Raw genomic sequence first — 61,953 nt, forward strand, 5'->3', positions numbered from 1 at the left:
TAAATCCTCTGCCAAAGGAGCCGCTTCATGAAGAGAGGCTTAAATATGATTATAATGTTATTAATGTGAAGTCGACTAAGTGTTTCTTTAATGTCTTTAGACTCAAATTAAACATTTACGTCAAAAAACTAAAACTACATTAAAATAAGTGTCAGACGCTCCAGTTTGCTCCAGTTTGGGCCAAACTGATGCTCCTGAGTCTCAGGAACTGAAAGGACGGTTTTAGTCTCGGACAAAAACGACATGAACAAAAGCACTGGTTTTTATGGTGAACTGTTGTCCAGGTGATTCTGATTGGACTTCTGTCAATGTGCCTTTAACTCCTGCCTTTAACTCCTGCCTTTAACTCCTGCCTTTAACTCCTGCCTTTAACTCGTGCCTTTAACTCGTGCCTCTAACTCCTGCCTGTAACTTGTACCTTTAATCTTCCAGGCTCTTGTGATCTTCGTTGTAAATTCTGTATCTTTATCTGAAATAAATGAATAAACGTTTAACTTTGTGCTACTGGTTTATGTTGTTGTTCCACTGATGAGGAAAATCAAACTCTGAAAGGCGATGGTCACGCTGCTGCCCCCTGCTGCCCCCTGCTGCCCCCTGCTGCCCCCTGCTGGCCCCTGCTTCCCCCTGCTGCCCCCTGCTTCCCCCTGCTGCCCCCTGCTTCCCCCTGCTGCCCCCTGCTGGCCCCCGCTGCCCCCTGCTGCCCCCTGCTGCCCCCTGCTGCCCCCTGCTGCCCCCTGCTGCCCCCTGCTGCCCCCTGCTGCCCCCTGCTGCCCTTACTCAAGTCTCAGTCACTTTGAGATCATTTTACGCAACAATAAATAAAAACAACCCCGTGAGCTGCTGCCTTCACGTGGTGGGGTTCCGGATCCCAACTCCTGGAGAGAGGCTGGACTCTCCATGTTTCTGGAGTTGCCCGCGGGGAGAGGCGGCGGGCTGGGGTGGGTTTGCTCATATCCCCCCAGCTCAGCCGTCACGTGTTGGAGTTCACCCCGGTGGACGAGAGGGTCGCGTCCCTACGCCTTCGGGTCGGGGACAGGTCTCTCACCGTTGTCTCGGCCTACGGGCCCAACATCGGTGCAGAGTACCCGGCCTTCTGGGAGTCCCTGGGAGGGGTACTAGATAGGGCTCCGACTGGGGACTCCATTGTTCTGCTGGGGGACTTCAACGCCCACGTGGGTAACGACAGTGAGACCTGGGAGGGAGTGATTGGGAAGAACGGCCTCCCCGATCTGAACCCGAGTGGTGTTATTGGACTTCTGTGCTAGTCACAGTTTGTCCATAACGAACACCATGTTCGAGCACAAGGGTGTCCATAAGTGCACGTGGCACCAGGACACCCTAGGCAGGAGGTCGATGATCGACTTTGTAGTTGTGTCGTCTGACCTCCGGCCGCGTGTCTCGGACACTCGGGTGAAGAGAGGGGCTGAGCTGTCAACCGATCACCACCTGGTGGTGAGCTGGATCCGCTGGCAGGGGAGGAAGCCGGTCAGACCTGGCAGGCCCAAGCGTGTTGTGAGGGTCTGCTGGGAACGTCTGGCGGATCCTTCTGTCAGTGGGGTCTTCAACTCCCACCTCCGGAAGAGCTTCTCCCAGATTCCGGGGGAGGCGGGGGACATGGAGTCCGAGTGGACTCTGTTCTCCTCCTCCATTGTCGATGCGGCTGCTCGTAGTTGTGGCCGTAAGGTCTCTGGTGCCTGTCGCGGCGGCAATCCCCGAACCCGGTGGTGGCGCCCGGAAGTAAGGGATGCCGTCAAGCTGAAGAAGGAGTCCTACCTGGCCTTGTTGGCTTGTGGGACTCCTGAGGCAGCTGAGAGGTACCGGCAGGCCAAGCGTGCTGCGGCTCGTGCGGTCGCAGAGGCAAAAACTCGGGTCTGGGAGGAGTTCGGGGAGGCCATGGAGGAAGACTATCGGTCGGCCTCGAAGAGATTCTGGCAAACCATCCGGCGCCTCAGGAGGGGGAAGCAGTGCTTCACCAACACTGTTTACAGTGCGGGTGGGGGGCTGCTGACCTCGACTGGGGATGTCGTCGGGCGGTGGAAGGAGTACTTCGAGGACCTCCTCAATCCCGTCGTCACGTCTTCCAATGAGGAAGCAGAGGCTGGGGACTCGGAGGTGGGCTCGCCCATCACCGGGGCTGAAGTCACCGAGGTGGTGAGAAAGCTCCTCGGTATCAAGGCTCCGGGGGTGGATGAGATTCGCCCTGAGTACCTTAAGTCTCTGGATGTTGTGGGACTGTCTTGGCTGACACGTCTCTGCAACATCGCGTGGCGGTCGGGGACAGTGCCCCTGGATTGGCAGACCGGGGTGGTGGTCCCTCTCTTTAAGAAGGGGGACCGGAGGGTGTGTTCCAATTACAGAGGGATCACCCTCCTTAGCCTCCCCGGTAAGGTCTACTCCAGGGTGCTGGAGAGGAGGATCCTCTGGGCATCTCTGCTGAGACGCTGCCCCCGCGACCCGGCCCCGGATAAAGCAGAAGGAAATGGATGGAATAAATAAAAATCTGTGAAAATAATGTTTCAATAACAATAAAATAAAATCTGATTTATGATTCATTTTGGCGTAAACGACGAAAAAACATAAAATGACGTCAGTATTTCTCTCTCTCTCTCTCTCTCTCTCTCTCTCTCTCTCTCTCTCTCTCTCTCTCTCTCTCTCTCTCTCTCTCTCTCTCTCTCTCTCTCTCTCTCTCTCTCTCTCTCTCTCTCTCCTCTCTCCCCCCCTCCCCTCGGGTCCTCTGGGAGCTCCAGGGTTCAGTATCTTTGCTGTTCCGAGAACTGCACTTTTCTGGACCGAGATGTCTGATGATATATATATATACAGTATTTATATATATATATATATATATATATATATACATATATATATATTCAACCCCTGACCGCCTGCCTGAAATGACCACATTTTCTCCAGATCGGCTTTACCCAAAGCATCAAAAACAGGAACCAAAAAATTGTGAAAACAATTGTGACTAAATGTGACAAAAAAAAAGTGACACAAAAGCAACAAAACAAGAGTAAAGATCTGTTTAGTTTTCAGATGAGGCTGGAGCTCCGGTCGAGAAGCTTTAGATTTGGGTAAAGCCGATCTGGAGAAAACGTGCTCGGTAAAGGCGGGAGTTAAGATGTTAAGGAAGCTCGGCTTTAAAAAATACATTTCTTACCAAAAAGAATAATTAGATGAAATGATTTCCTCCGTCCCCTCCTGGAGCCGCCACCTTAACGTGGTGGAGGGTTTGAGCCTGAATGATCCTGGAGCTCTGTTGTCGGGGGCTTCGTGCCCCTGTAGGGTCTCCCAGGGCAAACAGGTCCTGGGTGACGGGTCAGACAAAGAGCGGTTCAGAAGCTCCTCATGAGAGACCGACAGGCCTGAGAACCATGAGGCCGTCCTTCTGTGGACCCACCACCTGCAGGGGGAGCCATAAGGGGCTGGTGCAGCTCCAACAGCTGCCCCCACGACCCGGCAATGGAAGAGTGGAGGAAAATGGATGGATGGATTTCCTCCGTCAGGGGCGAACACAAGTCCATTCTGGAAGAGCACAGAAGAGCCTGGTCTGGCCTCTCAGTTTCCCCTTAAGCTTTTACCTCGATTTAACCAAGCTTTATCCAAATCTAAGAGCTTCAAAGAAACGCAACAAATGACAAAAAAGAGATGAAAACCCAACAACAGAGCAATGAAAAATGCAACAAAAACACAACAAAAACAACAAAGCGCGGCCACAATGTGACAAAGCGGTGCAATCACTCTTGAAGGTCTTCGTGTTCAAATGAGGCTCTCCAGTCGAGAAGCTTTAGATTTGGGTACGGCGGTTAAGGCGGGGGGTAAGAGGTTAAAACATATCTTTCTAGAAATGCGTATTTATGCAAATTTGGGCCAGGCTGGTCCGAGTCCAGGGCCGTGTTTCAGTCCCAGTCCGCCCCTGCCTCCGTCCGACGCACCGAGGACTGACGCACGGGCACGTTCATGTGGCGCCCCCACGTGGCCACAGAATCAATGATCAGTAGATTCTGGTTCACTTAACCTCTTAACTCCCGCCTGAACCGAGAGGGTCTTTTTCCTCACGTCATCACATTTTTTTCCATCAGTTTTTTGTTGGGGATTCAACTCATTTTTGTAGTTTTTTTGTCCATTTTTTTATTTATTTTTTGTCTTTTTTTAATCACATTTTTGTCAGTTTTTCATCAATTTTTCTAACCTGGCTAACACCTGGGGACCATGGCCCAAATTTCCGCGTGGATTTGGGAACCAATCACAGAACAAGGAGGGACGGCAAGACGATGACGAGCTATTCGATATATGGAAGGTTGTAGTTTATTTACGGATCCAACATGACAGCAGCAGATGCGATGGTATTTTTCGATCAAGCTTCAGACTTTGTTTTAAATAGTTTATCTCCAAAGTTTACAGCGGGTACGTCATACGTCGTCTCATACGATGATACGATTGGCCATGGCCTCGTGCAGACGCATGATAGACATTCGTATCGCCCAATAAACGGCTATGGACGATCGTAAACCACACCTCTCCTACGAGAAAATGCATTGGTGTCCCCAGACTAAATATCACTTGTGATTTTAGTCTGGCGTTAGCCAGGCTACCATTTTACGTCACTTTTTGTCAATGTTTTCTCAGCTTTTTGTCACATTTTTGTCATTTGTTTTGTCTTTTTTTTTTTTTTTTTGTCAAATTTTTATCAGATTTTTTTCACACTTTTGTCATTTTTTCATCAATGTTTTCTCCACTTTTTTGTCACATTTCCATCATTGTTTTCGTCTCAGTTTTGTCGCTATTTTCAGACCTTTTTTCCAGAAGCTTTTGGATTGGGGTAAAGCCAAACTGGAGAAAATGTGCTCGGTTCAGGCGGGAGTTAAGAGGTTAAACAAAAATGGCCCCAGATTTTAAGCATTTTGTTTGTTGGTAAAAGATCACGTATGATTTTAATTTGCATAAATCTGCCGCGCGCGTGTCCGGCAGCGTCTCCTTAAACATCTGCAGATAAACTGGTCCAACAGATATCGCTCATTTTTGATGGAGATAAAACTTCTTTATACTCATTTCTTCTTATTTCCTTCCAAACACAGGCCGACAGACGAACAGCAGACTAATAACAGACTAATAACAGACTAATAACAGACTAACAACTTCACTCTTCATTTTAATTTTCCATTTTTTCCGAAACGAAACCGAAACTTTCTCCCCTGAAGGAGGAGCTTTTCACGCCGGTATAAAAAGCCTCTTCCTGTTTTCACGTCGGACACGTCAGTCACGTCAGTCACGGAGACACGGTTAAGGCTCGCGCTGCTCAAATCTGTGCTTCCAGAATCCGCAACTTTTTCTCCAAAATGCGCCGCAGCTTCTCGTCCAAACCCGCGCAGGCCCCGCTGGGTGAGTTCAGCTCGTGCGCGTTCAGCTCGTGCTCGTTCAGCTCGTGCTCGTTCAGCCTCAGCCTCTCTCTTTGCTTTGCTTTATTCCTATTTAAAATAAAACTCGTATTTAAACGGTTTATTCTACATCATTATATCGATAATCCGCTCATTTCCAAACGTTCTCTCGCGCGTAAAAGGCTCGCGCGTAAAAGGCTCGCGCGTAAAGGCTCGCGCGTAAAGGCTGTTGCGTAAAGGCTTTGGGTAAAGGCTGTTGCGCACCAGGCCGCGCTGCAGGTGGATTATATTAAAGGCTCGTGTCTGTTTTGTCTGAGTGTGTTGAACATTTCCTCTTCGGCCTCATGTTTAGAAGGTAAAGAGCTGAAAGTCTGTGTCGCAGTTGTTTGAACAGAGGGACTTTCCGGGCGCGCGGGCCGGTTCAGGCCGGTTCAGGCCGGTTCAGGCCCCGGAACAGGAGGCCAGCGCCGGACTCTGGCTCTCAGGAAGTGGAGGCATTAGCGTGAACCTGTCCCCCGTCATACTCACATTTAAATGAAAACATGTCCGTCGTTTGTGCTGTTTTGTGCTGTGAAATCTGCGTTTGTGCTGTCGCGGTTTTGGGGATATTATGATTGTTTTATTGGTCAGATCTGAGGTCTCGTGCTCGATATTAAACTCCAAAATGGCGTCTCCGCCTCCTCTCCGTCTGTGCTGTTTTGTGCTGGTTCTGTTTTTAAACTATCACGAACTGTAGAGCCCAGGGCCGGACTCTGAGCGGCCCGGCCCAAGCACTTCCCCAAGGACATATGTTAACCTCTTACCTCCCGTCTTAACCGAGCGCCTTTTCCCGACGTCAGCTTTACCCAAATCTAAAAGCGTCTCGACTGGAAAGTAACGGTGTAACGCGTAATGTGAAAGCCAAGCCCACAGAAGAGATCGCTGCATTTTTGTCACATGTTATGTGGTTTTATGTGGTTTTTTGTTGCTTTTTTTGGAGTGATTTTGTCACTTTTTTTTTGACACTCTTTATTCCTTTCCCATCGCTTTTTTCATCACTACGTCGTCATGTTTACGTCACGTTTTTGTCACTTTTTTGTTGCTTTTCACCTTCGTTTTCGTCGCTATTTCAATGCTTCTCTTTTAAGCTTTAGATTTGGGTAGAGCTCGGTTAAGGTGGGGGGTAAGAGGTTAAGGAGAAAATGAAGAGGCCAGACCGGGGGCCAGTGGCTCCTCTGTGCTTCTCCGGGACTGCGGGACCGTGTGTGCGCGCGCTTTAAAGGGTTGATGCGCGATGTGTCCGCGCGCACGAGCCTCCGCACACTCACGAGGGACGCACGAGTGTCGTCATCAGGGAAAGGAGTTGCGTCAGGGAGAGTCTGTGATCCGTGCACTCAGAGGCGCGCGCACGCTCGTGCACCTGCCGGGCCGGGACAAAGGCCCTGGACTCGGACCAGCCCAAACAAACACTTCGACAAACACACAGTCACTGAGTGCGTTTTCTCCAGCTCGGCTTTATGCAAATCTAAAAGAGCAACAATGTAATGCCTGATTTGAAAGCTAAGACCTACAACAGTGACATCTTGCTTTTTCATTACTCTTCTGTAGCTTTTTCGTGTTTGTGTGTTTTTTTGTCGCTTTGTTGTCATGTTTTCATCCTCATTTTCGTTGCTGTTTTGATGCTTTTCTTTGAAGCTTTTAGATTTGGGTAAAGCCACACTGGGTCTGTCGGGGGTGAAGAGAGTGTTCCTCCCTCTGGTCCTTTTGGTCCCGGTATAACATGAATATCTGAGCTGACTCAGCGAGGGGGGCGGGGCTTGTTGTCAGGACGATGACGTCATGTTTCTGTGATCTGCCGATGAGGCCTGGACCAATCAGCTCGCAGCAGGAAGTGTCACTGCAAAACAACCGGGACTTTCTCATAAACATGATTCACCCGGCTCAGCTTTACCCAAATCTAAAGCTGTAGCAGGAGTGTTTCTATGAGGAAAACAGAACATCCTCAACAAACAATACACCTTTATTCAAGTGCAATGAAAACATAATAATAAAAAACTTTATTTAAATGTGAGCAGCTTTCAGCCCTTACTTTAATTATATATAAAAAATACTTATGATCACAGAGACACGACTAAACATTAAAGAAACGTAAAGAACTCTGAGCTTTAGGAACATCTGTTTTCTTTAAGTATTGTTATTGTGATAGTGAGAGGTAGTGCACAGGTATACAGGTGTTGTGTTGTGTTGTTTTGTTTTGTTTTGTTTGTGTGGAGAGTGACGGAGTCCGAGTCTCTGAAGCTGATCCTGATGAACGAGCTGATGTTCCTCTGGTTGCAGGGCTGCTGCTCGTCCTGATGGTGGCGCCGTTGGCTGCCCTGGATCTGCGGTGTGAGGTGGTCCCTGTCAGGGGAGGGCTCCGGCTCCAGCTCCGCCCCGGCCCGGACTCGGAGCTGCCCCAGGACTGTTCCGGGAGGAGCTGGGAGGATGGAAATGTGAGTCTGGAGAACATCTCCAACATCAGCACATGTGAAACTGTAAAAACACTGGGGTTTCCCAACCAGGGGCCCGGGGACCCACTTCAGCACTTCAGCTTAGCACGACTTTCTAAGAAACGTCATGTAAAGACTTAAGCTTTGCCTCTGAGACGATGTTTGCTACAAACCACTAAAACATGTACAATAGGAAAGACTTTATCTGTAAAGCGCCTTCACAAACATGGACGATTTCATTCACAGCGACTTTAGCAGCCACAGACATTCTGTCAGTCTGCCCCAGGGCAGCTGTGGCTTCATACGTGGGAGAACAAACCCCTAAAACTGAAGCTCTGGGCGAGTCCTGAAAGAGCTTCTCCAGAGTCCTGAGAGTCTCCAGAGTCCTGAGAGTCTCCAGAGTCCTGAGAGTCTCCAGAGTCCTGAGAGTCTCCAGAGTCCTGAGAGTCTCCAGAGTCCTGAGAGTCTCCAGAGTCCTGAGAGTCTCCAGAGTCCTGAGAGTCCTGACACACACACACATGCACGCACGCGCACGCACACAAACGGAAACTGAAAGTGAATGTGGAGAAAGGAAAGGGAGCGGCTCAGGCTGACGTGGTGTCGTTGAGCAACATGAGAAAGTCCCTCAGAATCAAACACTTTGTCTCTGCAGCAGAAACAGAAATGAAAGGATCAAATCATCCGACTCCAGGTTCCTCCACATTTCTTTACAAATGGTAAATTCAAAGCAGTTTTCTGGCTTCGAGGCAACAACATGTTTTAATAATCCTACTTCCTGTCAGATTTATGGGCCCCTCCCCGGGGGGGACCAGCTGTCTGAACCTCGTCCCGTAGAAGTGGGTTTTGGGGTCCCCGCGGGCACTGACCCGAGGTTTACTCCACTGAAAGACAAGGACAATAAATATTGTCAACAAAACATTCTATAAAGTAGTAAAAGCAGTTTGTGACAAACGTCCCAAGTCCCTAAAGTTAACTGTAGCCTCTAAACCAGCGGCGCCCAAACTTTTTGTCTCCGAGGCCAAAATGAAAACGTGCCTGTGAGTCGCAGCCAAACACGGCCATGTCAAGCACGAAAAACACATATAACTGCAAATAATAATAGTTACTTTATTATTTATTATATTTATTATATATATATATATATTTTTTTTTCCGATAGAATCAAATGCAAATGTAGGCTATCTATATAAATAACATGCTATATTAAAACAAATGGTAACTCTGGCAAAAGCCTAGTTTTAGTAAAACAAAATCAACAATTTTAGCCATTTAGTGCAAAAACAAAAACACCTGTATCTACAGCACCTACAGTAACTTTACCTCATTCATGAACTCAAAGAAAATGCCACATTAGATCATTTTGAAAGTGTCAGCTCAGCATCAATTCATTTATTAGTCAGTTTTTATCATATACTGTTGTTAATGTCAACGACCTTTGCAATAAAAGTTGGAAAACTGTGAAAGTTGATGCTACAACGCTCTGTGATAAATACCAAGACACCACAACAGTGTTTCCAAAAGGAGTGAAACAGCGCCCCCAATTTGACGCTGGTGGTCAAAAAGTGTACTGCATCCATATTTACTATTGAGAATGAATGGAAGAGACTTAGTATTAACCACACGCAGCGCAAAAGGCACCCCTGCTCTAAGCTCTGACCCGAGCTCCTGACCTTTAACCTTTCATGGGGTCACCTGCTAGGTCTCTGTGCAGTTAGTGAACTAGACCTTCAGCAGCATTTTCCCAATTCGACCGTTCTTACCCAGAGGGAGTGACATCACCACCAGCTGCTGTTCTTCTTCTTTAAGGTTATTGGCAGACAGACAAAGTGCATGTCTATCATAGCTAAAGTGGCTATGATAGTTAGCATCAGAGGTCTCTATGCTAAAGTGGCTATGATAGTTAGCATCAGAGGTCCCTATGCTAAAGAGGCTATGATAGTTAGCATCAGAGGTCCCTAGGCTAAAGTGGCTATGATAGTTAGCATCAGAGGTCCCTATGCTAAAGAGGCTATGATAGTTAGCATCAGAGCTCCCTATGCTAAAGTGGCTATGATAGTTAGCATCAGAGGTCCCTATGCTAAAGTGTCTATGATAGTTAGCACCAGAGGTCCCTATGCTAAAGTGGCTATGCTAAAGTGGCTATGATAGTTAGCACCAGAGGTCCTTATGCTAAAGTGGCTATGATAGTTAGCATCAGAGGTCCCTAGGCTAAAGTGGCTATGATAGTTAGCATCAGAGGTCCCTATGCTAAAGTGGCTATGATAGTTAGCATCAGAGGTCCCTATGCTAAAGTGGCTATGATAGTTAGCATCAGAGGTCCCTAGGCTAAAGTGGCTATGATAGTTAGCATCAGAGGTCCCTATGCTAAAGTGGCTATGATAGTTAGCATCAGAGGTCCCTATGCTAAAGTGGCTATGATAGTTAGCACCAGACGTCCCTATGCTAAAGAGGCTATGATAGTTAGCATCAGAGGTCCCTATGCTAAAGAGGCTATGATAGTTAGCACCAGAGGTCCCTATGCTAAAGTGGCTATGATAGTTAGCATCAGAGGTCCCTATGCTAAAGTGGCTATGATAGTTAGCATCAGAGGTCCCTATGATAAAGAGGCTATGATAGTTAGCATCAGAGGTCCCTATGCTAAAGTGTCTATGATAGTTTGCACCAGAGGTCACTATGCTAAAGTGGCTATGATAGTTAGCATCAGAGGTCCCTATGCTAAAGTGGCTATGATAGTTAGCATCAGAGGTCCCTATGCTAAAGTGGCTATGATAGCTAGCACTAGAGGTCCCTATGCTAAAGTGTCTATGATAGTTAGCACCAGAGGTCCCTATGCTAAAGAGGCTATGATAGTTAGCATCAGAGGTCCCTATGCTAAAGTGGCTATGATAGTTAGCATCAGAGGTCCCTATGCTAAAGTGGCTATGATAGTTAGCATCAGAGGTCCCTATGCTAAAGAGGCTATGATAGTTAGCACCAGAGGTCCCTATGCTAAAGAGGCTATGATAGTTAGCATCAGAGGTCCCTATGCTAAAGAGGCTATGATAGTTAGCATCAGAGGTCCCTATGCTAAAGTGACTATGATAGTTAGCATCAGAGGTCCCTATGCTAAAGTGACTATGATAGTTAGCACCAGAGGTCCCTATGCTAAAGTGGCTATGATAGTTAGCATCAGAGGTCCCTATGCTAAAGTGGCTATGATAGTTAGCATCAGAGGTCCCTATGCTAAAGTGGCTATGATAGTTAGCACCAGAGGTCCCTATGCTAAAGTGGCTATGATAGTTAGCATCAGAGGTCCCTATGCTAAAGTGGCTATGATAGTTTGCATCAGAGGTCCCTATGCTAAAGCGGCTATGATAGTTAGCATCAGGGGTCCCTATGCTAAAGTGGCTATGATAGTTAGCACCAGAGGTCTCTATGCTAAAGAGGCTATGATAGTTAGCACCAGAGGTCTCTATGCTAAAGAGGCTATGATAGTTAGCATCAGAGGTCCCTATGCTAAAGTGGCTATGATAGTTAGCATCAGAGGTCCCTATGCTAAAGAGGCTATGATAGTTAGCATCAGAGGTCCCTATGCTAAAGTGACTATGATAGTTAGCATCAGAGGTCCCTATGCTAAAGTGACTATGATAGTTAGCACCAGAGGTCCCTATGCTAAAGTGGCTATGATAGTTAGCACCAGAGGTCCCTATGCTAAAGTGGCTATGATAGTTAGCATCAGAGGTCCCTATGCTAAAGTGGCTATGATAGTTAGCACCAGAGGTCCCTATGCTAAAGTGGCTATGATAGTTAGCATCAGAGGTCCCTATGCTAAAGTGGCTATGATAGTTAGCACCAGAGGTCCCTATGCTAAAGTGGCTATGATAGTTAGCACCAGAGGTCCCTATGCTAAAGTGGCTATGATAGTTAGCATCAGAGGTCCCTATGCTAAAGTGGCTATGATAGTTAGCATCAGAGGTCCCTATGCTAAAGTGGCTATGATAGTTAGCATCAGAGGTCCCTATGCTAAAGTGGCTATGATAGTTAGCATCAGAGGTCCCTATGCTAAAGTGGCTATGATAGTTAGCATCAGAGGTCCCTATGCTAAAGTGGCTATGATAGTTAGCATCAGAGGTCCCTATGCTAAAGTGGCTATGATAGTTAGCACCAGAGGTCCCTATGCTAAAGTGGCTATGATAGTTAGCATCAGAGGTCCCTATGCTAAAGTGGCTATGATAGTTAGCACCAGAGGTCCCTATGCTAAAGTGGCTATGATAGTTAGCATCAGAGGTCCCTATGCTAAAGCGGCTATGATAGTTAGCATCAGAGGTCCCTATGCTAAAGCGGCTATGATAGTTAGCATCAGGGGTCCCTATGCTAAAGTGGCTATGATAGTTAGCATCAGAGGTCCCTATGCTAAAGTGACTATGATAGTTAGCACCAGAGGTCCCTATGCTAAAGAGGCTATGATAGTTAGCACCAGAGGTCCCTATGCTAAAGTGACTATGATAGTTAGCATCAGAGGTCCCTATGCTAAAGTGTCTATGATAGTTAGCATCAGAGGTCCCTATGCTAAAGTGAATATGATAGTTAGCATCAGAGGTCCCTATGCTAAAGTGGCTATGATAGTTAGCATCAGAGGTCCCTATGCTAAAGTGACTATGATAGTTAGCATCAGAGGTCCCTATGCTAAAGTGGCTATGATAGTTAGCATCAGAGGTCCCTATGCTAAAGTGACTATGATAGTTAGCATCAGAGGTCCCTATGCTAAAGTGACTATGATAGTTAGCATCAGAGGTCCCTATGCTAAAGTGACTATGATAGTTAGCATCAGAGGTCCCTATGCTAAAGCGACTATGATAGTTAGCATCAGAGGTCCCTATGCTAACGTGGCTATGATAGTTAGCATCAGAGGTCCCTATGCTAAAGTGGCTATGATAGTTAGCATCAGAGGTCCCTATGCTAAAGTGGCTATGATAGTTAGCATCAGAGGTCCCTATGCTAAAGTGGCTATGATAGTTAGCATCAGAGGTCCCTATGCTAAAGTGGCTATGATAGTTAGCATCAGAGGTCCCTATGCTAAAGTGGCTATGATAGTTAGCACCAGAGGTCCCTATGCTAAAGTGGCTATGATAGTTAGCATCAGAGGTCCCTATGCTAAAGTGACTATGATAGTTAGCATCAGAGGTCCCTATGCTAAAGTGACTATGATAGTTAGCATCAGAGGTCCCTATGCTAAAGTGTCTATGATAGTTAGCATCAGAGGTCCCTATGCTAAAGTGACTATGATAGTTAGCATCAGAGGTCCCTATGCTAAAGTGGCTATGATAGTTAGCATCAGAGGTCCCTATGCTAAAGTGACTATGATAGTTAGCATCAGAGGTCCCTATGCTAAAGTGACTATGATAGTTAGCACCAGAGGTCCCTATGCTAAAGTGGCTATGATAGTTAGCATCAGAGGTCCCTATGCTAAAGTGACTATGATAGTTAGCATTGAGGCTCCTTTTCTTAATCAGAATAAAATCATTTTTTTTTTATAAAGCGCTTTTCATATCGAAAGGAATCACAAAGTGCTTTACAGACAACATTTAAAACAATGGGCCTGGCACAACCTCCCATATATATTTTATATATTAGGATCAAAGAAATAGATTAGTCAGTTTAAAGCTAAACTAAAAAGGTGGGTCTTGAGCTGCTCTTAAACACCTGAGCTCCTCCTCAGCCCTGAGCTCCTCCTCAGCCCTGAGCTCCTCCTCAGCCCTGAGCTCCTCCTCAGCCCTGAGCTCCTCCTCAGCCCTGAGCTCCTCCTCAGCCCTGAGCTCCTCCTCAGCCCTGAGCTCCTCCTCAGCCCTGAGCTCCTCCTCAGCCCTGAGCTCCTCCTCAGCGAGGGTCGTAATATTGGAAAGACGCCTCACTGTGAGTCTTTTTGTTGACTTTGTTGACTAACTCCTTCCTCACTGACAGACCAAGTCGGACGCTTCTTGTCATGGCGGACGCTGACACACATCCGACCTCTGACCTCTGACCTATCTGCTCGTGTTGGAACGGGCCTTAGTGACACTTGTAACTGCATCAAGGCCTGATTCTAACCATATATAATATATATAGTATAATCCACATAATCATGTCATTTAAAAAAGACACACAGCTCAAATTTGATATATTTTATTATATATATTCATATTATTATATTATAATGTTGCGCGTCTCACCGAGAAAACTTCCTCGTTTGTGAATCTGTTTACAAACAATGGCAATAAAAACTATTCTGATTCTGATTCTTCAACATAAGTAAATGTAACGACCAATAATCACAAACTAAACCCACAGGTTTAAACCTGGCTCGGAACATTATTTAGATTTAATCGCTGAAAATATTAAACATTTTTTATGTACAAGCTGCAGTATAAAGTATAAAAAGGACGTGTGTTTCTGACCTGGTGTCTTTGCAGAGGACGGTCCTCACTCGCGGCTTGGTCATGAATAAAACCCGGGTCCGGAACGTGACAGACTGGACCCTGGAGCTGAAGGAGTGTCTGGACTTGGCTCGCTTCACCGCCGAGTGCTCCGTGAGTGCAGCTCTGCTCTCACGCCTGTGGTTTATGATCACGTTACTAACAGTGTTTGTGTCTGTCCCAGGTTCCCGTGGAGGCGACCTGCCGCAGTGAGTATCTGAGTCTCTGCTGCTGTTTCAAACATAAACTCTAACTTCCTGATGTGTTGTAGTGAACTGCAGCGAGGCGGCGCCTCACGCGGAGGCTCAAGACCCTCCGCTCGGTGAGTCCGCGCTCCTCAGAGTCTTTACACATGTTTAAAGCCACAGTGCGGAACATTTCACTTGATAAAGTCAAGTCCAAGTGGCCAAGTGTTCAGAGGGAGTGGTCTTGGTGAACTTAACTTACTGACCAGGTCAGTGCACATTCATGAACACATGTCCGTGTAAGCTCTCAGTCGTACAGGAGTCGTCCATCTTCAGTGAAGGTATTCAAATCGTCTTCTGTACTGGTGGTTGAAGTCTCGAACGTTTCGTCAGTCAAAGCTAAAGTTCTGTTCAGCTCGCAGCCTAGATAAAGACCAAAAGGGGAGGAGTTGGGGTCGGCCCGGCTCCTCCCCAGAAACTACCGGTCCCTCCCTGTGCGTAAACACCTTTGAAGTAGAGCGTCTCTAACGACCTGCTCCCTCCAGAGCATCGATGTGCCCTGACCTCTTCATGGCTGATCACTGCTAATTACCTGCCTCTTCATGGATGATCACTGCTAATTACCTGCCTCTTCATGGATGATCACTGCTAATTACCTGCCTATTCAAAGATGATCACTGCTTATTACCTGCCTATTCAAAGATGATCACTGCTATTTTCCTGCCTACTGTTCTGTTGTCGCTGCTGTGCCGTCTCATTGGACCGGCAGTGACCGGCTGTCGGTGAAGGAGGTTGGAGTAAAGTGGAGAAAGATGAAATCTGAGTCCCCCAGGGCAGTGTTTTTCAGCCACTGTGCGGCGGCACTAGTGCCACGGCGCACTACGATGCTCTGGAGGGAGCAGGTCGTTAGAGACGCTCTACTTCAAAGGTGTTTACGCACAGGGAGGGACCGGTAGTTTCTGGGGAGGAGCCGGGCCTACCCCAACTCCTCCCTTTGGACTTTATCCAGGCTGCGAGCTGAACAGAACTTTAGTTTTCGCTGACGAAGCCTTTTGGATGAGAGGTGAAACGTTCGAGTACAGAAGACGACTTGAACACCTTCACTGAAGATGAATGAACACAGACTCGAGGGCGGGGCTACTATTAGCAGAGGAAGAGAGGATCAGCAAAACGACTGTGAAAGGCTCTTCCTCTCATTAAAACAATGATCTTTCTTTTTCTTTGCACAGTGTTCCAGTGATCATTAGTTGAACCTTGTGTCCTCAGGAGGATGCGGAGCCCACTGCGTCGCTGCCATTGTGGTGCCTGTGGTCGCCATGGTGATCCTCGCCATCGGGCTGACGGTCTGGAAATGCAAACGCCAGAGAAAGTTGTACATCCAGGCCCAGAACGGACCTGCAAACCACGGAGACCCCGAACACCTTTAACCACCGCGAGCGGGACAAAAGCACTTTCAGCTGCACTCAGTACTGAGCTCAGTCTTCACGGGACGCTCGTGTTTAGATTCAAACATCTGTATGTTTCTGAAATGTCCCTCACAGCTTCACGTGAAGGTTTCTCTGACGTCCTGAAAGTGCCGTCGCCCCGTTTCGCTCTCGCTCTGTCGCTCCGTTTCCTTTTGTTCTTAATGTTTTATGGCTCAATGTCGCAGATCCTGAGCCCAGAGGCCGGGGATTAGAGGCCGGTCTGACGGACAGTACAGTGAGTACTACAGTACAGTGAGTACTACAGTACAGTGAGTACTACAGTACAGTGAGTACTACAGTACAGTGAGTACTACAGTACAGTGAGTACTACAGTACAGTGAGTACTACAGTACAGTACAGCAGTGGTTCCCAACCTTTATTGTCTTGTACCCCTTGGGCCTGTCAATGGTCGTCCGTGTCCCCCCCACCTCAGGGTGTTGCAGTTTATTTAGAAAGTAATTACTTAAAAATTATATTTGTAAGAAAAAGGACAATGTTGCCGACAAAATAAAGCTAAAATTCTCCCAAGGCAACACATTTCACTGAAAAATATAACTTTTCCTATAAAATGATGTTCAATTTCCCCATTTTTTCAATCTGAAATAGTTTCAAGTACCCCCTGCTAGGTCCTCAAGTACCCCCAGGTCCCCGTACCCCTGGCTGGGAAACACTGCAGTACAGTACAGTGAGTACTACAGTACAGCCCAGTACCACTACTGTCCAAATACGACTGGTTTTTCCTAATCCAAGCGCTCAGGCTCAGGCCCGCGGGCCCCACACGGTCTCGCTGGGGTATTTTCAGGCCACCTCCTTTTGAGGGGTTTGGCCCGAGCTCCTCTGGAGTCGTTCATGAGAACAGGAAGAGCTTCTTCTTCTTCACATAAAGCATGAACCGTGTGCCCTCACGCACAGACACGACTGTGTTGGTCCAAACACCTTTAACCTTCTGGGTTTCAGAGACGGACTCAGAAGATCAGATCTTCATTACATTTGTTTAAATGAATCCTTCATTCCTTAAACAGTGAGATGTTCCTGTTGTGTGTGTGCGTGAGGGCTGATCCAGAGGCTCCTCCCTCATCTTCCTCATCTCCTTCCTGATGAGGATGATGATTACGATGATAGCACCTCTAGTTATCATCACATCTCTCATTATTTTCCTCTTGATTGATGAAGAGGGAGTGAAAATACCATAGTTTAAACAGTGATGATTCTGACTCACCGGCTGCGGGACTGGCCTTAAGTTCCACTCCCGGCACCGACAGTTTGCACAATGTCTCCTCCTGACGCTGCTCTGTCCTGAGTCAGTGACGAGAGAGCACAAATATATACAGTATATATATATATATATATATAGTACATGCAGTATATATAAACTAAGCACAAAGAAGTGCCTTAGTTCTGAAGTCGCTCCTAAACCGGCGACGCTGTGGTTCAGCCTCAGCCTGTGCCTTTGTCTGTTTACTGTATATTACACACGTGTTCTTTTACACACGTGTTCTTTTACACACATGTACTTTTACACACGTGTTGTTTTGAAAGCAAGGAGTCTTTTTTTTGTTTTTACAGATTTTATTCCTTTAGGCTTTAAGGAGTTTTGAACCAAAACAAGGAGACACTGGAATCTTTCTGTAGTTTTTAAACCAGGTTAAAATCTCTGATGTTCAGAACGAACACGTGACAAAACCAAAGCTCTCATTCGATTTTCATCCTCGCCAAATGCCTTCATATATGACGTAACGGGAAGTTCTGCCTGGATCTTTCTTTTGAAACACTGTATATTCCACATGTTTGCAGTAGGTTGGTAAGTGGAGCCAGTTAGTAATTTGAGCCACCCATTATTTTAGAAAATATTTTTTATTTTTTTATTTTTTGTGAGTTTATAAATTTGATCGTCACATGATTTAAACTTGCCAAATATATATTCAGATTGTTTGCATAAAATTGCTTACAGGAAACACTAAATGTAAATTATGAGATTTTATGATGTTAAGATGTTCCCACATTTCTGGAGTAAAATTACACTTTTTGGGGGGAAACCAACATCTTACCAACCACATTCATTCCAGGCGAATTATTTTTTTTTTAAATCTCATAGTAAGATGTTGTATTTACATTATACTGTTTTTACACAATAACCACCAAAGCAAAAAGCAGCTGATCTTCCCCACTGACTTCAACAGGTATTCAAGTGCTCTTATTTGTGTTATATTATTTGTCAAATTCATCTTGGGGGCCAGAGGTTCTATCCTGACCAAAGATTTTACATTTGTACGTCTTAATCTGTGATTTCTAACTGAAGCCTGACATGTTTTATGAATGTTTTATACTCGTCCTGTTCTCTGTAAACCTTTTGCTTAACGCTGTAATAAAACGTGTTTAGTCACATGACTCGTGTGTGTGGTGCTGTTGGCCGGACTCCAGAGGGCGCTGTGTGAACGCTCAGCCCCTCCAGCCAATCACAGGCCTTCATTGCTGTTCAGAGAGTGTGAAAGTGAAGTTTGTTTCAGGAAAAGTGTTTTACAGTGACATAGATCACAACAAACAGACGAGATCATCTGTAAATCAACCACAGAGGCTTTGATTCAATCATTACTGGACATTTGGAACTGTCTCAAACTGGTTTAACCTCTTAACTCCCACCTGAACCCAGCACATAGTCTCCAGTTTGGCTTTACCCCAATCAAGAAGATTATTGGGGAAAACACCAAAACAGCCACAAAAATGAGAAGAAAACAAGGATGTAAACGCAACAAAGATGTGACAAAAACTCAACAAAAATGTAACACAAATTCAACAAAAAAATGACAAAATTTCAACAAAAAAATGACACAAATTCAACAAAAAAGTGACAAAAATGAAAAAAAAAAAGAAAACATACAGAAGGAGACACAACACAGCAACAATGCGAAGAAAAAAATCAGTTTTGTGGGTCTTAGCTTTCAAATGCGGTGTCACACAGGCCTATATAACGGCCAAAGAGGACAGAAGGCGTTTGGTTCAGGCGGGTGGTCAGAGGTTGATGATTCTTTTGGACAAAGGTCAAATATTAAAGAACTTTTGCATCAAACCCACTTATTTCCCGTTTCCAATACAGCGACATGACTCTGTGCTGCCCTCTGCTGGTGTACGTCTGAACGGGTTCTTTTCTGAACTGCTCAGCGTCACAGTTCACAAAGACATTTAGATTTCATGCCAGTTTGAATCCAGTGTAATGATTTTAATGACATTTAAGGACAAATTTGTTTTATGGATCAACATGAAGCTTTTGCTGCTGAAATATTTGCTCACAGTGGAAAAAGTATTTTTACTCAAGTACACGCGTCATTGAAAATAAATCAGATTTTTCCGCTCACATTAGGCCACTCAAGTATTTATTTATTTATTTTTTTATCTCAAGTACTTTTTTTTAAATATTTCGAAGTAACGTTACTTGAGTAAATTTACTCTATCCAGTTCTGAGTAGAGGTGAAAAGTACCAAAACTACTCTGAGATTGTTGGTTGGGGCTACTGCCCTCTCCTGACTGGCCCACTCCACACCCTGCACCACAATATATAGGGCAAAAAAATAAAATAAAATAAAACAACCAACACTTGTACACAAAACGTTTGTTTGTTTGATCAGGATCTCTGTGTCGAAGAAACAAGATTCTAATTCATCTCTGAATATTAAATATGCCTGTATAATAGTATAATGTTGTAATATTATAATATTACAATAGCAATATCTAGGATGTCATCAAAAATAATAAAACAAATAATTGTAATGATGGTAATAACATTCAAATATTAATAATAATAACAAATGCATTTGTTTGTATGATCAGTTATTTCTTATGCTGTTGCAGAATTATTAATTCTGCAACTGCATAAATGTAAATCTTAAACACAGTTGTTTGTGCCTGGGTAATATGGAAAATCGAATACAGGAACCACGTGTTGGAGTTCACCCCGGTGGACGAGAGGGTCGCGTCCCTACGCCTTCGGGTCGGGGACAGGTCTCTCACCGTTGTCTCGGCCTACGGGCCCATCATCGGTGCAGAGTACCCGGCCTTCTTGGAGTCCCTGGGAGGGGTACTAGATGGTGCTCCGACTGGGGACTCCATTGTTCTACTGGGGGACTTCAACGCCCACGTGGGTAACGACAGTGAGACCTGGGAGGGAGTGATTGGGAAGAACGGCCTCCCCGATCTGAACCCGAGTGGTGTTCTGTTATTGGACTTCTGTGCTAGTCACGGTTTGTCCATAACGAACACCATGTTCGAGCACAAGGGTGTCCATAAGTGCACGTGGCACCAGGACACCCTAGGCAGGAGGTCGATGATCGACTTTGTAGTTGTGTCGTCTGACCTCCGGCCGCGTGTCTCGGACACTCGGGTGAAGAGAGGGGCTGAGCTGTCAACCGATCACCACCTGGTGGTGAGCTGGATCCGCTGGCAGGGGAGGAAGCCGGTCAGACCTGGCAGGCCCAAGCGTGTTGTGAGGGTCTGCTGGGAACGTCTGGGGGATCCCTCTGTCAGTGGGGTCTTCAACTCCCACCTCCGGAAGAGCTTCACCCAGATTCCGGGGGAGGCGGGGGACATGGAGTCCGAGTGGACTCTGTTCTCCTCCTCCATTGTCGATGCGGCTGCTCGTAGTTGTGGCCGTAAGGTCTCTGGTGCCTGTCGCGGCGGCAATCCCCGAACCCGGTGGTGGCGCCCGGAAGTAAGGGATGCCGTCAAGCTGAAGAAGGAGTCCTACCTGGCCTTGTTGGCTTGTGGGACTCCTGAGGCAGCTGAGAGGTACCGGCAGGCCAAACGTGCTGCAGCTCGTGCGGTCGCAGAGGCTAAAACTCGTGTCTGGGAGGAGTTCGGAGAAGCCATGGAGGAAGACTATCGGTCGGCCTCGAAGAGATTCTGGCAAACCATCCGGCGCCTCAGGAGGGGGAAGCAGTGCTTCACCAACACTGTGTACAGTGCGGGTGGGGGGCTGCTGACCTCGACTGGGGATGTCGTCGGGCGGTGGAAGGAGTACTTCGAGGACCTCCTCAATCCCGTCGTCACGTCTTCCAATGAGGAAGCAGAGGCTGGGGACTCGGAGGTGGGCTCGCCCATCACCGGGGCTGAAGTCACCGAGGTGGTGAGAAAGCTCCTCGGTGGCTCCGGGGGTGGATGAGATTCGCCCTGAGTACCTTAAGTCTCTGGATGTTGTAGGACTGTCTTGGCTGACACGTCTCTGCAACATCGCGTGGCGGTCGGGGACAGTGCCCCTGGATTGGCAGACCGGGGTGGTGGTCCCTCTCTTTAAGAAGGGGGATCGGAGGGTGTGTTCCAATTACAGAGGAATCACCCTCCTTAGCCTCCCCGGTAAGGTCTACTCCAGGGTGCTGGAGAGGAGGATCCGGCCGATAGTTGAACCTCGGATTCAGGAGGAACAATGCGGTTTTCGTCCTGGTCGTGGCACACTGGACCAGCTCTACACCCTTCATCGGGTGCTCGAGGGTTCGTGGGAGTTCGCCCAACCAGTCCACATGTGTTTTGTGGACTTGGAGAAAGCGTTCGACCGCGTCCCTCGTGGTGCCCTGTGGGGGGTGCTCCGGGAGTATGGGGTCCGGGGCCCTCGTGGTGCCCTGTGGGGGGTGCTCCGGGAGTATGGGGTCCGGGGCCCTCGTGGTGCCCTGTGGGGGGTGCTCCGGGAGTGTGGGGTCCGGGGCCCTCGTGGTGCCCTGTGGGGGGTGCTCCGGGAGTGTGGGGTCCGGGGCCCTCTGCTAAGGGCTGTCCGTTCCCTGTATGAGCAGCAGGAGCTTGGTTCATTGCCGGCAGTAAGTCAGACCTGTTCCCGGTGCGTGTTGGTCTCCGCCAGGGCTGCCCTTTGTCACCGGTTCTGTTCATTACTTTTATGGACAGAGTCTCTCGGCGCAGCCAGGGGCCGGAGGGGCCGGAGGGCGTCCGGTTTGGGAGCCTCAGGATCTCATCTCTGCTGTTTGCAGATGATGTTGTTCTGTTGGACCTTCAGCTGCACTGGGGCGGTTTGCAGCCGAGTGTGTAGCGGCCGGGATGAGGATCAGCACCTCCAAATCTGAGGCCATGGTTCTCCTTCCCCTCTACAGGTCGGTGGGGAGTCCTTACCTCAAGTGGAGGAGTTCAAGTATCTCGGGGTCTTGTTCTCAGTGAGGGACGGATGGAGCGTGAGATGGACAGACGGATCGGTGCGGCGTCAGCAGTGATGCGGTCGCTGTATCGGTCTGTCGTGGTGAAGAGGGAGCTGAGTCGGGGCAAAGCTCTCGATTTACCGATCGATCTACGTTCCCGCCCTCACCTATGGTCATGTGATCCTCACCTATGGTCATGAGATCTGGGTCATGACCGAAAGGACAAGATCGCGAATACAAGCGGCCGAAATGAGTTTCCTTCGCAGGGTGGCTGGGCGCACCCTCCGAGATCAGGTGAGGAGCTCAGTTACCCGGGAGGAGCTCGGAGTAGAGTCGCTGCTCCTCCACGTCGAAAGGAGCAGCTGAGGTGGCTCGGGCATCTGTTCCGGATGCCTCCTGGTCGCCTCCCGCGGGAGGTGTTCCAGGCATGTCCTAGTGGGACAAGGCCTCGTGGAAGACCCAGGACACGGTGGTGGGACTATGTCTCCGAGCTGGCCTGGTGTCGCCTCGGGGTCAGAACAGCTGGAGGAGGTGAGTGTGGATCGGGAAGTTTGGGCATCTCTGCTGAGACTGCTGCCCCCGCGACCCGGCCCCGGATAAAGCGGAAGAAAATGGATGGATGGATGGATGGATGGATGGAATACAGGAATTTTCGTATTCTCTTGTTACTTGTTTAGTTTCCAATAGGAAATGTCAGCTATGGAGTCCATGCGTTCCACTCATGTAATCTCATTTCCTTTTAATGTGCAAACTTCTTCCTGGTTGTGGAGACAGTCCTCATGTATTTCTGTAAATGGTAAACGTTGATTATGTTGAATGTGGAGCAGGCGCTCATGAGCTTCTGCTTCAGCGACTCCTTTTGAGCATCTGTGACTGGTTAATGTGTATTTGTAAATCAGGAAAATGTAGTTGCTCAAATAAATTAAACTAAACTAAACCTGGAAACAAGAAATCCGTAATCTTCAACAAAAAAAAGCAAACGTGTTTCATTATTCACAGATTAAATGTTTCTCACAGAAAATGTCATTTCATGGCTGTTTTCTGCAAATACATTTTTCTCACATTGGTTCAACAACAACATCTCCACTTAGACCTCGTGCAGCTTCCAGTAACAGTAATAAATGTCTTTCTCTCAGGTTACATTAACACCATGTCTGTCGGCAGCACTAATCTCCATTCTTTGTATTTTAAACCCAATTCAAAATAAAGGTCAATTAATTCCCCCATTCCGGCTCCTTGTGTGAGGAGGATAGTGCAGAGCAGGCGGAGGCAGGTTTCTTTATTGTAAAAAGACCAAGGGCCGAATGTAAAGCACCATTTTCTACAAACGCTAGTGTCGTATGTACATGATCAGGGTTACCATTAAACAACACCAGTCTGGTATTGGGAAAAACGTGTAGGTTCTACTGGTACCGGGGGGGAAAATGCCGTTTTGATATTGTTGGTCAAGGGACAGCATTAAGTGAAGTGACTTTGTTGTTTTAGCTCAAATAAAATGATTTGTCTTTCCTATTTTTTTTCTTTTTTTCCAATTTGTTCTCCAACGTTTGCCCCATTTCCCCCCCAATTTTTCCCCCAATGTATTCCCCATTTATTTTTGTCCCATTTCTTCACACAATTTCTCCTTATTTTGAGCCACATTTTTCACACATTTCTTGCCATTATTGTTCCGTTTTTGTTTCTAAACGACAAATATTTTAGTATAGGTATAGAAAAAAACTATCATTCAGGTTCTGTTTGAAGATTTTATAAAGAATTGACTGTATTTCACACCATTGTTTGAATATTCACAGGCATTCGATCTCATTTGTGTCGTATCGTTGCCTCCCCCTGGTGTAGAGTCTGAAGACGCTGTAAGGCCTGGTTCTCTCCCCAAATATGATTGTGTTATTTCACAATCATTATTACGTTATTTCACCAAAAAATATTTGCAATCATTGTGAAATAATGAAATAAAAAGTTCTCGTGCTGTCCCTGGTGGACTCCGGACTTTACAGACTTGGACTGAACGATGTTTTGAAGAGGAGCATGAGGAGGAAGAAGTTTCTTTTAGAAAGAGCCCTGGTTTAACAAAACATGTTTCTTTAATTATTGTTTGTGTCTCTTATGTTCTAATATTAGAGACACATCGTTTACATTTGGAGATGCCTCTGAAAACGACAGAAGTACATTTGCACCCTGTCGAAATACATAAGGGGTTTAACCCCTTAACTCCCTCCTGAACCGAGCACATTTTCTGTTTGGCTTTACCCCAATCCAAAAGCTCCTGGAAAAAAGCAACAAAACTGAGACGAAAACAATGATGGAAATGTGACAAAAATGTGAAAAAAATATGTGAAAAAAATGACAAAAATTTTGATAAAAAATTGACAAAAAAAGTGACATAAATGAGTTGAATACCCAACAAAAAAATGATGGAAAAAAAATCTGATGTCGTGAGGAAAAAGATCCTCTCGGTTCAGGCGGGAGTTAAGAGGTTAAACAAAAGCAATTGTTTTACTAAGTGTCTTTCTTAAAGAAATGTAGAAACAAGGAATACTTTAAAGAGAGTTCCGACAGTGTTGGACTTTATTATTTACAGCAGCCAGCTGGCTTCTATAAATGTCACCTGGGTGATTCAAGGTGTGGTTCAGACATTGTTTGCCGGTCATGAAGGGTTGGTTGAGGCGGTTCTGCTCTTGAACCTCGTTAATAAAACATGAACTCTTGTGTGACACAGTGACACATCCGTCAGCTGCCAAACCACAGACTCTGACCAACCACTGGCAGGAACAGCTGGAAGGTCCCGGGTTCGATTCCCACAGAGACGAGGCCTTTCTGTGGAGTTCGCATGTTCTGCCCGTGTCTGCGTAGGCTTCCTCAGGTCTCCCCTGCCACTAAAACATGTACAATAGGTGAATCCTCCAGCCAGGTGATTCTGATTCTGGCTCCACATCATGGTGATGGGTCTCTGGGCGCGGCACTGCTGCTGCCCACGGCTCCTGCCCACGGCTCCTGCCCACTGCTCCTGCCCACGGCTCCTGCCCACGGCTGCTGCCCACGGCTCCTGCCCACTGCTCCTGCCCACGGCTCCTGCCCACGGCCCCTGCCCGCGGCTCCTGCCCACGGCTGCTGCCCACGGCTCCTGCCCACGGCTCCTGCCCACGGCTCCTGCCCACGGCTCCTGCCCACGGCTCCTGCCCACGGCTGCTGCCCACGGCTGCTGCCCACGGCTCCTGCCCACGGCTCCTGCCCACGGCTCCTGCCCACTGCTCCTGCCCACGGCTCCTGCCCACGGCTCCTGCCAACGGCTCCTGCCCACGGCCCCTGCCCGCGGCTCCTGCCCACGGCTGCTGCCCACGGCTCCTGCCCACGGCTGCTGCCCACGGCTCCTGCCCACGGCTCCTGACGGTATAATGACTAATAAAGCACCTTTACTTGACCTTTTGCAGTTTACTTTTGCAGCATCCAACCCGACCCAGTCTGGTTAGGTTCTGCAAAAGTACAGAATAATAAAACTACTCTACGAGGTACAATGTCGTCAAAACTTTACTCTCGAGTAAATGTCAAGTAAGACCCTCGCCCTGTAGAGAGTCTGTACTAGCCATGAAGGACCCAGGTTTTGAAAAGGTAAACTTAAAAAAAAAAAAAAAACAGCAGCTTATGAGCTAAAGACATTTGAGACACATTTCTTCAAAAACATTCTGCTCAGGTCGGCCCACAGCAGCTCAGGATTAACCCAACACCTGAGCCACATTTACACAGACTATTGTACAATGACAAATAAAACAGTTACTTAAACTGACTTGAATGCAGACATTTAATTTCCAAAAGAGTTGTTTTGTCCATTGTCGGACTGGCCTGACTGACAGCGACAGAATAAATGTGGACTTTGCTAAAACTCTATTGACTTTAAAGATGTGACCTTCCTGACAGACGGGTGACTGTTACACCTGTGCCGCTCCCGTTCCCTTCTGGAGCTGTGGGCGTTGATTCTGCGTCACTGTGAACACTCTGAACTGTCAGACGGGGACGAACAACAACAGCAAGAGAAAACACCAGGTGAGGCTTTTCAACAGCTGACTCTTTGTAAATCATCACCTTTACAATGAAAGGATCGCATTGAATCGAATTGTAGGAAAGTCAAATGGAGGGAAAGTGTGGACAAGAAAGTGTTTTAAAAGCCTCACTTTAGAATGCAGAAGTTTGGACTGCGGTGGTGTAGATTGTTTCCTGGTTTGTCTGAGATGAACTTTACCAGCTCGTACATTTCAGCTGCACTTTGTACCAAAGTCCGGTTGTTCAATCACTCAGACGATAGAGCGAACGTCAGGTCTGCATTGTTAATATAATTATTTCTTCTGGCGCTCAGTGCTCAACATTGAGGTTTATTGTATAGAATGAAGAGGACGTATGTGCACTCGAGCAATTCACAATATGATGGTGAACATTTTCACAGCTTTCATTGCTCTAGGCCAACCTGATTGTGTAACTTTTACAGGATACAGAAACTTGAACATACTATAAACAATGTATTGAAACATAATGCAGGCAGATAGTTGACGTTTTATCCAGATCTAACACAGAGTAAGAAAAATGTCAGAACCACCATCATTTTTATTCCCATTAGCAGATTCAGATTGTTTAATAGTGAAATAATATAGAACTTTTGTCTGAAAGTAAAGGAAACTGGCCGTGTTTGCTGAAAACCTGGTTGCCTTGACCAGCGGGCGCGATGTGGCAATGGCTCCTGGGATACGGAGTTTCTATAGTCAGGAAGTGAATGACGTCACAGCCTTGTACCTTTGCCTTTTCTTCAACATGTCGTCTTCTTATTGGATTGAAATCAAACATTTTATGGTCATGAATTGCTACAGAGCTGATCAGCTTTTGCGGTGACGTTAAACTCTTCATATTTGTTTTTTTTTGCTTCCGGACCGGAGCAACAGGACTGCAAGGGGCGGGACTGTGGAGCTCTGTTGTCACATGTCAACATTGTGAAAAAGTGCCACCCCTGAATGTGTATTGACAATTGGTCTAATGCTTAGAATACCAATCGGAAAAAGGCACAAAGCCATGTGGCATAATTTAACTTAATTTTGTGAACTACCCTAATGTGCCACTCTATACCTCCTCTGTTACTGCGATACTACTGCGCTCTGAAATACAGGCTCTGTTTAGAAAACATACACAAGCAGCAATAAAGTATACAAACAGACAAACAAACAAACAAACAAACAAACAAACAAACAAACAAACAAACAAACAGTCACAGTCACGTCATATGAACATTTTGGAGTTTGGACTTGAATGCATAACAAACTAAAAATAAAGTCCTCTTCTATTCAAGCCATGCCAGTGCATTCCTTAAACTGGCTTTTCTGGTTTCACTGGCCTCAAAAACTGGGGCAGGCTCTGGTGGACTTGCATAACAGGCGTGTGGCGAATGAAACTGATTCAGGTTCTTTTACACATGGTAAATACGTCTAAACGCCTTGAAAATGAGCTCAGATGTCATGCAACTAAACTGAACAGATTTGTTATGACAGAAGTCACGATACATTTCATTTAAAGCTGCCCTGGGACATTCCATTGTGCCTGGAATGGTTACATTCCCACATTGCACCACTAGATAAAGAGCCCCTTTTAGGGTGAAACAGCAGCTCTCGTTGAAGTGAAAGGACAGAGATAGTCTGGAAACTTCTAATCCACTGTGATCATTTCATTTTACTGAGAGCCCCATTAGCTCCGGACTCATTGCAGGAGCTTTTCTACCTGAGGTCTCCTTCGTTTTCATTACAAATGTTTACAATATTACACAACAACACGCACAGAAGCAAACTTAGGATTTAACCCTTTAAAAAAGTCACGTTAAGGGAGCTTCGACACAACAATGTGCTTGAAACTTTAAAGAGCTATAACTCAATGACGGAACTATATTTTTAAAAACCTTTTATTTTATTTTGAAGGTCTGACTGTCCTCTTTTCATACATATAAAGATATTATAACTTTATCAATATTTTAACCCTTTAAATGCCAACTGTCTGACCCAAAGTCACACTAGTGCATGTTCAAAAAACACAAAAAATGAAATATCTTAAAATTTTCCAGAGCAAAATGGTAAATGTCTGTTCTGGCTGATGTGGCCTGAGGTCTGTGACATATGACCCGAAGGATTTGTTTCTAAGTTCAAATGCGTTTATGTAGCAGCGATTTTAGTAAAAGACTCACGTTAAGGAGCTTCAACACAAAAATGTGCTTGAAACTTTAGAGAGCTATAAAAAACTGAAGGAACAATACTTTTTCAAATTTTATTTTTTATTTTGAAGGTCTAGCTCTCCTCTTTTCATACATATAAAAATATTATAACTTTTTAATATTGTTAACCGTTTAAATGCCAACTCTCTGCCCAAAAGTGACTATAGTCAATGGTCCAAAAACAAAACAAAAAAAAACAAAAAAAAACATTTAAATGCAAAATGGGAAATGTCTGGTCCGGCTGATGTGGCCTGATGTCTGTGACATATGACCCAAAGGATTTGTTTTAGTTAAAAAAAATCTATTTTTATATGTATGACAAGAGGAGAGGTCAGCCTCCAAAATGAAAAAAAAAAAAAGTTTTAAGAAATATTGTTCCTTCATGGAGTTATAGCTCTCTAAAGTTTCAAGCACATTTTTGTGTCGAAGCTCCTTAACGTGAGTATTTTTTTTATGCGTGTTTACAATGGGGTAAAAATCCAAATTACATCAAATTATTTTAGATCAGCAAAAAAACGTTTCACTCAATTGGCTTAAAAATGTAGGAGAACTCAAATAAACACTCAGACGCTCGTTTTGGTTTTACCCAGCATTCAAATGAGTACAATGTCCAAACAAACTTGACGGTTCAAAAAAGGGTTTATTCTCCAGATTTAGAAACAAACATCCATCCATCCATTTTCTTCCGCTTTATCCGGGGCCGGGTCGCGGGGGCAGCAGTCTCAGCAGAGATGCCCAAACTTCCCGATCCACACACACCTCCTCCAGCTGTTCTGACCCCGAGGCCACACCTCCTCCAGCTGTTCTGACCCCGAGGCCACACCTCCTCCAGCTGTTCTGACCCCGAGGCCACACCAGGCCAGCTCGGAGACATAGTCCCACCAGCGTGTCCTGGGTCTTCCACGAGGCCTTGTCCCACTAGGACATGCCTGGAACACCTCCCGCGGGAGGCGACCAGGAGGCATCCGGAACAGATGCCCGAGCCACCTCAGCTGCTCCTTTCGACGTGAAGGAGCAGCGACTCTACTCCGAGCTCCCCCCGGGTAACTGAGCTCCTCACCCCCAGCCACCCTGCGAAGGAAACTCATTTCGGCCGCTTGTATTCGCGATCTTGTCCTTTCGGTCATGACCCAAATCTCATGACCATAGGTGAGGGTGGGAACGTAGATCGATCGGTAAATCGAGAGCTTTGCCCCGACTCAGCTCCCTCTTCACCACGACAGACCGATACAGCGACCGCATCACTGCTGACGCCGCACCGATCCGTCTGTCCATCTCACGCTCCATCCGTCCCTCACTGAGAACAAGACCCCGAGATACTTGAACTCCTCCACTTGAGGTAAGGACTCCCCACCGACCTGTAGAGGGGAAGGAGAACCATGGCCTCAGATCTGGAGGTGCTGATCCTCATCCCGGCCGCTACACACTCGGCTGCAAACCGCCCCAGGGCAGCTGAAGGTCCAACAGAACAACATCATCCACAAACAGCAGAGATGAGATCCTGAGGCTCCCAAACCGGACGCCCTCCGGCCCCTGGCTGCGCCGAGAAACTCTGTCCATAAAAGTAATGAACAGAACCGGTGACAAAGGGCAGCCCTGAGGAGACCAACACGCACCGGGAACAGGTCTGACTTACTGCCGGCAATGAACCAAGAGGGCCCCGGACCCCATACTCCCGGAGCACCCCCCACAGGGCACCACGAGGGCCCTGGACCCTATACTCCCGGAGCACCCCCACAGGGCACCACGAGGGCCCCGGACCCCATACTCCCGGAGCACCCCCCACAGGGCACCACGAGGGACACGGTCGAACGCTTTCTCCAGATCCACAGAACACATGGACTCGAACACCTGATGAAGGGTATAGAGCTGGTCCAGTGTGCCACGACCAGGACGAAAACCGCATTGTTCCTCCTGGATCCAAGGTTCGACTATTGGCCGGATCCTCCTCTCCAGCACCCTGGAGTAGACCTTACCGGGGAGGCTGAGGAGGGTGATTCCTCTGTAATTGGAACACACCCTCCGATCCCCCTTCTTAAAGAGAGGGACCACCACCCCGGTCTGCCAATCCAGGGGCACTGTCCCCGACCGCCACGCGATGCTGCAGAGACATGTCAGCCAAGACAGTCCTACAACATCCAGAGACTTAAGGTACTCAGGGCGAATCTCATCCACCCCCGGAGCCTTGACACCGAGGGAGGCAAACAGCAAGGTTTCATATTCAAGGCCTACTTGCTGCCTCTCCTACTTGACTGGTAAAAAACCATTAGCCCACCCATGTGTGTTGGACAGTGTGCGCTACTCCCCTATATCCCCTTGGTGCGCAATGAATGACCAACCAAAATAAAACAAAAAGTAAGCAAATTAGAATTAGCTTAGCATATTGAAGAATATTTTACAAAAGGAAAACATACTTATGTGCAACTAATAAACAAAACTTAATTTTAACTTTAAACCAAAAATGGACAAATAGCTCCACACAAATAACCAATAGCATTCCTGTTTGTGGCCAAACCGCCTTTGCGATGCCCAATCCCGTCAGACCTTGGAAGCTAAGCAGGGAAGGGCCTGGTCGGTACTTGGATGGGAGACCGTTTAGTAACACCAGGAAGCCTAGCGAATGTAGTGAGTGAGTGAGTGGTTGGTGGTGGTCAGAGGCGCAGACTGGTTGCCTCGCTTCCGTCAATCTACCCCAGGGCAGCTGTGGCTACAATAGTAGCTTACCACCACCGAGTATGGAGTGAATGAATAGTGCAATGTAAAGCGTCTTTGAGTGTCCAGAAAAGCGCTGTATAAAACCAATGCATTATTATTTCTGTTTGTTTCTAGATAATCTACAATGAACGTCTCCAAACGTAAACGTCCTCCTGAGATCAAAGACTGGACCAAAGACGATGTCCGAGAATGGCTCATTTCAGAGATTAAAGTCAATCCAATTTATGCAGGAACATTTTTTGATGAAGATGTTTGTGGGGAGTACTTAGTGGACTTCACCAAACGTGAGATACTGGACTTGGACATTAAACACGGCCCTGCAGTGAAAATCACTTTCCACCTTCAGCAATGGAAGGATCTGTCAAAGCCCGAGTGGCAGTATCCTGCGTATGTTCACAGCTGGTCAAAGGAGCAGGTGAGTCAGTGGTTACTGCAGCATGTGAAGCTCTATGAGAAGTCTGCTCGGAGTCTGCTGGATGAAGACGTGTCGGGAGACTGCCTGGTTTGCTTTGAGAAGCAGGACTTTAAAGATCTGGACATTAAACAAGGTCCAGCTGTGAAGATCCTGGCAGAACTGAGACGGCTAAAAGACAAACCAGAGCCAGTGCTGCAGCCTGTAACTGCTGCTCCCTCTGAAGAAGAAGCAAAAGAGCCACGAGTTCAGGCAGGGCCAAGTGTGTCCCAACCTGACGCCCAAACAACACTCCAGACATCACTCCAACCAGTGACAGAGAGGACAACGCAGGAGAGGACCATGGCTTCCTTTGAAACTCAAACTCTACATGTGCAAATCACTCCAGGAACCCGAAAAACACCACCTCAAAATCCCAGCATGAGGACAACCGCAGAGGTAAGACACTGCTTTTGTGCTCATCTGTTTGACTGTTGAAATAACAATGAAGATAAGAGTGAAATGTATGTTTTTTTCGCAGGCTTCAGGAACAGGATGTTTCCCGAGCATGATCTACAATGCGCTGAATGAGCTTGTGGAAAACGAGATGAAAGAATTTTGTTTCCACTTGAAAGTCTACACGTCATCCAAATACAAGCCGATCCCACATAGTAAACTACAAAGTGTAGCTCAGACAGATATAGCCTCATTACTGTGTCAGAACTACACAAGCGATGCCCCTCGGGTCACGGTGGACATTCTGCGAAAAATGAACAAAAATAAAACAGCTTCAGACTTGGAGAAGGCAGCAGGTAAGAACTCAACTTTCAACTACAATTTAACAGGCTGTCATTTTGCTCATGACTTTTCATTTAATTACAGGTCCACTGAGCTCGGATGATTTAGTGTCAAAAGTCATTTTACCAGCTGAATCTGATCAAGGGGAGAAGCTGAAGAATCTGTTGACATGTGGTGGAAACACCCTTGATAACTACAATAAGTTTGTGGTGGTCCTGAATAAGAGCTGCCCAGACCAAGTGCAGCAGCTGAACTTTCTGACCAAACTCAAACTCTTTTGTGTGCTGGACTTTGACCCAAAGTCGGTGTGTCCCGGAGGAGTGTGCCATTCCTACAGAGAGATGAGGGTCGCCAACCTGCACAGCCTTTCTCAATATCAGGGAAACACAGAAGTAGTTATAAAGAATCTAAACTTGCATAAACAGACTAGCTGGGTCTTCTGTAATGGAAGAAATGATCTAGAAGACACTTCTCACCAAGAACTGGACTATAAAACCTGGCTGAAGAGGTCATACAAAGATCTGGTGCAGCTAATTACATTTATTTGCAAACCAGAGGTTCTGTGTCATGGAGAATTCCTGATAATATTCCTTCTTCTGTCTCCAGTAGAAACGGAAAAAGACCTTCTGTTTGAGACCTACAGGTGTTTCTACACAAACATGTCTGAGAAAAACATAGTCACACTGTGTGAGTCCAAAAGCATATTCCCAAAATGGAAGAAGCTGATTCATGAAAAATGTGACACAGACATCGACCCGTTCTCCATAAACGAGCTGAGTCTGAGTGAGATCAACGGCACCGTCCTGGCCCTGGGTCCACTCAGTCAGTCCACTGTCAAACTGCTGCCCTCTTCAGACTCCAGCTTCATCGTGCTGAAGCAGAGAGACGAGGACCTGATGACAGCTCTGGAGGTTCTGTGTGTGAACCAGTGTGAAAACATTCATGATGAGACCAGCGAACAGTTCAGACAGTTCAAACTAAAACAAGAGGAGGAATTCTACCGAGGAGGCAGAGTGAAGTGGTGGAACTTCTACTTCTGTGACAAAGACACGGAGCGGCCCTTCATCAAGAGAGACAAGTATGAAAACGTGAAGAGAATGATCAGAACTCGGCTCAAGGATCCCCAGAACACCTGCGTTCTACTGACGCTCTTTCACCAGCCAGGCTGTGGAGCCACCACTCTCATAACGCACGTCATGTGGGACTTACGCAAGGAGTTCAGATGTGCGGTGCTGAAGGACAACAAAGTCTCAAAAGAGGAAGTGGCTCAGCAAGTCATAAAACTCATACAGCTCGAAAATGAGAAGCCGTGTACGGTTTTACTCTTAGTAGATGATTCCAAGGAAACAGACAATACCTTTGAGCTTGTAAACTTCATTCAGAAAAACATGTTTTACATGAACATGGACAGCATCCACCCCTGTAAAGTTATCATTCTTAACTGTGTCCGCAGCCACAGCCCAAAGGAGCAGTACAGAGAGCACAGCCTAACTCACTGTCAGTATCTCACTGCATCACTGACCCAACAAGAACAGCAGGACTTTGAAAAGAAACTCAAAGAACTGGAGGAGACTCACATAAAACCTGAAAACTTTTACAGCTTCATGCTCATGAAGAGTAACTTTGATCCAAGCTACACTCGTGGTCTGGCTTCCAACACACTGGAGAGCTTTGACATCAGCACCAAAGAGGCCAAACTATTTGCTTTTATAGCTTTACTTAATAAGTATGTGGCTGATTCAGAGATATCCCTCTCACTCTGTGAAGACTTCCTAGGGTCCAAAGTAATTCAATGGCACGAGGACAGTGTGATAAACAGAATGGTCCCATTCTCAAACCTCCTCATCATAGAGAGGGTTGAAGACTGGGGAGGATACAAAGGAGTTCGAATCCTGCATAACCAAATAGCTGCTGCCTGTCTGGAAGAACTGGAGAAACGGTATGAGCTCAAAGTGGGTGATATCACAACAGAGATCCTTCACTGTGACCTCTTCTACAGTTCAGGGGTTGTTAAAAACAGACTTATGGTGTTCATTCAGCAAATGCTGATAGAACGACAGCGGAAAAAAGATGGAGAACGGGAACCATTTTCACCACTTGTTAAACAAATCCACAACCAACAAGGAAGACAAGCTGTTCAGGACATTTTTGTAAAAGCCTCCTCCAGGTTTGAAGCCAGTGCTTCCATTCCCCAGGCCTTGGCCAGATATCTGTACATTAAAGAGCAAGACTTTCTTGAGGCTTTGAAATGGGCAGAAAGGGCAAAGAATATCAACGAAAACCCGTATACGTTTGACACCATTGCCCAGGTGTACAAAAGCAATTTAAAACACAACATGGACAGAGACAAGCAAGAAAAAACACACAGTCCAGAAGATCTTGATGCCAACCTTAAAATAGCACTTAATGCGATTGCAACCTTTAAAAAGGCTCAGGAACTTGCGAAAACGTTTGATGCTGAAGAAGAACCAGAAGATCTAGACTATCCCAGGAAATCATACAATGTTTATGGCTATGTTGGAGTTGTAGAAATTACATTTTTAGTGTTTGATGTATTGGGCAGATTACCATTTTTTCAGGAAAATCGAGATCCAATGTGCAAAATGTATTTAAAGAGTTTCCTCGAAGGAAATATTCCGATCACAAGTGTGCACATGGAAAGCAACGAGATCAATGAGCGACATGTGAAGATCATCCGTGAAAATGAGCACTTTCTCCTAAGTTTAAAACATGAGGTGAAGGAAATGTTCAAAATCCTTCAAGATTACCTAACATATTTTAAAGTAAATGATTCAGATTCAAAAGACCGCTGGACCATCTACGCACATTTCAAGAAGTTTGTCACTCTGTTTTGCACTGAACCCGAGCAAGTGAGAAAAGAGCAACAAAGCAATCCACAACTCGCTTTGAAAATGATGATCGAACAACGGAGACTGCTTCTGGAAAAGAAAAATGCTGACACCTTTTCTGGCATTCTTCGACATTTGGAGACATCAGTCAAAGAGATGGAGGAGATCACACTGGCATATGCATATCTGCATAAACACAAACAGTTAAGCAATAAAATGCAGGCCACTAAAGTAACCACCAACTACATTCTGTCCAACATTGTTCTTTACCTTTCAAACCCAAACTCCAAACATGTGCAGAGTTACAAAGCTCTCTCTGATCTGCTTCAAAACAATCTGCAGGTAGTTGGTCTTCGTTCTAACTTCCCAGATCCGTACTACACAGCTCTGCTGCTGTTCTGGCCTGACCCTTCAGATAATACCACAGACATCCAAACATATGTCACTGCAATCCGACACTCGTCCCGAAAGCATCTGTCCACTTACTTTAAGAGCAGAAGCACCGTTGGCCATCTCTTCCTAACAAAAGGATCAGGACTCAATCGACTTGCTTCCAAGTTCCAGCTGGATAAAAACTTCAAGAAAATCCCCCGCAACAGCCTGGCACAGCTGTGGCGCAGCGGAGACATCTTTAAAGAAAAGTCCATCAAAGACCAGCTCTTACGAGTCAGAGGAACCATTGAAGAAGGTGAAGTTTATGCTAAATATGGAAAACAGAAAATTCATGTCCGTCCAGCTCTGATTCCTGGCACAAGAAGTGGCTTCAGCACTGAGAAGGTGTCCTTTTTCCTGGGCTTTGCCATAAATGGACCTCTGGCTTATGATATCAAAAATGAGAACTAATTCAATATATTACTCCAATTTGAAGGTATACTTAATAGTATGCTTGCATGAAAAATATAAACGTTTCCACTGATTCCTGCTGACATAACTTTGTTGATAAAGCCATATTCATATCCTCTTTATTTGTATGGATCATTTAGTTAAAATACAATCAGTTCCCAAAGGGCAGCAGACGAACACTGCTTTGGGTGTATAATGGACTGTTAGACAAATCAAATGTTTTTTTGCATTGTGTCCTACCTTTAGGTAAGTGACTGGTCCCTCCCAGAAGGTTAAATTCAACTGGACATTTTTATAGATAGTTGCGGATGTTTTGAGAAAAATGTCCAGTTGAAAAATGTCCAGCCTTCTGTGTTGTATCTACCTGGATGATTGAGATCAGTTTTTTTTATTTTTTTTTATTTTATCGTTTGATGAGACATAGCAGCTTTTGAAGAACAGAATTGGATGATTTTCGAGACGTCAGCAACTATGTATAAACATGTACAGTTGAATTTAGCCTTCTGTGTTGTGTCTACCTGGATGATTGAGATCATTTTCTGTTGTAACTGGTCCTTGTATAAGCTATCACGTTTAATCAGTTATTTATTAATCTTTGTTAAACGTTTGAATCCTGTCTCATGTTGTTTACACTGAAAGCCTCCCGCGCTCTAACACTAACTTCAGAACCTGCAAGACTGGACTAAGACCAGCATAGACCAGGAAGAGGAGCAATAGACTATATCATCTATATCTATATATCTATATCATCAGAGAAAATGACTGTTACTAGACGTAACTATAGTTCTGTGAGTATGGGCGTAGCCCTCTACGGGCTTCGCTATTGGTTTTAACCCGAGGCAATGCCTTGCGCCTGAGCATCTACCCGCTCCTATCACACCAAGGTGATGGCACACCCACCTGGGGTATATAAACCCCCTCTGCCCACCGCTCATCTCCTTTGGAACTCAGCCATAGGAGACAGGATGGGCCTGCTGGGCGTGCAGGTAGAGGGCTATGCCCATACTCACAGAGCGATAGTTACGTCTAGTAACTGTCATTTCTGGTTCATATGGGCTTTGCCCTTACGGGCTTCGCTATTGGTTAAAAACCTGCGAAGGCCGTAGGGATGAATGTGCTCCCAGCAGGCACAAATGGCCCATGATTGGAGCGCACTCAAGACAACGTCATGGGCAGTAAGAGCAAGGGCCTTGTTAAAATCATTACAGTCCAAATTGCTCTTCTTCAACAGGGGCCTCACCACCGCCCTTTAAACGCAGCAGGGAAGACCCCCGTCTGAAGAGAGCAATTCATCATGTGTAAGAGATTTTATTTCAGATTTGATTTGGCTCAGACCAGCACAGTCTTTACAACTGGGCGTGGAGGTGAGAGTAGGCATTAGCTAGCCGCCGGTTAGCACAAGTCCACGCTGAGATTAGAAAGCGTTTAAAAGTTGTGAAAGTTTAGATCCAGGTAAATATTAAAGCAGCACTAAGTAACACGTTTACCTTAATAAACCCTCCCCGTAGTCCCTCTGGGGGTAATACAAGTGTTTATGGGATGATTGGAGGGTCTTTCATCTCCCCCTGGTGTCTCTGGACAGAAAACCATGTTTGCAACTTGACTGCCACCGGTCCGGAACCACCAATACACACTAATGAAATCATGAAGAAGAAGCTAGCATGCTAATGGGCAAAGCTAACTGCGGGCTAGCATCACTTTAAACAGTATTTACAGCCAAGTTTGAGTGAAAAAAAGTATTTCCATTGTATAATTGGATGCACAATATCCCTCTGTCCCTTCGCCTTTCCTGTCAGCGTAGTATTTACTCTCACGGACAATTAATAAGTTAAAAAATCGCGACATGCTACGACACCTGCAGTTGCGCTTATGGCCTCTCGGGGCAAGAGTTACTTAGTACTTCTTTAAGAGAAAGTTTCGTTAAAATCAGCTAAAACGGCATTTGTGTAAGAGCTCGTCTGAGCTGGCAACGAAAACGCCGACGCATGTGCAGTGCACACGCCAAACCGGAAATAAGTCACACATGCAAAAGTGGATCAGCAGCAGAGTCAGTTGTGTCTTTTTTTTTCAAACTCAGCACTCCTGCATTTCTATGACCTTTATACGCAATGGCTCTGTTCCAGGTGACATCACAGCATTCTAAAGGCCTATACTGTTAAATAGAGGGGAAAGATTATTTTGTTTTTGAGGACATTTTTGGTCTTGTACAGAGAGATCATGGACCCAGTGACTGATATTAATGATCATTTTTCTAATTCATACATTTTCTTTTTAGCTACGACTTGTGAAAGTGTAATGTTGTTAATAGGAAAAACTGGCTCCGCCCCCGTTGGGTCCGGTGCACTTGTTATAAAGCACCTGTCTTATTAAATGGCTCTTTTTGGTGTTCATGTAAGACAGAATATAGAAAACTGTTTTGTTCAGCTGTTGATGTAACATGAAAAAAATTAAATAAAAAGATTGTTGAGAAATGTAAATTCTTGGGTGTGACTCTTTCTCATGACTTGAATTGGAGCTCACATACGATGAACTCTGTTAAGAAAGCGAGACAGCGCCTCTTCTTTTTACGCAGGCTTCGAGAGCTTACCCAAAATACTAGGATTCTTTTGAACTTTTATTATTGTGTAATTGAGCGTGTGGTCTCACTCTGAAAGAGAAGAACAAAGTGGTTCTCTCAGCCTCAGGACCACTGGCTGCTCTTTGCTGCTCCTAGAGGCCACATATAAAGCTCGACTACTGAATCGAGCTTTACAACTTGCAAATGACGCCTCAGGCCGCCCGGCTCAGGCCTTTTCTGAGACGCTTCCTTCAGGGAAAAGGTATCGCTCCATCATATGTTCTACTGATCGACATATTAACAGTTTCTTTCCTCAAGCTGTGATCACTTTAAACAAGGCACTTTAAACAGGAACTTCTATTATATTTATCTGTGTGGACTTTTATTGTACAATATTTTGCCCTCAGGCTTTTAATGTGGCATTGTTTGTTTGTTCTGTTTTTTATATTGTATATATGTGTTTTTTCAAACTGCAAATGGCCAATAAAATGAATCTGAAAACAATAATACTTCCAGTATCAGATCGATTTTGACTTTTTTGCCCCAGGTATTACTTGGTGTCAGATCAAATGACGGGTATCAGCCGTAGTGAGCAGTTACTTTGGGCTTTGATTGGACTAAACTGTTTAATCTGACTGCAGTCGGCCCCGGCAGGTCGAGGATGTGACGCCATGCACATTGTGGAGACTCTTCATCGATCAGTGATTTTGTAAAAGAGTTAAAGACAGAGCTCATGCGAAACATAAGTGCATTTCACACAATGGCAGGAAAGCGTTTGTTTAAGCTCCTGAGTGCTCGTGTGTGACTGGAAACTCTTTATATTCATGTTTGTATGTAATGTTGTCCTTATTTCACCTCTTTTTTTCCTTCATTATTTCCCTTTTATAAAAAAGTATGTTCCTTTCCCTCATTATGTACCCCACTCTTCCTTGTATTCTCTGTATTTTTTCCTCATTATTTACCCACATATTCCATATTTTCCACATTAGTGAACTTCTTTTTTTTATTTTTTTTTTATTTATTTATTTATTTTTTTATTTTTTTATTCATTCAACATAAAAGCACAAGATACACTTACAGATAGTGCACCAACCCAAAAAACCCTCCCTCCCTCCCTCCACCCCCATTTACACTCATTCTCACTCATTCACACTCATTCACACAAAAAGGGCTTTTACCTACAGTACAGTACTCAGGCTCCCACAGTAAACATCACTGCAGTCAGCAAAGAAACAAAGTTCGTGGCACAGGAAACTGTGTGTGTTGCTGGTCCATTGACGGCACCATTTTCATTAGCTACAAGTTCATCCATAATTGTTTTAATTTTATTTTAGGTACTTTTTGTCTATTTTTTTTTTTTTTTTTTTTTTTGTTTTTCAAAAAAAAACTATAGGACATTATCTTCACCAGACCAGGTCTATATAGGGTTCTTAAAACCAGGTCCAATCCAGATCATGTCCAGGTCGGGCTCAGCAACACACACTTTCATTTATATGTTCACTCAAATTAGGAGAACAACAGATTTCATATAATCTAATCAAAATGACACTTTCAAAATAAGCATTTGAGACCATCCCATCTACTTTTGTGTTTTTTGGCATCATTATCTGTTTCAACCATATACTTTTCTAAAGTTAAGAAATTCTGAATAAATGTTTTAAAGAAAGTAATATTAAGTGAAAATCTATTTTTGGCCTTAAAAATAAACCTTTTACCGAGTACAATAATTAAATTAACTAAATCATGACAGTCAATAAATTCTCCTAATGTAACAGAAACCACATCAAGCTTCATAAACAAACCAATCCTTAAACACATTTTTTCAACTTCTACCCAAAACAAAGACACAATATGACAATACCAAAACAAATGCAGGGTAGATTCGGACTCGTGACCACAAAAACGACAAACATCTGATTCTATCATATTCCACAGTTTTAGCATTTTACCCGTGGGTAAGAAGTTATAAATAATTTTAATTTGAAAGTAACGATTTTGCACAAATCGATAGTAGTTTTGTAGATTAATTTGAATATTGCGTCCCATGGCAACGGGGAGTCAAAGTAGTCCTCCCATTTTCCACATGTACTATATGGGGCAGCCTTCAGAGATTTCTTTATTAAATAAAAATTGTATATTTTTCTATTTATTTTTGTTCCTTTTTGCCAACTAGAGTTTCTTATTGGAGGTTTACAGACCGATAATTTAGTAGTTCCATAATTAATTACTTGCTTCCATTTTTTCCCAATTACTCCTGTTAGTTGAGTAAATGAAAAGCTGGAACAGGCATCGCCATACGTAGTTCTGAATTCATCATACTCCATGATCTTACCGTTCTCATTGATAATATCATTGACAAAAATGATTCCTCTTTCAAACATATTCTTCCAAAAGAAAGGCTTTCCATCTATTAGAATATTAGAGTTCATCCATATTATCTGCTGCAAAATGTCGTCTCTTTTTTCTGGTACATAAAATTGAAAGCACCACCATGAGTGGATTGTTTCTTTTATGAACCCCGAGATATTTCCCAGCAGACTCACTACATATGGAAAATGGGAAGGCATCACTTGGAGAAACGGATACAATTTCTTATGATACAGTACATGTTTTTTGTCCAGCAGGACACTTGTGTACCACTCGGTATTGAGATACATCTTTGGAACAATTGATGCTTTTAAAGACAGACACATAGCTTCAAGGTTTAGAAGTTTCAGACCCCCATATTCATATTCATTGTACAAAACCTTTCTTTTGATCTTTTCTGGCTTGCCGTCCCAGACAAAATCGAATACCTTCTGCTCATAAACCTTAAAAAAGTTTTGTGATGGAGCTGGTAATGACAAAAATAGATAAATAAACTGAGGAATAATTAAAGAGTTGACAATAGATATTTTACCATACAAAGTTAAGGATTTCCCTTTCCATAATTGCAGTATTTTATCCAGCTTTCTTAGTCGATTATCATAATTTACTGAACCTAGGTCTTCCAGATTCTCTGGGATAACAACACCAAGTATGTTAACTGGTCCATCTGTCCACACAACAGGCACTTTGCATTCCATTTTAAACGACGTTCCCTTTAAACTTCCGATCCTTAATATTTTACATTTTTCATAATTAAGCTTTAGTCCAGATTGCTGTGAAAAGATGTCCAAAAGATTTAGAAGGTTTTGTAAACAATGAGGATTGGGACTGATGAAGAAGCTTGTATCGTCTGCATACATTGTTATTTTACTTTCAATATTATTATTACTGAGCCCTTCAATATTTTTGTTCAATCTGACTTTTATCGCCAATATTTCCATAGCAATAATAAATAAGTATGGAGACAGAGGGCACCCTTGTTTTAAGCCTCTTAACAGAGGTATTGTCCCAGAGATGTATCCATTATTGATAATCCTACAGTTTGTTTTATTATATAACGTGTTGATCCAGTGCAATAAGGAGTCACCAAAATTGAAAAAAGCTAAGCTTTTACAAATAAAATCTAGGCTAATTTTGTCAAATGCCTTCTCCAGATCGGCAACAAAGATTAATCCTCTTTTATTTTCCGTATTATAATTTTCTATAATTTCTAATAATTGTCTAATATTGTTTCCTATGTTTCTTCCTTGTAGGAAACCCGATTGATCTTGGTGAATAATGTTTGACAAAACAGACTTTAGTCTTGTAGCCAAACATTTAGCCAGGATCTTAGCATCGTAACACTGAAGTGTTATTGGTCTCCAATTTTTTAGATAAACTGGGTCTTTATACTGACCATTTGCTTCCTGTTTCAATAACAAAGAAATAAGACCTTCTGTTTGAGAGTTAGACAAAGAACCCATTGTATATGAGTAATTGAAACTAGAAAGCAATGGTTTCTTAATCTCTTCACAGAATACTTGATAAACCTCAATAGGTATTCCATCTAATCCTGGGGTTTTCCCTGGATGAAAGGACTTAACAGCTTCCATGAGCTCTTCTTCTCTAATGAGGCCTTCACACGATTGGCTTTCTTCTAAATTCAATTTTTTTTCTTCATAATTTTCTGGAAAAAATTGTGTAGTTTCAGGAGGGATTACCGGTTTTGAAAAAATATTTTTAAAGTAATTTTCCATTTCTTTCAACAATGTGGTGTGTGTAGCCAATACCTTTCCATTTGTTTGAATAAGCTTGGAAATGTTCTTTTTTGAATGATTTTTTGTTTGGATATTTAGAAAGAATTTTGAACATTTCTCACCTTTTTTCATCCAGATTGCTCTATTGCAATCATAACTTTTCAATAATTGTTTTTCAATTAAGTCTGCTAACTCCTCATGTTTGGCTGCTACAAGATTCAGTTGCTCATTAGTTGGATTATCATTGCTATCAATAATTTGTTGTAAATCCTCAATTTCTTTCTTTAATTCCTGTTCTGCCATTTTAAGTTGTTTTTTTTTCCATGAAGAGTACGCAATGGCATATCCCCTAAAACAACATTTGAAGGCTTCCCAGACTATTTGGGGATTTGAAGATCCTACGTTATTTTTAAAAAAGTCAGTAATAAATTGCTTTGTTTTTTCAATAAATTCATCATCCTTTAGAAGCATTTGATTAAACTTCCAATATCCAGGCCCACGTGTATTATCTTCAATTGCAATATTTAATCCTATACAATTATGATCTGAGCGCAATTTGTCATCGATTGATATTGCAGTTACTTTGCTTAGCAATGAAAATGATATTAAAAAATAGTCAATACGACTTGCCTGATTTTGTCTTCTCCATGTATACCGAACTAAACTAGGATTCTTTAATCTCCAGATATCAATTAAATCAAATGCATCCATAACATTTTGAATCTTTTGTAAAGACTGAGGATGATAAGCTATTGAAGAATTCCCTTTTCGGTCCATAACTTTATCCAGGGCAACATTAAAGTCCCCCACAGTAATAATTTCCCCTTGTTGTTTCTGCAACATTTCCCTTATTTCTTCAAAAAAAGAAGGTTCATCACCATTTGGCCCATACAAATTCAAAACACAAATATTTTGACCCTGAATGATCATATTTAATATTAACCAGCGTCCTTGTGAGTCGTTTTCCATAGAGTTAAATTGAAAATTAACTTGTTTTTTTATCAAAATCATAACACCTCTTGAATTTCTGTGACCATGTGAAAAGAAAATCGGACCATCCCATTCTTTTCTCCATTTTTCTTCATCTACATTTGTTGAATGCGTTTCTTGAAGACAAAAAATATCTTGTTTTTTTTCCTTCAGCCACATAAATATAAGTTTTCTTTTTCTGTTGTCTGCAAGACCATTACAATTATAACTAATTATTCCAACTTCATTATCGTTCTTATAAATCATGAGACCTGAGTGAATTCATTATATTTTATTGGTTCCTTTAATACCATAAGTTTCATAACCATGAAAATCTTGTAACTAAAAACCACAGTATCACCTGCTATGTCCGAGGAAATCAATATCCCCTCTAATAAACCCACAGACACACCATTCACCCCACATGCACACCCACAGCACACAAGACAAACAAACACATACCCCCCAAAATAAAACCTTCGTTGACCGTTTCCCAACATCTAACTACATTGTCCAGTCCCAGAATAAACTGAAAAGCTCCAAAACGAAATGTCAAGTCATGTTAGTCAAGCCGTCGTCATGGTGATGTCGCGATGACGCAATCACTGCGCGACATTGTTATTGTTCCTCACGTGTATCCCCATGTCTGTACAGTTCACCGTTAACGTACAGTTTATCGACAACAAGGCGAGCTTGTTGTCCCTTCTGCCTAAAGGACTTCATAATTGGAATTAACTTACGTCGTTTCTCCACCACTTCCGTTGGGTATTGGCTGGTTATGAAGAATGTAGTGCCTTTCAGCCTTTTGGAGAGAGCAAGCACTCCGTCTTTGCATTTGGAGCTAGTAAACTTCACAACCATAGGTCTCGGTTTACCATCCTCCTTGCGCTTGCCAATCCTGTGTGCTCGTTCCATTTGGATCCTCTTGACGTCTTCCTCCGGGATTCCGAGTTGCTCCTGCAGAAAGGCTCTGACGAGGTTCTCCGCGATGCTGTAAGTTTCTCCTACATCTTCGCTAATCCCCATGATCAGCAGGTTGTCCCGCATGCTCCTGCAGCGGAGCTCCAACAGGTCCGCCTTTAGCTTCTCATTCTCCGTTGTCAGTCTAGTAGTTTCTAGTTTCAGGCTTGTTACCTCTACTTTTTGCGTTGCCTGTTCCCTTTTTATTTCCTCCATTTCAGCATGATTGTACTCGACTGATCTTTTTAGTTCTGCAACGTCAGTTTTCAGTTCATCCAAAATGTCCAGTTTTCCAAGTTTTTCAACCATGGCTTGCAACATTTTTCGATCGTCCGGAGTAAATGTTGCATTTTCGTCCAGATCACTCGAAGATAGTTGATCACGGATGCGTTTAGGTTCCCTTGATCCGCGTTTTGGCATGGCTGCAGGGGAACAATAGGCCACTCAGCGTTGGAGGCTTCTTATCTTTAGCCAAATCACACTCGTGAGTAGTTATCTATCTCACCAATTGCGTAGAGGTGGATATATATAACGAAACGACTTCGATCTTATGTTACTGGTGCATTTATGCTATTTATAACATTAAATACTGGGACTTGTGTAGAGACGGTCTCAGCTCACGTTCCTCACAGCGGCCATCTCTTAGTGAACTTCTTTATGATTTCATCTTGTAGTCAATACAAGGCCCGGCTCTAGTTCATACACATTAGAATAAAAAGTGAGTAAATCTGTGATAAATGTGAGATAAATGTGAGATAAATGTGATAAATGTGAGATAAATGTGTGATAAATATGTGATAAATGTGAGATAAATGTGAGATAAATGTGAGATAAATGTGAGATAAATGTGAGATAAATGTGATAAATGTGAGATAAATGTGTGATAAATGTGTGATAAATGTGAGATAAATGTGAGATAAATGTGATAAATGTGAGATAAATGTGAGACAAATGTGATAAATGTGAGATAAATGTGAGATAAATGTGTGATAAATATGTGATAAATGTGAGATAAATGTGAGATAAATGTGATAAATGTGAGATAAATGTGAGACAAATGTGATAAATGTGAGATAAATGTGAGTAAATGTGAGATAAATGTGAGATAAATGTGAGACAAATGTGAGATAAATGTGAGATAAATGTGTGATAAATGTGAGATAAATGTGAGTAAATGTGAGATAAATGTGAGATAAATGTGAGACAAATGTGAGATAAATGTGAGATAATGTGATAAATGTCAGTAAATGTGAGATAAATGTGAGATAAATGTGAGATAAATGTGAGATAATGTGATAAATGTTGTTTTGTTGGCGCAGGTCACCACAGGAGCCACAGACACAGGAGTCAGTCTCAGGAGAGGTCTGTGTCGCCTTTAACACCATTAACTCGTTAACTCTTCATCTGAACCAGTTTCTTCTTCTTTTACAGGAGTTCCAAAAAGAGCCACAAGAAGAGCCGCCGGCACGAGTGACCGCGGCGCCCCCTGTCTGTCGCTGTTGTATAGAGCGTTTTGTATATTTTTTACTTTGTTTTTAGCTCAGACTGAACTCTCTGTTTCATCAAATCCAGGATCAATAAAAAGATCAGACACGTTTTCAGTCTGGACACTTTGATTTTTATTTTAACCCAGCGTGTTTCTCCAGTTCAGCTTTACACAAATCTAAAAGCTTCTTGCCTGGTGAGCTCCTATAGGCCAGTGGAAGGCCTCATTTGAAAGCTAAGACTGACAAAAATTCATCCAATATTTTTTTCTGTGCTGTTGCCTCGTTATCGTCATATTTTTCAAGTTTTTTTGTCACGTTCTTGTGGCTTTTTTTTTTTTTTTTTGGCAGATGATTCCTCAAACACCTTCATAATGATGTCACACAGTGTCAATAGGCTTCATTGTTTCAGCGCCATCTGGTGGTGAAAAAGTATTACAGCAGAGCCTGAACGGATCTACTGGAGTAGCAGCAGCCACCATCGATATCATATAATAAAAGAAAAAAACTCTGGCGTTATCCAGAGTGTTGCTGATTTCTGGAGATATTTCTTTGTAATTCAAGCAGTTCTTATATTTAAAGAGTTTCGTGTCGTTTCGTGGTGCTTTTTTTTTTTTTTTTTTTTTAAGGTCTAACTCTCCTCTGTTCATACATAAAAAGCATAACTTTTATACATTTTTAATCCCTTAATTGCCAACTTTCCGACCCAAAGTCACTGTAATGCATGTTCAAAAAACACAAAAAATGAAATATCTTAACATTTTCTGAAGCCAAATTGAACATTCCTGGTCTGGCTGATGTGGCCTCAGGTCTGTGTAATACGACCCGAAGGATTTGTTTCTATGTTAAAATTTGTTTCTGTGGCGGCGATTTTAGTTAAAAACTCACATTAACGTCTCTTTGACACAAAAATGTGCTTGAAACTTCAGAGCTATAAAAACTCTCCTGTTACATACATATAAAAAAATATAACTTAAAACAAAAAACAAATCCCTTTCATTGCCAACTCTCTGTCGCAAAGTTACTGTAGTCCATGTTCCAAAACCACAAAGAGCTAAATATTTATTACATTTTAAAGGCAAAACTTTGAATTTCTGGTCTGGCTGATGTGGCCTGATTTGTTGTGGCCATTTTAATAAATAACTCCCATTGTGGGAGCTTTGACACAAAAATGTGTTTGTAAGCTATAAAAAAATAATATATATTATATATAATAATTTTTAAACGTTTGCTTTTATTTTGAAGGTCTATCTCTCCTCTGTCCATACATATGTATATTTGAACCCTTTTATGGCCAACTTTCTGTCACAAAGTCACTCAGATGTAACTGCCATTGTGGCCCATTCATTTACACAGTCACCCATAGACTTACTTTTCAAACGACAACTACAACAGGAATTAAAAATGTCATTTCAAACTTCTGCATATTTTCTGAACCTTGAGGCTTCAAACTAACACCCTGATGTGTTTCACCATCAGGTCATTCTAACCTAGTTTGGCCCCTAACCCTAATGAAGGCCTCGGCTTGTTAACGTAAGTCTGCAGTTGTAGCGATAAGCGATTAACTGGACCTGCTAAATATATTCAATATTTGAATTGAATTTCTTGCAGTTAAATGTTATTATTTCATTCATTCAAAGTGTTCAAACCAGTGCTTCATTTGACCCTGTTTGAGGGAACACATTCCCCCAATTTTTAGTGTTTCAGGGTAAAGGATCCGGGAAAGATTGGAGTTTAATGAGAGTGTTCCGGTAAATGTTTTGGCCTGTTCCCCAAATCCATCACCTCAGACCCAAAGTGTTCCTGAAAATACTGATGGTTCAAACAGTAACACATCCAACCAAACCAATATAAACAGTTTCCTGGCCTCTTTTACTCATAAAGCAGTTGTTTTTGTAAACACAGATTCACATTTTATTACATGACGAGTCGCTCCGGAGGCCGTTCCAATGACAGACACTCGAGCCCCCACTGAGGACGGATCCTGGACACGGAGGAACAGCCTGGTCTCCCCTTAGAGCCGGGGGTCCAAACTTTATCACTGAGGGCCACATACAGAATATTGGGCCGCACATTTATACCTCTATTGTATTAAAGTTAACAAATTTAATAAAATTTTAATTATGCTTTAAGTAAAAAAAAAACAAAAAAAAAACAGTCTTCATCACTTCATCTATGGGCCGTATGCACAGTGACCCCACGTGATTTCCGCCTGGACAGTCAGCCAGACGCTGTCCTTCCTGTCCGCTCTCTCTTCCCATTAAAAATGAGCAGGTCCCACAGAAATGAAGCAATAGCTCAAGATCTGGTAAAGGACAGAGAGTAAAAGTTCGGATGTGACGGAGCAGGTTAGAAAATATTACATGAGACATAATGACTTCACTGGAGGAAACTCCGTATTCCCAAACTTTCTAACAAACGCGAGACGCTGCGTGATCTTAGGCTCCTCTCTGTTCTCGGGGCTGTGTCTGCCTTGATTAGAGGCGCCTTTCTCCGCCCTCGGCGCCCCCGCCTGGTCTCGTCTGGAATCGAGGCGAGGCGCACTTCATCTTAGACACACCTATTAAATTAAAGCAAAAAAAAAAAAAAAAAATCCATTATATTTTTGGAATTTGCAGCGGGCCAATTAAAAGTGGGCCGCGGGCCGTAGTTTGGACACCCTTGCCTTACAGTAACTTGTCCAACACGGGCCATTTGTTGTGACAGTTTGTCAGACCGGAAGTGCACTTTTATTGTGAAGGCGGGAATGAGCCGCTTCCTGAAGGAAACAGGTGAGACGAAGGCGGCGCCTCACGGAGCAGCGCGCGCTCCAGATCATCATTAAAGGTTTCAGAGCCGCGATGAGGACACATGTGGACAAATGCTGCCCTCTGGTGGGACTAATGGAATCATTCAGAGGAGCCAGGCTGTATTTAAACAGAAAAGACACCGCGAAACACAACTATGAAGGTAAGCTACATGCTAATGTTATGCTAACACCAGCTAAAGCGGCGCTAACGGTGGCTACATGCTAATATCGGCAAAATCCCCTTTTAGATCAGCCGTGTGATGTTGTTAAATATTAAATCTGTGTGACCTGTGTGTTTATATGTTTAAATGAACTAAAGGAGCTAAATGTAAATAATGTTTTAATATTTAAGAAGAAAAGAAATCTGTGAAATCAGGGACGACTGAGACTGAAACACGGCCCTGACTCTGACACTTTAGCCTCTTAACCCCCGCCTTAACCCCTTTCTCCTGTTCAGCTTTACCCAAATCTAAAAGCTTCTCGACTTGGGAGCGACAGTGTAACGCCTCATTTGAAAGTTAAGATTTTTTTCTGATTTTCTTAGTGTTGTTGCTGCATTCACTTTTTCGCTGTATTTTTGATGCTTTTTTCCAAGAAGTTTTCAGATTCCTGTAAAGCTTAAGTGGAGAAAATGTGCTCGGTTCAGGTGGGGGTTAAGAGGTTAATCTATATAAAAATACTCCCTGGTCCAGATTTATGCTCTTTATTATTCTACATTACGAGTGGGGCTCGGTGAGGTCTGGAGTCATGTGATTCTGAGAAGTCAATGCTTTTGTTTCAGAGAATCCAGCGCTGGATCCGGACTGAGGACTTTCTAACAAGAGGAGCTCAGGGTGAGTAAACTCTGCTGGAGTCAAACATCTGATGAAGACGTCACCGGTGAGTGGTGCTGGTGCTGATGCTGATGGTCAGGTTAGGGTTTGCTCTTGCTCTCTGCAGACTTACGCACATCCATACTATCGTTCTAACACACTCTGTCACTTTCCTCCTCCCTCCTCTCACCTCTTCTCCCCTATTGTGGATGTTTATATTTTATGTCACCTTTGCTGGACGAGCGTCTGATGAAGACGTCACTGGTGAGTGACTATGTTAATATTATACATCCTCTGCATCACACACGTCCATACGACCTTTCTCACATACTGTCACTTTGCTTCTTCTTCTACATCTCCTTCTACATCAACACATTCACCTCATCCACCTCCATCCTTATGCAGCGCTGCACAATATTAGAAAACACATTTTACTAAACTTTTGTGACGTAAAATGTGGTGTTTAATTTAAACGCAGTTTGTAAGTAATTTGTTTTTTAGCAAATTGATGAAGCAAATATTAGAAAAACATGTACACCTGAAGTTATTTTGTGATAGATTGTGGATTCTCGCGATTGAGATATTGCAACAACGAATTCTGCAATATTTTTGGAACACATTGTGCCGCCCAACATTCATCCATGATTCACTGATGCTCACGTTAAGTGGCAGAATCTGGTGTTGAGTTGCTAATGTTCATGTTTGCTGTGGTGTTGCTAATGTTCATGTTTGCTGTGGTGTTGCTAATGTTCATGTTTGCTGTGGTGTTGAGGGAAAGTGTGTTGACAGTGTGGGCTGTAGGTGCTAATCTTTAGGGGCAGTGATATAGTTTGACGTATTTTGAGAATAATTTGTCGCACAGTCTGTTTCTTCATCCATCTTGTTTATCAGAAATATAGTATTTCAGCTGCATCGGAGCAGGTTGGTCACATGTTTGTAATCTTCTGTCATAAATGCTGAACTCTTTCTTAGCCGCTAAAGCTAACCTGATACTGCTGGTCGCTAATGTTAAACTCAGTGTTAGCCACTAATACTAATGCTAGCCGGGAATGCTAAACTCTGTAAGCCGTTAATGCTAAATTCTGACTCTACTGTTCGCTAATGCTAAACATCTGCTGGTCGCTAATGCTAAACTCTGCTAGTCGCTAATGCTAAACCCTGCTGGTTGCTACTGCTAAACTTTGGTCACTAATGCTAAATCTGACTCTGCAGGTCGGTAATGCTAAACTTTGGTCACTAATGCTAAATCTGACTTTGATGGTTGCTAATGCTAATCTCTTGTCAGTCACTAATGCTAAATTCTCTTGATAGCGAATGCTAAACTGTGCTGGTCGCTAATGCTAAACTCTGCTGGTCGCTATTGCTAAACAGTGACTCTGCTGGTCGCCAATGCTAAACTTTGTTGGTAGCGAATGCTAAGCTCTAGTTGGTCGCTAATGTTAAACTCTTACTGTGCTGCCTGCTAATTTTAGCCTCTGGTCGCTAATGCTAAACTCTGCTGGTAGTGAATGCTAAACTGTGCTTACCGCTAATGCTAGCCTCTGGTCGCTAATGCTAAATGCTAGCTGTACTGTCTACTCATTTTAACCTCTGGTTGCTAATGCTCAACTGTGACTCTTCAGGTCGCTAATGCTAAACTGCTGGTTGCTAATTTTAAATCTGACTGCTGGTCGCTAAAGCTAAACTCTGGCCAGTCGCTAATGCTTTACTCTGTTGGTAGCGAATGCTAATCTGCTGTGTCATGTGTGATTTTGAGGAAGAGGAGCTCAGGGTGAGTCAACTCTGCTGGAGTCAAACATCTGATGAAGACGTCAACGGTGAGTGGTGCTGTTTTGCTCTTGCTGAGGTTGACTGTACTACCTGCTCATTTTAACCTGTGGTCGCTAATGCTAGACTGTGACTTCTGGTCGCTAATGCTAAACTGCTGGTCTCTAATGCTAAACTCTGACTGTGCTGGTTGCTAGTTTTAACCTCTGGTCGCTAATGCTAAACTGTGACTCTGCTGGTTTCTAATGCTAAACTGTGTTGGTCGCTAACGCCGAACTCTGGCTGTGCCTGTCGCTAATTTTAACCTCTGGTTGCTAATGCTATGTTCTTTCTGTGCGGATTGCTAATTTTAACCTCTGGTTGCTAATACTAAATTCTGGTTAGTCTCTAATGCTAAACTCTGACTGTGCTAATTTTAGTCTCAGGTCGCTATGCTAAACTGACTGTGCTGGCCACTAATGCTAATGCTATACTTTGCTGGTCGCTAATGCTAAACTCTGGTAGCTAATGCTAAATCTGACTGTGCTGGTCGCCAATGCTAAACTGTAAACATTGTAAGTGCTGGTTGCTAATTTTAACCTCTGGCCGCTAATGCTAAACACGGACTGTGCCGATCGCTTAATTTCTGTGCTGGCCGCTAATGCTATATTCTTTCTGTGCAGGCCACTAATGCTAAACTCTGACTGTGCTAGTTAACCTCTGGTCGCTATTACTGAACTCTGACTGTGTTGCCTGCTAATTTTAAACTCTGGTCACTAATGCTAAACTCTGACTATTCTGGTCGCTAATCCTACACTCTGTTGGTAGCGAATGCTAAACTGTGTTGGTCACTAATGCTGAACTCTGACTGTGCTGGTTGCTAATGCTTAACGCTGACCATGGTGAATGCTAATTGTACCCTCTGGTCGCTAATTCTAAACTCTGTTGGTTGCTAATGCTACACTTTGACAGCCGCTAATGCTAACCTCTGGTTGGTCACTAATGTTAAGCTCTTACTGTGCTTCCTGCTAATTTTAACCTCTGGTTGCTAATGCTAAACTGTGACTCTTCCTGTTGCTAATGTTAAACTATTCCTTTGCTAAACTCTTAATGTGCTAGTTGCTAGTTTTAGCCTCTGGTCGCTCTGCTAAACTCTGCTGGCCGCTAATGCTAAATGTTGACTGTGTTAGTTGCTAATTTCAACCTCTGGTTGGCCGCCAATGTTAAGCTCTTACTGTGCTGCCTGCTAATATTAACCTCTGGTCGCTAATGCTAAACTCTGCTTTTTTAACATGCCCCTCCAGAAATTGTACCAAATCTGTAAAGGATGCTCTTTGGTTGGTGTTTTCCAATATATCAAACGCAGTTGATCTCCAATGTTCCCGAAGCTTATAAGGTATTTTTGACAGTATCGTTCTCATATTGCTTGACATATTCATCTCTGTCATGTAGTGCAGATCGACCATTACGTTGCAACAACCGCGAAGAAAAAGGGTGTATGACTGCAGAGCTTTTACATCTTCTGATCTGATTGAGGGCCAAGCCAATGCCTTTTCCATGTGTGCAGTAGCAATTCTGCATTCATTCCCAAAATGTTCTTGCAACAGTTGCATTGCCTTGTAATAGCCACGTTCAGGCTCCATGTGTTGACAGCTGCGTACCAACTCTCTGGGCTGACCCGCTGTAAACTCTTCCAAATAATATAGACAGGCCTTTGCCTCTACTCCTCGTTCAAAGGCTCTTATGAATGATATAAATTGCAAGGGATCCCCATTAAATGCTGGTATCTCTCTGTGGGGCAGGGACATTTGACGTTGTTGCTGCACAAGAGCTGCTGTTATTTCGTTTTGTTTTTCCAAAATAGAGCAAATATCTCCTTGATTTTGATCCACTTGTTGTATATATCTTTGTCCTCGATCCACTTGTAGAGTGTCAACTATAGTTGGCTTTAATTTTATTCCATGATGATCAGGTTGAGCTGTGTTTCGTTGTATTGCGCTTTCCGTTGACTTCATGTCTGTTCTCGCGGCGGGGGCTTCCAGTTGCAGCTGCTTTCTTTGCGCTTACTTGATTCTGTTAATGTTTTTAAGAGTAAACAGAAAACCTATTTTTTTTTAGAAAGTTTTAATTCCAGTGGATTAAGGTTTGTTTTATGACCTTCATGTTTTGTGACTGTAAATGTATTTTGTATTTCTATTGTATTTTTTGTGAAGCACATTGTGACTTCTGTCTGTGAAAGGTCCTATATAAATAAATGTAATTACAGGTGCTCGTCATATAATTAGAATATCATAAAAAGTGCATTCACTTCTGTTGTTCAACTTAAACTGTGAAACTAATATATGACCCATTACATGTAAAGTGAGATATGTATAGCTTTTATTTATCACTTTGATCATTATTAAACCCAAATTAAAAATCTAAAATCTAAAAAAGATTAGAATATTTTGAAACTGGACTGAAAGCCATAATCATCAAGATTGTAACAAAGGCTTGACATGTCACTGTGCATGTCATGAGTCTGCATCATATATTAGTTTCACATTATTAGTTGAATTACAGAACGTAAATGAATGTTTTCATGATATTCTAATTATAGGACGGGCACCTGTATTTTATATGGGACAAATAACAGCTAAAGGCAACAATAGTGAGCATGAAATACAGGCCTACTGTCGACTTTTGTTCGCTTTTTGTTACAATTCAGCTCTGTCTGAAATTGAGCCAGTTTTTCAACAAAAATAATGTTTGTAAAGGAGCTCTTACGAAGTGCAATTGAATGGGTAGTAATAAACTCACAACTGAACTTGATTTAGATTAATTGTACAACTTTCCTCAAATACATGAAGCTATGAGTTTGTTAATGACATTGGAAGGACCGATCCTGCCCAGAGCTAAGTGTTGTTGTTTTGGGGCTCCATCGTGGTTTTCCTCTTAAGCTTCGTCTGTTTTGTTCTTTTCTCCAGTAAGTTCAACATAATGTGAGTATTTCCACGATGTGAACGCGCTGAAGACTCTGCCACGTTTCTGACTTGATGTGAAGTTTTGGACACAGTCTGTGCATGAACACGAGCACTGATGTTAAGCCATCAGTCTGAGTCTGAGCAGCAAAAGAAATGAGACGAGGGAGAAATCAGGGCCAAACTATCCACGTCACTGATCTGAAAAAGAGGCTCGTACTAGATTACCTGTAAATGCAAAACTAACTTGTAACTTTACTCGTTCCTCTGAAAACCTAATCTGAGTATTGTAACACATTACTAAGTAGTGCGTTACCCCAACACTGTATTTAAGACATAGTGAGAGTCTGCACTGGCTCAAGGCAGTAATATCAGATTTAAACTGTTAAACCAAACACTTACACTGTGAAAATTTCACTTTGATCTCAGAGACCTGGGATGATTAGTTTTCAGGTTAAGTCCAGTTAAGGGAAAAACTACTGAAAAAGGATGTTCCACTTTATTAAGCAGATCATCATTTTCAAGCAATATGGGAAAGAAAAGTGTCTCTCTGCTGATGAAAAGCGTGAAATAGTTGAATGCCTTGGTCTAGGTATGAAAACCTTCGATATTTCATGAAAGATGAAGCGTAATCATCGAACTGATAAGAGATTTGTGGATGATTCAGACACACTCGGGTTTGTGCAGATAAAGGCACAATGAGGACGGTTTCTATCAGACAAACACATCAGATTCAGAGAACAGCTGCTACAAAGCAGAATACAAGTATTTGAAGCTGCTGGTGCCTCTGGAGTCTCTGAACATGAAGGTGTCGGACCCTCCAGAGGCTACAGTTGTGCATAAACCTTCTATCCGGCCTCCCCTAAACTGTTCATTGAAGCTGAAGCAGAAACGGCTGCAGTGGCTCAGAAATACATGAGACTCATTTTCAAACAGTCTTGTTCACTGATGAGGCCGTGTGACCCTGGATGGTCAACTCAATGGAGGAGTGGATGGTTGGTGAACGGCCACAATGTCCCAACAAGGCTGTGACGTCAGTAAGGAGGGGGCGGAGCCAGAATCATAGTGAGAGAGCTGGTCAGTCCCTCTGAAGGTGTGAAAATGACCTCTTTCTGACTGAGCACTTTCTTCTATGGTACAAAAAGAAGAGCCGTGTTTTCCTGAACAAGATCCTCTTCATCATGACAACGCACCATGTCCTGCTGTAAAGAAAACCTCTGCATCACTGGCTGCTATGGGCATAAAAGGAGAGAAACTCATGATGTGGACCCCCTCCTCCCCTGACTTCAGCCCTATTGAGAACCTTTGGAGCCTCAAGAAAAAAAACTTCTATGAGGGTGGGAGGCAGTTTTCATCCAAACAGCAGCTCTGGGAGGTTATTCTGACATCCTGCAAAGAAATCCAAGCAGAAACTGTCCAAAAACTCACAAGTTTAATGAATTTAAGAATTTTGAAGCTGCTATCACACAAGGGCTCCTATGGTAAAATATAACTTGACCTATTGAGATGTTTTTGATTGAAATAGCTTTTGATTTCAGTAAATGTGACCTCCTAATGCTGCAAATTCAACAACTGACCATTTTCAGTTAATTACAAGCTTTAAAATGTATTTAAACGATGAGTTGCAGAATCATTTGGAACAGTGGATTTTGACGTCTTTACTCTAGTTATCTTTGAAAAAAAACACTGCTATCACTGGGAGATTTTTTCAACCACATTTAATTGATCCTCGACCAGTTACAGACTTGAAAATGATGCTGAGTCTCATTTGAGTCGACAGTTTAGAAAATCAGAGAAAAATGTAATTTACATAATAATTTGGAATGCAGTGTAAATTACTACGTAAAATCTAATTCAATCTAGCTGGTTATTCCATTATTGGCCTCATTCAATTATGTAATAAATTCACCCAATAATGTGACTTAAATACAAAAGTCGATCAAAGCTAAATGAGAGGTGTTCTCAGTTAGCTTTGATCAACTTTTGTATTGATTGTCTTTTATTTTTTTCCTTTTTCCTTATCACTTGAGGTAAAGTGTCTCAGCTCATGCAGTTTCCTACGACGCATGGTCTGATGGTAAAGCGGGGTCTTGTAAACAAACGGCTGGCAGTTCAAATCCCTGCTCCCACAGGTGCATGATGTCACTGTGCTCTTTGGAAAGGCATTTCACCCACTTTTACTCAGTATGAATATGGTGAGTGAGTGAGTGAGTGAGTGGTTGGAGGGTCTGATAGCATTGTTTGGCAGCCTCACTTCTGTCAACCTACCCCAGGGCAGCTGTGGCTGCAGTACTAGGGTCCTGAATGAATAAGAATGAGTAGTGCAGTGTGAAGAGTGAATGTCCAGAAGATTATGCTCTGAAAAGGAGTAATAATAATGAAATAACTGCTACAGTAATAAGAGGCGGCACAGTGATGTTAGAGCTTCTACCTCACAGTAAGAAGGTCCCGGGTTCGATTCCCACCTGGACGGGGCCTTTCTGTGGTGTTGCAGGTTCTCCCCGTGGCTGTGTAAAAACATGTATAATAGGTTTTCCTCTGGGGCCAGGAATCCTCTGAAAAAGAGATTCTTAATCTCAGGGACTTTCCAGGTTAACCTGTTATGGACCACCTATTTTGATGTACTCTCGTCTGGCTTAATCAAACAGTCCCCTCTCCATATTAAAATTACTGTTAAAACAACAGACTTTGTCCAAATTGCTTATGTGAACCATCATAGGAATCAGGACAAGAAATAGCTTCTTTGTACATTTAGAAGGACATTGTGACAAAAAAACATGTAAAAAGGTTCTTTAGTTATAAAATTATTAAAAATATAGCTTTTTTATGTATCGAAAATTACACATAAACTGAATATCTTTCCTGAAAATATACTTCATAGCACACACTCAAAATGTAGTACAGTTGTAGCCTTACTGGTGCTCAGCATGTGTGCAAAATTTCAGAAGTCTAGGTCCAAGTATGTTGGATTTGTAAACTTTTCAATTTTTTGGTGCTATATGTCATTAGCATCGTGCACAAACCTCTCCAAAGTGCCAAATGTTATAAAAGCAAAAATATTTTCACAAATTTGTCAAACAAAGTGCAGCAGCAACAACAAACCTCCCAGAAATGGACTAAGTCAAAGCAAAATGAAGTGGGTAATTACTTTTCCATATTTATCTCAGTGCGTCAGTCACACCTTCCCCCGAAACAAAATGGCCGCCTTGTTTACTCAGAAAAGAGCCTTTACACGTCTTCATTCACTGTGGATCTGGACTATGGCAGATTGTTGGACAGAGACAATGAACCTCTACACAGATGTACCACTGTCACCTGGGAAATCAATGGCCCTGTGGACATTTTAGACAAGTTTGTGCCTAAATGCTAATGTGGCTAACATGTGGCTAACGTGCTTCTGGCCTGCACTGAGCACTGCCAGCACAAATATCAGTGGATTTCTTTGGGAAACGGCTCATTTTGAAGAGAACAGTCATTAGGATTAAGGGAACAGAACTGGAATTGCCAAAAAGTTTGTTTACAAGAAGATTTTCTCATTTGTGGAGTATTTTTAGGTAATTTCTGAACATGAAAATTGAAAATAATGAGCCAAATTTTTCAAAAAGAGTATTTTGTTGAAATTTTTGAAAGGCGGTAGTGGCCAAACCGCCATACCGCCTTTGCTATGCCCAATCCCGTCAGACCTTGGAAGCTAAGCAGGGAAGGGCCTGGTCGGTACTTGGATGGGAGACCATTTGGGAACACCAGGAAGCCTAGCGAATGTAGTGAGTGAGTGGTGGTCGGAGGGGTCGATGGCGCAGAGTGGTTGCCTCGCTTCCGTCAGTTTACCCCAGGGCAGCTGTGGCTACAATAGTAGCTTACCACCACCGAGTTTGGAGTGAACGAATAGTGCAATGTAAAGCGTCTTTGAGTGTCCAGAAAAGCGCTATATAAAACCAATGCATTATTATTATTATTATTATTATTATTATTATATGTTACCATAGGAGCCTTTGGGCCCGATCTTGTGCATCAAAACGAAGACGATAGCGTGACATGTTGCCTCAGTAGCAGCACTTTGTGATCTTGCCACTCCAGACTTAGCGCATTTAAGTGGGTGGAGACACACATTTTCCTCCAACCAGATGGACTCCGCATCCAGGAGAGTGGTTGTGTGGGAGTGTGGGGTGAACATGTGCTTTTGTTTTGCTTCGCGTTTACGCCGAGCACGGGCCGATCCGCGCCACAGCGGACGCTGTAGCTCTTTTTCTCTGGAGACGTGAACATGGTTTAGCTCACGATGGTTTAGCTCACGATAGTTTGACCTGTGAGAGCCTAAGGCTTAAGAAAGAACGCAAGACAGCACAATGTAAACCAGGAAGTGAATGTCAGCCGTGTTTCCATCAGTGCAGTCGCCTCCTCTTGTGACGCCACCTCACAGGTGGCGGAGGCGAATGGCTAATATAGCGCCGCCACTCGGAAAATAATCTGCCAAGAGCCTGCGCCGCCCCATACGCCGCCACAAGATCTGGCCCCTTGTGTGATAGCGGCTTCAAAATTCTTAAATCCATTAAACCTGTGAGTTTTTGGACAGTTTCTGCTTGGATTTCTTTGCAGGATGTCAGAATAACCTCCCAGAGCTGCTGTTTGGATGAAAACTGCCTCCCACCCTCATAGAAGTTTTTTTTGTTGAGGCTCCAAAGGTTCTCAATAGGGTTGAGGTCAGGGGAGGAGGGGGTCCACATCATGAGTTTCTCTCCTTTTATGCCCATAGCAGCCAGTGATGCAGAGGTTTTCTTTACAGCAGGACATGGTGCGTTGTCATGATGAAGAGGATTTTGTTCGGGAAAGCACGGCTCTTCTTTTTGTAGCATAGAAGGCAGTGGTCAGTCAGAGAGAGGTCATTTTCACACCTTCAGGGATCCTAAAACATGACTCCGCCCCCTCTTTACCGACGTCACAGCCTTGTTGGGACATTGTGGCCCTTCACCTCCATCCATCTGACCATCCAGGGTCACACGGCCTCATCAGTGAACAAGACTGTTTGAAAATGAGTCTCATGTATTTCTGAGCGACTGCAGCCGTTTCTGCTTCAGCTTCAATGAACAGTTTAGGGGAGGCCGGATAGAAGGTTTATGCACAACTGCAGCCTCTGGAGGGTCCGACACCTTCATGTTCAGAGACTCTAGAGGCACCAGCAGCTTCAAATACCTGTCTGCTGCTTTGTAGCTGCTGTTCTATTCATCTGATGTGTTTGTCTGGCAGAAACCGTCCTCATTGTGCCTTTATCTGCACAAAACCGTGTGTGTCTGAATCATCCACAAATCTCTTATCAGTTCGATGATTACGCTTCATCTTTCATGAAATATCGAAGGTTTTCATACCTAGACCAAAACATTCAACTATTTCACGCTTTTCATCAGCAGAGAGACACTTTTTCTTTCCCATATTGCTTGAAAATTATGATCTTTGGTTTGCTGTCCTCTTATTTTAAACCAACGGTCAGAAACCTCGGGGTTGTCTTTGACAACTCACTTCGTTTCGACAAAAAGATTGACAGTGTGGTCAGGTCAAGTTTTTATCAGCTGCGTGTTTTAACTAAAGTAAAGCCTTTTTTAAACCGCTCAGACCTGGAGCGAACCATCCACGCTTTTATCAGTTCAAGAATTGACTATTGTAATGCCCTCTATTTTGGAGTTTCCCAGTCGTGTCTTAATCGTCTTCAGTTGGTGCAAAATGCTGCAGCTTGTTTTTTAACAAATACACCCAGACGTCAGCACATCAGCCCAGTCCTTTTTTCGTTGCATTGGCTCCAGTTTCTTTCAGAGTTGATTTTAAAATCCTTCTTTTTGTTTTTAAAGCCCTCAATGGTCTTGCCCCTTCATACTTGTCTGAACTTTTAACTGTTCGTGACTCGGGCAGATCCTTGAGGTTGTCAAACCAGCTCTTGCTGGAAGTGCCCAGGACCAAGTATAAGCACTAGGGTGATCGGTCCTTTTCAGTAGCTGGACCCAGACTCTGGAATAAGCTGCCCCCTGATTTGCACCATCACTGACTTTAGCCTTTTTAAATCCAGGCTCAAGACACATTTATTCAGACTGGCTTTTAACAGTATGTAGCACGGCGACACTTTTAGTACATTTTACCTGTTTTATTGTTTGGTTGTATGAATGTTTTTAATGGATTTTATGTGGTTTTATTGTAAAGCACTTTGGTCGCCTTGAGTGTTGTAAAGGGCTCTATAAATTAAATTTGATTGATTGATTGATCTGCTTAACAAAGTGGAACATCCTTTTTCAGTTTTTCCCTTTACTGGGCTTAACCTGAAAACTAATCATCCCAGACTGAGATTAATGTCAGTGATTCAAAGAGCCTGAGACACAAAACCATCCATGGGTTTCATTATTTATTTATTTTTTTACCTTTTTGACACAAAAATACAATTTGCATACATTATAATTTGGAACACAGTGTAGTGTACAGGAACATCTGTGCAGAGTATGGGCTGGAAACCCCAAGGTCAAAGTGGGAAACACCTCCAAAGGTGGTGGAGAACGACCGAGCCAAGATCCTGTGGGACTTCCAGATACAGACGGACAGAAGGTGATGAACCAACCGGACATTGTGGTGGTGACAAAGAGCAGAGGAAACATAACAACGACTTCAACATCAGGACAAAGGAACAGGAGAAACTAGAGAAACACCAGGGGCTCAGAGAAGAGCTGGAGAAAACCTGGAGGGTGAAGCATCAGTGGTGCCCGTGGTCGTTGGGGCACTCGGGGCCCACCAGCTGTTCCAACCTCAGAATGGCAGAGGCTTATTTCTATGGGAGAGGCTTCTGCTAAAAGAAAGATGAGAGACATGAGACCGGATGGTCACCATGGCCAAGATGATCATTTTCATACTCACTACTGCCACCTCAGGTCATACGTGTCACTGCAGCCTCCATGTTAAGCTCGTGCATGACGGCACTTCACACCTTTGTGACAGAGCAGGATTTCAGAGGCCGTTGTGGTGAACAGGGCTGAGCTCATTCTACACGTGAGGACATGGAGGAACATGTAGGGGAGGAAATACTACATTTCAACAGTTTTAAACTCTGTATAGTCCCTTTAAGGAGCTACTGCATTAAGGCCGTCATTCAAGGACTGAGTACATAAAGGATTATAGTTTTCAGAAGGCCCACATTTCTCTGTTTAAAATAAATAAAACAAATAAAGGTTATACATGTGTCTCTTTGCCTTGAGTCTGTATCATGTATTAGATTCACATTTTAAGTTTAATAACAGAAGTGAATGCACCGAGTTTCACATGTGTAAGAACGTTCACAGGGGGGGGTTGTGGTTTTCAACGGTTGCTGCGAGAGGAAGCTCTAGAGATGAACACACCTTCTGAAAACCCCCTCTGTGACCTGACATGACCTTTAGAGTGAGATGAGTGCAGATTTGTTCAGAGGCATTAAAGCCATGTATCACTGAGGGCTCCTGTGGGAGAGTTTCTACTTGAGCAGCGTTAAAGCTGCAGGACCTTTTTATTGGTGTAAAGTGAATTAGTTTCACCACAGAGAAGGTTTTAACAGACCTTGTTGCATCACTTTGCCACAGCTCAAAGCCGAACACAGGCTTGAAACTGACACGGGTCTGTCTCATGTTCTGCCCTTGTGGTTTTGTTTAGTTTCCCTTGTGTTCAGGACCTGCCCCTGTTT

General features: G+C 43.7%; 2 protein-coding genes across 2 annotated transcripts; both read left to right on the top strand.

Annotated features, from left to right (window-relative positions):
* Positions 1 to 5,278: 5,278 nt before the first annotated feature.
* On the top strand, positions 5,279 to 15,889 carry LOC306964894 (uncharacterized protein; the record flags this gene model as incomplete). The annotated part of the gene is made up of 6 exons (XM_079559061.1): positions 5,279 to 5,382; positions 7,695 to 7,849; positions 14,275 to 14,391; positions 14,462 to 14,486; positions 14,549 to 14,599; positions 15,729 to 15,889. Exons 1-6 carry the CDS (start codon positions 5,340 to 5,342, stop codon positions 15,887 to 15,889), a joined length of 552 nt encoding a protein of 183 aa, XP_079415187.1. The 5' UTR covers positions 5,279 to 5,339.
* A 15,244-nt stretch (positions 15,890 to 31,133) lies between these two features.
* Positions 31,134 to 35,890, top strand: LOC306964346 (sterile alpha motif domain-containing protein 9-like; the record flags this gene model as incomplete). The annotated part of the gene is made up of 3 exons (XM_079558338.1): positions 31,134 to 31,859; positions 31,942 to 32,212; positions 32,283 to 35,890. The coding sequence occupies 3 exons, from the start codon at positions 31,134 to 31,136 to the stop codon at positions 35,888 to 35,890; spliced, it is 4,605 nt and encodes a 1,534-aa protein (XP_079414464.1).
* Positions 35,891 to 61,953: the final 26,063 nt, after the last annotated feature.

This window comes from Gobius niger (genome assembly GCF_951799975.1).
Source record: "Gobius niger genome assembly, chromosome: 6".
Classification (NCBI taxonomy): domain Eukaryota; kingdom Metazoa; phylum Chordata; class Actinopteri; order Gobiiformes; family Gobiidae; genus Gobius; species Gobius niger.